The 72,089-nt window shown below is 36.7% G+C and overlaps 5 protein-coding genes across 5 annotated transcripts in view; 3 read left to right on the top strand and 2 right to left on the bottom strand.

Moving 5' to 3' along the window:
- Nucleotides 11,937-14,264, bottom strand: LOC18788442 (glutamate receptor 2.8). Its single transcript, XM_020566106.1, has 4 exons — nt 13,997-14,264; nt 12,610-13,871; nt 12,200-12,480; nt 11,937-12,072 (listed from the first exon to the last, which is right to left on the bottom strand). Exons 1-4 carry the CDS (start codon nt 14,262-14,264, stop codon nt 11,937-11,939), a joined length of 1,947 nt encoding a protein of 648 aa, XP_020421695.1.
- LOC18792591 (glutamate receptor 2.8) lies at nt 17,435-20,789 on the bottom strand. Its single transcript, XM_020566053.1, has 5 exons — nt 20,455-20,789; nt 19,076-20,337; nt 18,668-18,980; nt 18,163-18,572; nt 17,435-18,034 (listed from the first exon to the last, which is right to left on the bottom strand). Exons 1-5 carry the CDS (start codon nt 20,714-20,716, stop codon nt 17,543-17,545), a joined length of 2,739 nt encoding a protein of 912 aa, XP_020421642.1. The 5' UTR covers nt 20,717-20,789; the 3' UTR covers nt 17,435-17,542.
- On the top strand, nt 48,111-51,078 carry LOC18792287 (probable small nuclear ribonucleoprotein E). The gene is made up of 6 exons (XM_007223773.2): nt 48,111-48,324; nt 48,438-48,464; nt 48,592-48,654; nt 50,452-50,530; nt 50,615-50,660; nt 50,744-51,078. The coding sequence occupies exons 1-6, from the start codon at nt 48,283-48,285 to the stop codon at nt 50,751-50,753; spliced, it is 267 nt and encodes an 88-aa protein (XP_007223835.1). The 5' UTR covers nt 48,111-48,282; the 3' UTR covers nt 50,754-51,078.
- Nucleotides 62,082-62,978, top strand: LOC18793985 (protein GLUTAMINE DUMPER 2). Its single transcript, XM_007225868.2, has one exon. The coding sequence runs from the start codon at nt 62,275-62,277 to the stop codon at nt 62,818-62,820; it is 546 nt and encodes a 181-aa protein (XP_007225930.1). The 5' UTR covers nt 62,082-62,274; the 3' UTR covers nt 62,821-62,978.
- The window catches only part of LOC18790544 (PTI1-like tyrosine-protein kinase At3g15890), a 2,505-nt gene continuing 779 nt past the window's right edge, over nt 70,364-72,089 (top strand). The window contains exons 1-4 of the mRNA XM_007227593.2: nt 70,364-70,508; nt 70,690-70,843; nt 70,949-71,211; nt 71,978-72,089. The exon at nt 71,978-72,089 is cut by the window's right edge and continues 779 nt beyond it. Coding sequence (XP_007227655.1) covers nt 70,456-70,508; nt 70,690-70,843; nt 70,949-71,211; nt 71,978-72,089 — 582 coding nt within the window. The 5' untranslated portion in view covers nt 70,364-70,455. The remainder of the gene's footprint in view (nt 70,509-70,689; nt 70,844-70,948; nt 71,212-71,977) is intronic.

Here is a 72,089-nt window from a genome sequence, read left to right as displayed (position 1 = left end):
GGACCTTCGCTCTACTATTTTACAATTAAAGTCCTCGCATCATGCAGAGACCGATTTATTAAGGGTATTCGAACTTCTTAGTGACCGAATCCATAATGGAGCAGTGAATTGGAGTTCTGTTCTCCCGACGGCCGATGAATCTACATTTACCAAGTATTACTGGGAATGGCTTGAAGATGTGCTAAGTAGAAATACTCAGGTTCTTAAGAGCGCCGGTCTGTATAATGCAGTGTTTGCCTCATTATTTAGCTATGATCGACACGCTCTAGTCATCCGTGCCTTTTGCGATAAATACTCTTCATACATCGCAAGGGGAAATGTCTAATTTTCCTTTGGGATCTTCACGAAATCGGCGGTCTTCCTATCACAGGTCGATTTTATAATGAGGTTATTCCAACCACTGAAAGTCTCAGCAAGAAGGACCAGAAAGGCGTGCTTTATATCCCACACATTTGTCGCTACTTGTTCTTAGCATACCACAAAATTTTACAAGATTCTAAAGAAAAATTTGGAGTAAGAATGACTGCTTGGATAAAATACTGGTATCGAGGGCCATTCAAGTACAAAAAGCCTTCAAGGAAAACCATACGGAGCAAGTCACAAAAGCTAAAGGAAGACTTTGACCTATCTGGTATCATTGCGGTGGCACTAAAACACACTGACGAAGAGGAAGGGGTTTTTGAAGATTTGGGTATAACTGATGAAGATATGGAAAAATCATACTTGGCTGCTTTCCTTGCTTGTTGGTTATGCAAATTTGTATTTCCCGAGGACGACGTCACTTTGATCAGACCAGGGGTTTTCAAAGTTGCAGGTTGAATGGTGCATGGTGTATCATTTGACCTAGCAATTCCAGTATTGGCTAGCATTTACAAGGGGTTGAATGATATTTCTAGCGCAAATGATTTAGGAAATTGCGCAACTATTCTTCCTTTTCATTATGTGTATGGGTGGTTGGGCGAATACTTTGACACGCACTTTACATCATCTTCCGAGAAGTCTACTCCTATCATGACAAGATTCTTGGGAAGACTTTCGGCAAAATTTTTTGAAGATTCAACAGCTCAAGCTTTGTTCAGGACTTGTGGTAAAGTAGAAATGAGTCATCTGGCAAGAGTGTTTTCAGAGTGCAAACGACTGACTGATGAAGACCATATTTCCAAAGAAGACTTTGCGCATTTGATATGCCTTCGTTTGAGATACGTTTCTCTACGAGAGGAAAACTACCGAGTTATCCAACCTTATAGCCCGCACCGGTTCAGTAGACAATTCTACTATGTACAACATGTGCCAGGAGAACTTAAAGATGACATCCAGAATGGGACTGTGCTATTAGTGTATTCACATTGGAAGTCATACTTAAATGTTGGCAGTGCATCTACAATAACCCTACCCGCTAAGGACAATATCCGGGAATTTGAGGTCACCTCCGATTATGTTGTTTGGTGGTCAAAGGTGCATCACTTTGAATCAACGAAGTCAAAGACAATCTCAACTGTAGGCAAGTCGTCGTCGTTATCTCAGCGAAAATCTTTTAAGTCTCAAGGCAACGAAATTTTTGTTCATGATAAACTCATACGTGGTAGAACGCATAGAGTTCATTTAGAAGTTGAAGGTAGTTCTACTACTCTTGCGCCTTGAGTTCAACACCAACCTTTAATTGATGTTCCTCCAACTCGGGTCCCTAATGATAAAGGAGAGACATAAAGTGTAGCAGATTCGCAGGAATATTTCATTCTTCTTGGTTGACGAATTCGCAATTTAAAGCGAGGGCATATAAGCAATAATGAAGACAGTGAAGTCAACTTTAGGTATAAGAAGACAAGTGTCGGATCTCTCTATTGCGATATGGATACGGCATACCCACTCGATGACACAATATTTTGTGACATGCCCGCTGTTTCGCAACCAGTTCTAATGAACGAGGTATTTAATTTATTTTGCTTTGGGCCTCATTTGAAAAAAAAAAAAAAAATCTTATATATATATATTTTTAGGGATAAGTCGTGCATCATGTTCCTACTGTGTCCGAGCTTGTGCCATTTAATCCTTTGCCTATCAAAAAGGAAAATGATACTTTACACCCGTTAAGTGGTTCAGGTGTTAGCCTTAGAGGTATTATTCAAATCTTTGTCAGGCTCTGTGTTTAGAAATCTTTGAGTCTACTTGCTTAACCATTAATTGTCAGTTAATGTAGGTTCGCTTGCGCAACAACATTTATTAAAGCCGGCTAATCATGCATCTACCTCTGAAATGTCATATGGAGAACCCGAATTAGGTGTTGCAGACAAAACCCTTCGCAAAATAGTTTCTGTTTTAGAAAACTAAATAAAAAGCATAATCTTGAAGGCTTCATTAGAAAGGCTTCCTTCATTGAAAGATGAGCATGGCAAGTTGTTGACTACCCTTGACAATATGGGGGTGGACGTCTCATCTTTGCGAGCTATGATCGATGCACTTATGGTGACCGCAATTGACTATTATTTTGCACACCATACTTACTCCCAAAAGCTGTCTCCCGAGGTTCAAAGTGATTGTTTAGCTGTTGTTGACTTTTCACTTTCTGTTGCTTTGGCTATGAAACAAGCTGAAGAGGTTAATCAGTTTTCCTTACTTGAGTCTATTAAATCTGCCAACACGCGTGTGGAGGAGTTGAAGAGAGAACAAGAACAATTGGAGTTAAGACTGTGTCAACTAAACGAATCACTTTCAGACAGTGATGCACAACTTTCTTATCATCATGGTGAGGTTACTCGTTTGAGAGAGGGTAAGATTGAAGTTGAAGGAGCTCTTGTATTATCAGCTACCGATGCTAAGACTTTATATGCATTACGAGTTTCTTTTGAGAGATTGCGTAACGGCTTCATGGACTTGTCTTGGGAATAGCAAATTTTTGTTGTTGTAAACTTTCTTTGCTTCGTTCATATTTCTCTTCGAACTTGTCAAAGTTTTGATGTTTACTAGTTAACTTTCATAACGAAATAAAAGCATTTTCTTATTTCATTATTTCTTTCAAATGGTTCGGATTGATGAGGAAACCCTTTGTTTTTATTTTGATGTGACTGAACTTGGAATTATTTGTCCAAGCTGCCTACGCACCCTCGATGAAAAGGGATCAAGTCTTCACGTAGTTCAAAGAGATTTTTTTTTTGTGCCCTAACTTTTGCTTGAGCCCCCCTTTCCGATTTTGAATCCAACGAGCCACTTTTTTTTTTTTGGTGCCTTGCACAGTTTAGGCTCATGCGGGCCAGGAGCTTTGATTCACTTTATGCATAGTATTGTTTCAAGAACTTTCCATTGATAGGGCCGACTCTTACGCCGTCCTTGACTACGATCTTGTAAGCGCCACTTGTGTGTACCTCTTGTACTATGTAGGGCCCATCCCATTTCGAAGTGAACTTACTTCCGATTTTGTGCGTTGTGATGATAGGTCTACATAATGCGAGAACGAGATCTCCTATCTGAAAAGATCTAAGGTGGACTCTCTTATTAAAATCATTTGAAAGTTGAGCTTGATAACACTGTTGGACAGACTGTTGGATGCTTTTGCAAGACCGTTGCCCAGGGCATTGTACATTGAAGAGTTGCTTTGCTTGAAATCCAATTCTTCACACAATTTACCCATTAACCTTCGAGAATGGCTTTCCATTGTCTGTGATGATGTAACACGGCACACCATACCGATGAATGATGTTTACTTTGATAAAGCTCACTACTCTTTCATAACTTTCTTCAGAGATACCGCTTCTACCTATTCTGAAAAGTAGTATGTGGCTGCAAGGATGTAAGAATGATTGTCGATCGCTTTGGATGCATCTTCTTCTCCCAAGAATCTTAAAACACACATTCGAATGAACGATGGTAGAGAATTTCTTTGTAATAAATGAATCGGGGTGCCCTACATTGTACCTCTGATCGATGTCTCGAATCATCTGGAAGTTTCCCATGCTCAAGATAATCAATTAAAGGTTGTCTCCAGCCGTCAACGATAATGGACAATACTGATATAACGTTAACTCCTTCTTGCGATGCTCTCTCCAAGTGTTAATAGAACGACCCCATAGTGGAAAACTGGAAAATTCACTACTTTATCTTTTGTCAATGCCAACATAGCAACAAGGTTGGCTAAGGCATCTGGCATTTGGTTATCTTTTCTTGGCACATGTTCCAGCATCACGAAGACAAATTTTTCAAGTAACTGTGTGGCCATTTGGTGGTATGGAATCAAATCATCCTTCCTAACCTCGTAATAGGTCAATAACTGCTTGATCACTAACATGGAGTCGCCACACACTTTTAAGCTTGATATCTTCATCTCCGCGGCCATTTGCAAGCCCATGATCAAAGCTTAGTATTCTACAACATTGTTTGAGCAAAATTCACTTAAATAGAATGAATAGGGTAATACGTGTCTCTCTGGTGATACGAAGACTACGCCAGCCCCTACCCCATCTATACGAGCCAATCCGTCAAAGGACATCATCCAAGCAGGAGAAACGTTTGCGAAGAAGTCTTGTTTATCGGGTAAGTCATCTGAAATTTCCCAGTCCGCTAGAATTAGATGATCGGCTCGGAAGTCTGCAATAGCTTGACCTTTAACTACCTTTCTTAGAGTGTTGATGATCTCATATTGATTGAGAAGTAATGCCCACTTTGTCGAACGCCCCATCAAGACTGGTTTTGAGATAACGTACCTTACCGGGTCAGCTCATGCAATCAGATAAACCGTGAACGCTTGCATGTAGTGCCTTAACTTTTGAATAGCAAAAACAAGTGCAAGTCACTTCTTTTCTATAGGCGTGTAGTTTAGTTTGGGACCAGTAAGAGTTCGGCTTAAATAGAGAGTGCCTGCTGTTTATGTGACTCATTCTCTTGTGCCAGAGGGGCTCTGATTAATCTCTCTTGAGTCGCAATGTACAATATGAGTGGCCTACCGGGAATAGGAGCTCCTAGCAGTGGTAAACTCGATAAGTATTTCTTTATGCTCTAAAAGGCATTGTGACAAGCCTCATCCCAAACGAATGAGACATCCTTTTTCATAAGACGACTGAATGGTTGACACCGCCCTGCTAAGTTTGAGATGAATCATTGAATAAAAGCAAAACGTCCTTGTAAACTTTTCAATTCACGTAAATTTATTGGCTCTGGCATATATCGGATAGCTTTAATCTTAGATTGATCTACTTCAATGCCTCGGTGCTTAACAATAAAACCAAGAAATTTACCTGACGTGACACCGAAAGCACACTTCAAAGGGTTCATCTTGACTTGGTATTTCCGCAATCTGTTGAACACCATTCTCAGGTCTTTCAAGTGATCTTCTTATACGTCCAAGTAAAGACATCTTTATACTCAAGTAACAGTTGATGATATGATTCCTCTTCGCTAGGATTCAAAAGTGCACTAACGAAGATAAGTCTTGGGTGTTCATTTGTACCCAAGTTGAGTTCTTTTAATTCATCCACAGTCGCTTGCCCTCCATCTTCTAGTGCAGCAGGGGCATCGTGAACCTCATCCTCGAAAGGTTCTTCTTCATTGAGCTCTTTAATTATAAAGTGATGAACATCTAAGACCTCTGTTTCTTCATCATCACTTTTGTTTTGCTCACTCAAAGTTTTCCCAGTATGTATGATTGTTCGTCATTTTACTTTGAGTTGGTCACCTGAAGTTACGTATAATGTTAAGTGACGTTTCATACGTGAGGAGATTAGGCTCCGAATTTCAATATCTTCTGTCGAATCAACATGAACATTACCTTTCAACTCTCACTGATTTTTTCTCTTCAGACGGTTTGCTTGGAACTTCGAGTCTTTCTAGGGCTGATCTATGTGGAGCTGATCGAATTCTCCTTTAGCTATTATATCCAGTTATCCTTTTGAACACAGAGGGTCATCATGTTGATTCTTTGATGCGGCTAAAAACTAAGGTCCATTAGGTAGGCTTGGCTAAATGGTCAAACACTGAGGATCTCTTAGTAGCCTTTAGTTCTTCTTCCTCTTCAACCATTTCGATACTAATGTATTGAGCATCTACCTTCTTTTCTTTCCTATTAGCAGAGAACTTAACCTGTGCAATAAGAGTAAAACCAAGGCCTGCTCTAGCTAAGTCGATTACGTAACCCTGCTCCTTCAACTTCTTTTGGGTTTCGTTAAAGCCATGTGTCATTTCTCCGGTGATATCTGGATTAAGCTGTCCCAGCGAAGGAGATAAGGCAAAGTCATAACCTGCCTTCGACATGAGCTTATAGGCATTAGGATCAAAACCTTCTTTAGTTCTTTTGACCAGAAGAGATTCGTGCCTTGTTGCGTCTTGTGATGGTTTGACAAACCCTGGTACTGAAGGTTTCGAAATGTCTGAATTGCTCAACTTGGGCAAAGGCATGTTTGTCCACTCCTTCAAGAACTTTATATCACTTTCCCCTAACTTCCTTGGTTTTACTTCTTTTCCAAATGGGGATTGTCCTTCTTTCCGTCGGGATGATGAGACTTAACGAAGAACAAGAATGGACATCTTCCGTGAATCTATCAGTGATGATCCCATTTGTCCAAACGAAGTGTTTTTTGACTTCTTATCGCCATTCTCTTTAGTGGAAAAGCACTTTGAATGTTCATCTCTTCTTGGTATGGCCTTGCCTGTTGAGAAAACCTCAACGGGAATAACTTCGAATCCCATCAGCAAAATGAGACTTGGCTTCGGTAAATGGTTTGACTTTACCCAAGATTTTCTTCATTCCACCTCTGTAAAATTTGGAACATTGATGCAAAGTTGAAGGCACTATTCCATTTTCAGGTACCCATGACCTTCCTAAAAGAAGATTGTAGGAAGTTTTGGCATCAATCACGTGAAATAGGGTGTTTGACTTTAAATCACCTATCACGAGCTCAATTTTGATCATGCCCATGACTCTTTGCCCTCCTTGGTTGGAGCCTTGAATCATGAGATGACTTCGACACAATTCGTTCATGGTGATGCCTAACTTCATCATTGTGGACTTAGGCATGATGTTTACTGCCGAACCTTCATCTACGAGCATGCGACTAAGTTTCTGTTCTCGCATATACCCTAATATGAAAAGCGGACGGTTATGTGGTTTGGACCCTAACAAGAGATCTTCATCGGTGAATGTGATGGAAGCACATGTCGCGCAACAAATAGCATGGTCTTGAGACTCAAGCTCTAATCTTTCAGCCCTTCTTATTTTATTTGGATGAATATTGAGATTCGTCAGCGCCTTTACCAATGCTATATGTATTGCCTCAGGAAGTTGCATCGCTTCCTCAATATTGAAGTGCGATGGTGAATCCTCTGCCTGTGCTGAGACATTTTGCTCTTCATGAGTTTCAGATTTTCCTTTCGAGGCATCTTCGTCATCTGTTTGATAGCAAGTCGTCATATGAACTGTCTCCATCAGCCCTCTTACGAAGAACACTTTGGGAAAGTATTCTCCTAGAATAATTTAGCATTATTGAAATCCGTGGCCCTTGGATTAGTGGTCCACTTTCTTGGTTAGAGTATCTCCTCACCATTATTCTGGTTTTGCTCTTAGAGTGTTGGTGCGAGCTTTTCTTTCGCCGATCCTTCTTTGATTGAGCATTTTGTCATTGAGGAGTGCGTTTCGTATGAGACTTTCGCCGAGTAAAAGGCGTCTATCCTTCATTGTCATCAAAAGTCGAGTCACCAACAAAGCCATCACCACCTCGATTGTTCTGTTCACTCGCCACTTCTTTTGCACACAGATCAGTCACCTGGTGTATACCCTTTATTGATTGAAACTCCAATCTTCGCGTCAATGCTGGCAACGACACCAAATCAAAAGGATCCAAACACAATTGTGGCAATGTTCGTATCTGCGATTTTGTCAATGTCCAACTCAATCCTTCCTTGCCTAGCTAAGTTCATAGTTAGCTTCTTCAACACGAAGCACTTCTTTTCTGGATGGCTGACAATTTTGTGGTACTTGCAAAACTTAGGGTCATCAACCCGGTTCATTTTCTCAGGCAGCTTACATTCTAGCAATTCAATCACCTTTTTTTCAAGCAAGTCCTCAAGCATACCTGCGACATCGGAGTCAGGGAAAGGGTACGTTTTTTCCTCCAACTCCTTCAAGGTGCGTCGATGTCTATCCACCTCTCGGGATGGCTCCATCCTTTTGACTACTCTTTTCTTATCTCAGGTGGATATTTTGACAGGGACATTGTTGATTGTCATTGCTTCTTTGGTAGGCTTCTTAATAGGCTTATATGTCTTTTGCCCAAAAACTTTCTCTTTTTTATTCTCCACGACAAGCTCATTCTTTCCTCCGTGGCTAGCTATACTTAACTCCATATCATGGGCACGAGTGGCTAGCTCCTCAAACGTGCGGGGTTTAATCCCTTGTAGAATCTAGAGTAACCCCCAATGCATTCCTTGAATGCACATCTTAACTGCCGATAACTCCAAAAGCCTATCCTTGCAATCCAGGCTTAAATAGTACCACCGATTGATGTAATCGACGACAGGTTCATCTTTCCATTGCTTGGAATTTGTGAGTTCCATCATACTCAAGGTGCGACAAGTGCTATAGAATCTATTCAAGAATTCTCGCTCTATTTGATCCCAACTGTCGAGGGACTCGGACTCTAAGTCTATATACCAATCAAATGCATTTTCTTTCAAGAAACGAACAAATTGTTTCACCAAGTGGTCACCCTCCGTCCCAGCATTGTTGCATGTTTCGACAAAGTGTGCAACGTGTTGTTTTGGGTTGCCATTTCCATCGAATTATTGGAATTTGGGTCACCCTCCGTCCCAGCATTTTCACCAAGTGGTCACCCTCTGTCCTAGCATTGTTGCATGTTTCGACAAAGTGTGCAACGTGTTGTTTTGGGTTGCCCTTTCCATCAAATTATTGGAATTTGGGGGGTTCATATCCTGTTGGCATCCACAGGTTGTCTATCCTTCTGGTGTATGGCTTGGAATATATGAGCATGTCTCGGGAAGGTGCTCTGTATTGAACCTTGATGGTGTTCGCGATCATGTCTTGAAATTGTTGGACCGATAAAGAACCCACCAAGGCGGCGTCGCCTTTTCCGTGCAACTTCTCACCCCGACTATGTTTCATGACCCAATCCTTTCTCGCTGGATTCAGCTTCATGATGTGGTCCCTTCTTGTGTACGTCTTGAACAGGCTTCTTATCCTGATGTGCCTCCCACTTGTTAATGAGAGAAGCAATCTGCGCATCTTTCTCTTCGACCATCTTCGTCAGTTTCGTGACCACTTGGCTCATATGGGCCAATTGTTCTTCAATAGACATTGCTCATGTCACCATGACCTGCATGGCCATAGAATAAGACTCACCTATGGATGCCGAGGGTTTTGTGGCAATCTTCTGTTGGTCATCAGACGGGGATCCATGGTATGAGCCTGTGCTCGAGTTAGCGTCTGAAATAGGCAAGAGTGAACATTTTCTTGAATTCTTCGAACTCGAAAAACTCCTTTCTTCGTTCTGAGAGTTTCTCTCATCCGCTAAGTGGCTATTCTTCTTTGCCCCCAAGGAGGCCAAATTCATAACTGGTTCACATCTTTCGCCTTGGCTTGAGTCGATATGGAAGTAACATGTTGAGTTGCGGATATCGCCTTGGCCTTGCTCCCGGTGACAATCCCAGTAGAGTCTTCGCTTGAGAAGGAGGCGCTCACGCTTTTGCCTCTCATCGCGGGAACGGTTTGAATCTTCTTGGAAGCCATCGTTTTTGGTGTGTTGATTGATTTTGGAATTGGAGAAAGAGATGAGAGGCAGAGATGGTCCCACTAGGCATGTCAAATTTGTAAACACGAATTTCCTGCGACAAATGAGACAAGAACACATGTACAAAATAATATTTATATTAATGAAATTTAGGGTTACAATCTTTGTATTAAATCCTCCGATTCGATCTTCAAAGTGTTTAAAGAAATTTTGTGTTTGATACAAGGTCGTGGAGACTTGATCTTGATCAAACGGGTAGCACAATGCTTGTTTGGTGTTTGGATTTTTCTAGGGTGGAGAAATCGGTACGTATTTGTTGTGCTTGGTGGCTCTTCCAAAGTGAGGTGAAAAATGCAGAGAGTTTTCTGTTTTTTTTGAATGCTTGGTCTGTCTAAGCTCCTCTTTTTCATCTTGAGGCCTCCTATTTATAGGCTCCTACAGGGTGCTTGATCTAAATAGCTTTCCCTCTTTAAAACCTTGTTTTGTGGGATTTTGATTTGATTTAAAATCAATTCCAAAAATTTGGCAATTTAGCCAAATTATCTTCGATTGATTGACTTGATAAATATTTGATTTAAATCAAAGTCAATCATAGAAGATTCTTTCCTTTAATTTTGTCTTCACTTTGAACCGTTTGATGCACTCCGTCGGATGTCCGACACGTGTCACTTTTGACAACCAATCCGATTTTGATGAGTCATATGCCACATGGGCGAATTATGGGGCCCACAATTTAATTCATCAAACCCTAATTATTTTCTTATCTAATGGAATTTATTCCGCCAAAATTTCTTTGTCTACAGGGACCATACAGAATAATTTGTTCCATTCAATTTGACAATTGTAGGAGCAGCGGAAGAATCATGATGAACATTGACAATTGACATAGGCTGACCATAACCCCCTGAGGTAATTTGTGGTACCTCATTGGATTGGTCATCTTCATTAACAAATCCTGTATATCCCCCATGGAGACAAAGAACACCGCAAGGAATTAAAACAAAATAATAGGCAAAAAGAAAAAATCTGTTGAAGTAAGGGGGGTCGGCTATTCTAGGGTGAATATAACCTGGTGCTCTACTACCAAGTCAAATATAAGGATATATGATAAATTTCTGAGATATATTTCTTCTCTCAAAGGACGTATATATATAGTGTACAATGCCTTCTAACCCAAGGAAAAGATAAAAACTAATCCTAACAGAACAGGTAATACAATATTTACAAGAATCCTTATATTAATTTCCAACCTAAAATAGGACTCACGCCGACAGATAGATGAATCGGTATGCCCTGACAAGAGGTTTCCACCATTTTATTCATTTTCATTCACATCAATATTGTTCTCCACTGCTGAGTTATTCTGCATATCATTTGCATCATGTAAACCTCCTATAGCTGTCTCATCAGGAGTATCCATAGCATGTACTCTGGATGTTCTTCGTGTAAAAGGATGCGAAGTGAGATCTTTCTTGTCAAAATGCTTTGCCAATTCAACCATTTTCCACCGAAATGAGTTCTCAGAATGAATCGTGGTGCTCAAAGTAGGCCACTGTGAGCAAACGAAACGGTACATGTACATCAAAAGTGAAAACATGGAGACTACACCTGCGATGATGAAGAGTCCCCCGAAGCTGTACACATGAAGGCTTCGACCGTCTGAAGAAATTTTGGCACTTTGATCATCACAGATGGTTTGGTTTCCGAAGTACTTCTCCTCAATTGAATCCATCTTAGATTTATCTTGAGTGACATTCAATATTGCCCTTGACATGTAGGAGACTAGAGGAGACCCTCTTGGGAAGGCCTGACGTATTAGAAGGCAAAAAAACAATTTAGCATATGGATATAGGAAATGGAACCATTGTTGCAGCATTTTACACTCTGGTTTTTATGGATAACAATACAATCAAAGAAAATTAAGACAGAGAACTCACAAAGCCGAATCCGTCAGTTTTGTAGGTTGGTCCAACCATGGTGTACTTGGAACAATTCTTTGCAATGAACAGTTTAAGGTAAGGGATTTCATCGAAAATTGCAGCAACTCCACCATTGTGGGTTCCTTTGGATAGTGCATGGTTATACTCCTCAATGGTTACATAAGCTTTCAACTTGGACTCTTCAAACCTTAAATTGTCCATTAGAAACCCTTTAATAAATGAATTCTTTTGAAATCCTATATTATAACCATTCCTTTTGATCTCTCTTATATCAGTAAATACAGGCTGCAATCTCTGCACTGTTAACATTGAAGCTAAACTTGCAGTGTAACTCTGTGTCAGGATAAGAACCACAAAAACCCAAATGATAAGCACTAATCTTGACCAATTGTTCACCACTTTCTCCCCTATTTAATTACAAAAGCATTATTAATTAGACTACAAGCTTCATTGAGAATATTGAAGAAAACAAATGCTTTGGTATAAGGAGAAGAGAACTTACTATGAGCAAAGACAAGAGTTGAAAAGGAGAACCAAAATATCACGCCAAGTTGTTGTTGTGGTGGACCTCTAAACTCGGAGTTTACCCGGTGTTCAAGAACCCATATCACAAAACCTGTAAATATGAAGGCTGCCCCAGTTGTCAGCCAAAGATCCAAACTTAACGGCTTCAAAAAAATCCAAATATTGTCTCTTTCATTATTTTCCACCAAAACTACCATTGACACTCCTGACTCTGAATAGGGCAATGTAAAATCTACATACAATGAGCGGTTAGCTACAATTGTTGTGTCTCCCACCACAGCATCATACTTCTGCATTTTAAATCACCAATTGAAAAGTACATTAGAGAAGGAGATAGAGAGAAAGAGAGGATGACTTACCCCAGCTTTAACATGTAAAATATAACTTACCCCTGCTTTGATTTGTAAAATATAACTTACCCCAGCTTTGATTTGGTAAAGAAGATCATTATATGTCCCTTTGAAGCAAAAGAAGTCATGGGGAAGCGGAAATGGTAGTTTAGCCAGTGCAGCAAAGAAGACATCAGCAGCAAATCCCGATATATTTTTGTTTTCCACTTTTAGGAATTCTTTAAAACCTTCTGTCATTGGAACTCCAATCCTCAGTTTCTTTGTTGCAGGTTGGTCTGTAGTGTCCCCTGGCCAAATTGGTTGCTTGAGTCTTCTCTTTACATCAGATTTTTCTGCTTCGCTATTGTCATACTTGAGCTGCCTTGACAGCCCTTTTTGTTGGTCAATCCAATATCCAATAATCCTTTCTTTATTGCCAATCACATTGAATATCTCAAAGGTTGAAGGTTCTAACTGTCCCTTGACCAACTGGAAATTCCCACTTAGGCTTTGAAATTTTGAACTTGGGATTGTTTCAAGAAGATTTTTACCCATGTTACTGGTTTCCAAGCTTGCAAGATTAATGACTCTACTTGTGTTTTGTTTCATAGACCTAGAACTTGTTGTTCCCACTTTCTCCACCGCCATTGCCAGTGCCCAAACTGTATCATATGCCCATAATCCAAAGAGGTTTAGGCCTGCAGTCATCTTGTTTGGTTGTTTCCATCTTGACTGAAAGTCTTCAAGATCTTTTGTCATTGGGATATATGGCCTTACTCCCAACACACCTTCCATTGAATCCATGGTTGTCGAATTCACAGGATCTAAAAAAGTTGATAACCCATCGGTGACAATCCATGCATACCCTTCACTCATCATACCTGCCTTATTTGCTAGTATAAAGAATTTGGACCCAAGGGAGGCAGTCATATGCACCAGAAATATTCTTGTTGAATTTGAGTTTAACCTGCCAAGCTCCCTTAGAATTTCAGCATCATTAGAAGATGGAGGAATGACACTTCTGTAAGGTACTCGAGCACCAACCTCCTGTATAGCGTCCACCAGATATGGAATTAAACCATTGCCATAATCGGTGTCTTCATAGACGAGAACAACCTCCAACCAGCTATAAGCTTCAATGATGGCAGCTATGGCTTTTACTTGAGCAGAGTCGTCAAAGGCTGTCCGGACAAAAAATGGGCTACGAGATGGAGAAAGAGAGGGACTGGTGGCAGAGAATGAAATGATGGGAACCTTAGCCTTTCTGCCAAGCTCCATCACAAACTTCGCTTCTGCTGACCTTTGAGGTCCAATAATGGCCTGCACTTTTTCTTTCTTCATCATATACCAGGCTGCATGAATTCAACAGACAAATGGTGAATGAATTAAATTAATTAGCTAGCCAAGATCAAAAGGCTGAGTGTATGTGTGTGTGGTGAAAAATATATAGCTGGAAGGAAGGTAGTGTGTAATCCACCTTCAGATGCTGCAGTAACAATATCATCCGCTGAATCCCGGGTACGAAGATCAAGCCTTGTTCGATAATGAGCATGCTTAGCATAAAAATCTGAGAGTGCCATGGTCATACAGCTCTTTGCAATCGCACCAACCGAGGAATTCAAGTCCAGAACTACCCCGACTGGTATTCGTATCACCTCCTTTGCCATTGAAAGCTGGATACTCCCAAGCCTGGCCAACGAAAGAATGAAGCAGAAAGATAGAAGGTGCTTCTGGTTTGTCATCATTGTTAAGCTACCTGGGTTTGTCTCATGCACTCTCACATATATGTAAATTACTCCTTTTCTCTTTCGTTTTGCCTACTCTTTTTAGCTTTAAATCTTGTGTACGATTTGTGTTCCAAGCTCATCCTTAATAGGAGTTTGAGAAAATGGGCAAGCATTTGGTCAACACTCTTAAATGTTGATTCAATTTGCATCACTTGGTTGGTAACTCGAGACAAGTCAATACCGGTCTCCTTCTGAATTCAAGGATGAGAAAACACCCTTTTCCTAGTTTTGACAGAGTAAAAGGAACCAGAATACTTTGTTCACGTCAAGATTATGACAAGCGAACTAAACTGGTCATGAATTGACTAATGTAATCGTGCACTAATTCTTTTTAAATAAGTGCAATTGACAAATAAGTTTATCAATTGATTAATTTGTAATAAGCATCGAAAACTAACAAAAACTGTATCTTGACATTCCAAAGTACTATAAAATTATCATGGCTTTTTATCACAAATGGTCCTTGAGGTTCGTGAAATTATCAGCTTTGGTCCTGTATTTTTTTTTGTGACATTATTGGTCATTTATGTTTTTTTGTGACATTATTGGTCATTTATGTTTTTTTGTGACATTATTGGTCATTTATGTTTTTTTGTGACATTATTGGTCCTTTATGGTACTCCTCACACATTAATTTGGTCATGACGTTAGATTTTGTCAAAATTTCTGTTAAAATGATGACGTGGGACGTATGCAGTGCTCACATATCAAATGAGATAATGACATGTGGATCTAAATAAAAAATTTATTTTTAAAAAATAGTTTCATATTTAAAATCTAAAAAAATTGTATATGGACCATACTTTTCAAGGATGATTTAAAACACCCTTTCCCTTGAAACTGGAGGTTTCAAGACACAAACAAGATCGCGATCTGTTTTATGTATCAAAAAGCCAGAAGCATCACTATCAACATTAAAACCATCATAATCATCATGAAGTTTAATTTGATTGCCTTAATGTGTACGAAATTCATTCATATAATTACACGAGAAACAAACTTCCCAAGAAAAGAAAAAATCAATGAAAGAAATGAACGTTGGAATTTTAAAAAATAGATAATTCGAATAATTGAAATACAATGCAAGTGAGCCCGACAAGGTTGTCCCTCAAATAAACTTGTTTAAGGACTCTTGCAATTGAAGGTCTCACATATATAAACAATGTTTATTTTTATTTTTAAATACAATGAACTATTTATTAGAAAATGTCCTAAGTCTGTTGATTAATTCTATATTACAAGTAAAATAATAAATCGGATCTCAAATCAGATATTTCAAATCATTGAACCACTTTTTGAAATTGCAAACAATGCGATTCTTTTCCACCCTCACCAAAGTGAATCCCTCTTAGGTCCCGTTTGGGATTGCTTTTTTTTGTTTTTTTCGCAAAAAACCTGCTTCACTTTAAAGTTAAGCAGTTTAAGGTGTTTGGTAAAAATAAAAATATCCCGATTATTTTAAAAACAGTGGCCTTTTGACAGCAGCTTTTAAAAGCAAGCTCTGGGTTGCTTTTCAAAGCTGCTTTCAAAAGAAGCAGAGATGAGCATTTAATGAATTTTTTAAATTCCCAAAATACCATCATTCATTTTAAAAAATGACACCACCTCCACTTCCACATCCAACTCTACCACTTGCACCACCACAACCACCGCCACCACAACCACCACCTCCTCCACCACCTCCACCACCACCACCACCACCAAAACCACCTCCTCATCCTCCAAAACCTCCACATCCACCACCACTTCCACAACCACCACCATGCTGCCACCACCACCACCACCATCACCTCCACAACTGCCATTCCCACCACCACCACTACCACAACCACCAACTCCACCTTCATTACCACCACCACCACCACCTCCACTCCATCACTACCACTACCACCACATGATTAGTACATAACACTTTTAACATCATGTCTATTTTTGTGTATCTCTTATATTTGGTTTTTGTAGAGAAAGTTAATTAAAAATAGCATCACTTTCCTTATTTTCAGCTATTCTGCACTCTTGGAAGGGTTTTGACTGAAAATCAAATTTTCGAATGAATTTTAGCGCAAAGCCAATTGGAAAAGAAAGCTAAGACATTGAAGATCATTGTGTCAAAGTTTCATAAATTTCTACCAAACCAAATGCTCCAGACCTGCAAGTCAAGACAACTTAAGTTGAAATCCCGTCAGAATTGAACGGTTGTGGAAGATTGATGATTTGTAGACTTTTCCGATTTTTCCTAGTGGTGGGTGATTACTGGAGACTTTCATTAGGGACTTTTTCGGTACATTATTGGAGTTTAATTTTCTGGTTTAGCATTCTCAAAGTTGTATGTATTTAATTGCACATAAGTAAATTAGTTTATATGAATCATGGTTATGTTGGTATAGCATGTATAGTGTACTTTGAACCTAATTTATTTGATCATCCTTAAATTACTAGGCTAGTCTGCTATTATTTTTTTTTTTTTTTCGGGGCAAATATGCAAATATGCATATGCCTTGGTGTAATATTTCTCACGTTTTGTTGTGTGTGTGAATTTTCAACATCTTGAGTACGTACATTCCACACGGCACACAAATCGCGCTGAGATGCCAAACAACAACGAAACTTTTGCCTCTGCTGACTTCCTTAGAAACAAAATGAAGATATATAAATATATATATGTAATATGAATTGAATTAAGAAGCTTCTGGGCTATTAACTCACAACCAAGTTCGTTGCAAGTTTTCAGTTGACTTGACTTCGGATCGATAAGAAATTTACAAATGAAGCTCTATACATATTCCAAATATACAAAATTCCATCCATGAATTTAGATTCGAAAACTTATCTACTGCTACTAGACTAAAGAGTTGTACTGATTGAGAAGGGTAATTTTTTGAATTTTTGAATTTTTCTGACATTACCTAGTAGAAACCTTCAGGAGAGACGAACAATGGAGGCTCAGCTGATTGACGATCTTTCAGCATTTCATTTGGAGATAATTCTAATTATTTGGGGAAAAATTTCATAAGAAGCCAAAAATTGCATTCTTGTGGGTATTTATTAGATTTCCGTACGTAAATAATAAAGTAATGATGTGAGATATATGAATGAACAACAATATATCATGACGTTTACACATATAGTTTTACTGTAACTTATAGGTTTAAAATGGAAATATAGGAAGCCTATGATGACATGTTAGGTACATGGATAGATGAATCAGTATGCCCTGATAAGAGATTTCCACCATTTTATTCATTTTCATTCACATCAATATTGTTCTCCACTGCTGAGTTGTTCTGCATATCATTTGCATCATGTAAACCTCCTATAGCTGAATCATCAGGAGTATCCATAGCATGTACTCGGGATGTTCTTCGCGTAAAAGGATGCGAAGTGAGATCTTTCCTGTCAAAATGCTTTGCCAATTCAACCATTTTCCACCGAAATGAGTTCTCAGAATGAATCGTGGTCCTCAAAGTAGGCCATTGTGAGCGAAGGAAACGGTACATGTACATCAAAAGTGAAAACATGGAGACTACACCTGCGATGATGAAGAGTCCCCCGAAGCTGTACACGTGAAGGCTTCGACCGTCTGAAGAAATTTTGGCACTTTGATCATCACAGATGGTTTGGTTTCTGAAGTACTTCTCCTCAATTGAATCCATCTTAGATTTATCCTGAGTGACATTCAAGATTGCCCTTGACATGTAGGAGACTAGAGGAGACCCTCTTGGGAAGGCCTGAGGTATTAGAAGGCAAAAAAACAATTTAGCATATGGATGTGGGAAATGGAACCATTGTTGCAGTATTGTACACTCTGGTTTTTATGGATAACAATACATTCAAAGAAAATTAAGACAGAACTCACAAAGCCGAATCCGTCAGTTTTGTAGGTTGGTCCAACCATGGTGTACTTGGAACAATTCTGTGCAATGAACAGTTTAAGGTAAGGGATTTCATCGAAAATTGCAGCAACTCCACCATTGTTGGTTCCTTTGGATAGTGCATGGTTATAGTCCTCAACGGTTACATAAGCTTTCAACTTGGACTCTTCAAACCCTATATTCTCCTTTAGAAACCCTTTAATAAATGAATTCTTTTGATATCCTATATTATAACCATTCCTTTTGATCTCTCTTATATCAGTAAATACAGGCTGCAATCTCTGCACTGTTAACATTGAAGCTAAACTTGCAGTGTAACTCTGTGTCAGGATAAGAACCACAAAAACCCAAATGATGAGCACTAATCTTGACCAATTGTTCACCACTTTCTCCCCTACAGCATTAAAAAAGAATTATTAATTAGACCACGAGCTTCATTGAGAATTCTGAAGAAAACAAATGCTTTGGTATAAGGAGAAGAGAACTTACTATGAGCAAAGACAAGAGTTGAAAAGGTGAACGACAATATCACGCCAAGTTGTTGTTGTGGTGGACCTCTAAACTCAGAGTTTACCCGGTGTTCAAGAGCCCATATCACAATACCTGTAAATATGAAGGCTGCCCCAGTTGTCAGCCAAAGATCCAAACTTAACGGCTTCAAGAAAATCCAAATATTGTCTCTTTCATTATTTTCCACCAAAACTACCATTGACACTCCTGACTCTGAATAGGGCAATGTAAAATCTACGTACAATGAGCGGTTAGCTACAATTGTTGTGTCTCCCACCACAGCATCATACTTCTGCATTTTAAATCACCAATTGAAAAGTACATTAGAGAAGGAGATAGAGAGAAAGAGAGGATGACCATTAATTTACCCCGTAAAATAAAACTTACCCCTTCTTTGATTTGGTAAAGAAGATCATCATATGTCCCGCTGAAGTTTAACAAGTAATGGGGAAGAGGAAATGGTAGTTTAGCCAGTGCAGCATTGAAGACCTCAGCAGCAAATCCCGATATATTTTTGTTTTCCCATCTTAGGAATTCAGTAAAACCTTCTTTAATTGGAACTCCAATCCTCAGTTTCTTTGTTGCAGGTTGGTCTGTAGTGTCCCCTGGCCAAATTGGTTGCTTGAGTCTTCTGTTTACATCAGATTTTTCTGCTTCACTTTTGTCATACTTGAGCTGCCTTGACAGCCCTTTTTGTTGGTCAATCCAATATCCAATAATCCTTTCTTTATTGCCAATCACATTGAATATCTCAAAGGTTGAAGGTTCTAACTGTCCCTTGACCAACTGGAAATTCCCACTTAGGCTTTGAAATTTTGAACTTGGGATTGTTTCAAGAAGATTTTTACCCATGTTACTGGTTTCCAAGCTTGCAAGATTATGGACTTTACTTGTGTTATGCTTCATAGAGCTAGAACTTGTTGTTCCCACTTTCTCCACCGCCATTGCAAGTGCCCAAACTGTATCATATGCCCATAATCCAAAGAGGTTTAGGCCTGCAGTCATCTTGTTTGGTTGTTTCCATCTTGACTGAAAGTCTTCAAGATATTTTGTCATTGGTATATGTGGCCTTACTCCCAACACACCTTCCATCGAATCCATGGCTTCCGAACTCACAGGATCTAACAAAGTTGATAGCCCTTCTGTAACAATCCATGCATACCCTTCGCTCATCATACCTATCTTCCTTGCTAGTATGAAGAATTTGGACCCAAGGGAGGCAGTCATATGCACCAGAAATAGTCTTGTTGAAGTTGATTTTAACCTGCCAAACTCCCTTAGAATTTCAGCATCATTAGAAGATGGAGGAATGACACTTCTGTAAGGTACTCGAGCACCAACCTCCTGTATAGCGTCCACCAGATATGGAATTAAATCATTGCCATAATCGGTGTCTTCATAGACGAGAACAACTTCCAACCAGCTATAAGCTTCAATGATGGCAGCTATGGCTTTTACTTGAGCAGAGTCATCGAAGGCTGTCCGGACAAAAAATGGGCTACGAGATGGAGAAAGAGAGGGACTGGTGGCAGAGAATGAAATGATGGGAACCTTAGCCTTTCTGCCAAGCTCCACCACAAACTTCGCTTCTGCTGAGCTTTGAGGTCCAATGATGGCCTGTACTTTTTCTTTCTTCATCATATACGAGGCTGCATGAATTCAACAGACAAATGGTGAATCAATTAAATTAATTGGGTAAGATCAAAAGGTTGAGTGTGTGTGTCGTGAAAAATAATTTGCTGGAAAGAAGGTAGTGTATAATCCACCTTCAGATGCTGCAGTAACAATATCATCCGCTGAATCCCGGGTACGTAGATCAAGCCTTGTTCGATAATGAGCATGCTTAGCATAAAAATCTGAGAGTGCCATGGTCATACAGCTCTTTGCAATCGCTCCAACAGACGAATTCAAGTCAAGAACTACCCCGACTCGTATCACCTCCTTTGCCATTGAAAGCTGGATACTCCCAAGCCCGGCCAACGAAAGAATGAAGAAGAAAGATAGAAGGTGCTTCTGGTTTGTCATCATTGTTAAGCTACCTGGGTTTGTCACATGCACTCTCACGTATATTTAAATTACTGTTTTTCTCTTTCGTTTTGCCTACTCTTTTTAGCTTTAAATCTTATGTACGATTTGTGTTCCAATCTTATCCTTTATAGGAGTTTGAGAAATTGGGCAAGCATTTGGTCAACACTCATAAATGTTGATTCAATTTGTATCACTCGATAACTCGAGACAAGTCAATAGTCGCCTTCTGAGTACTATTCAAGGATGAGAAAACACCCCTTTCCTAGTTTTGACGGAGTAAAAGAACCAGAATACCTTCGGGCTCGTTTGGTATACAGGACTGTCTTGGCATGGACTATGCTTAGGGACTGACTTGGCTTGGCTTGGCTTGGTCTAAGTTAGATAACACTTATCCTGTGTTTGGTGTATGCTTGGACTAGGACTATAATTTTTTTATTTTTTCAAAAATATCTATATATATGTATATATGTATTTTATAATATATATAATATATATGTATATACATGTATATAAGTATATTATAATAATATTATATATTTTAAATAATATAAACGTACATACATATATATAAGTGTATATATGTATATTATAATATACATGGGTATAATACATATATACATATATTTATATATATATATATGTATGTATATTATAATATATAATATATATATATATGGGTATGTTATAATAATAATAATAATAATAATAATATACATGTATATATGTGTATATATGTATATTATATATGTATGTATATATACATATATATAATGTATATGTCTATATACGTGTGTATATGTATATTATAATACATACATGGGTATAATATATACACATATATGTATATATACTTATATATATGTATTATAATAATATATATTACATATATACATGTATGCTATTATTATAATATTAATATGCATGTGTATATGGGTATATTATAATAATAATATACGTGTATATATCTATATGTATTTATATATTATATATGTATATATATGTGTTTATATATACATGTATATACGTGTATATATGTACATTAATATATAATATAATATATATTACATATATACATGTATACATGTGTGCTATTATTATAATATTACTATGTATGTGTATATGAGTATATTATAATAATAATATATGTGTATATATCTATATGTATTTATATATATTATATATGTATATATGTGTATGTATATGTGTATATACATGTATATATGTACATTATAGTATATGTGTATGTAGTAATAATAATAGTAATATATGTTATTAGTATTACAATATAATATATGCATCTCATACATTGGTAAACATAGGACTAGCTAATCCTCCCTTTCTACATGGGATTAGTAGTCCCCTCCTAAGGAGGTGTTTTTGGTGGGCCCGGTATTAGCAATCCCATCTAAGACTAGAATTAAATGAAACAAACGTGATACTAAATTTAATCCAAGCCAGTCCAAGCCAAGCCTGTGTACCAAACGACCCCGAATTGACTAATGTAATCGTGCACTAATTTTTGGGAAAATTACTCAAATGGTCCTCAAATTTATACCTGATTTATATTTTGGTCCCTCAATTAATTATTCGTTCAAATGGTCCATCAACTCTATATTAATCGCTCCATTGATCCTACCGTTACATTATGTTAATGTTGCCGTCAAATGTAAGGGTAAAACAGTCCATAACCGTCCTATGTTCCCCAAATAGGTGATAAAGTGGTGATACATAGGTGATAAAGTGGAGATAAAATTGTGATAAAGTGCAGTGGTGATAAACAGGGCCGGTCTTGAGATTTTGAAGGCCCTGTGCAAACCTTAAATTGGGGCCTCACATAAGCTAACACAAACTTACATCATTATGTAATGCCATATAATAAATATTTTTTTTTTCTTCAAGTGATCAAAGTACCCCTACTCCCAAGGACAAAATTGAAATTTCACAAAAGAATTAAATTGGATTAAATCGATAACATTGGGTCAGAGATGTTACACCTTTTGAATAATTACCATGATTGTGACGATGAGTCTTTGTCATCATAGGTCATACTCAGATATTAAATATTTTTTAACACCTAATTTATTTTGTATCAATATTCCAAGAACATCATTAATTCGATGCAATTATTTTGGTTGACTTAGTTGGATGCATTATTTTTGCGAAATTGAATATCTAAGCATAATTATTGACTAATTCATTGTGATCGGGTATTTATTATTTCAGTTTGTGGTTGTGAAAGTAGATGGGATATTGAATGTTGGTGTTGACATCGGACAAGCCTTTAACACAAGCAGGTTTTGAAGTCGAGTCCTAAATAGAAGTTGAGGCCCTACAAACCAACACAACTAGAAACGTCTTTGTGTCAACAATTTGCTCACTCTGTATATATATAACATTTGTTATACATATAGAGTGCTGCTATTTCCACCCACATGTCCTATTTTCTCACCCACTGTGTAAATTTAAAAAATTAAAATCCTACTTTTCCACCCACCATTATTCATAAAATACCCTTTAATTATTAATTCGACCAAACACCATCAACTCCAAGTTAAAAACATAAAAATTTTAACCCAAAAAAAAAAAAACATTCTTCATCTTCTTCATGTGTTTTCAACATCACGACCTTACCCTACCATATTAATATTCTCATCAACCCCTTAGCAGTACTGATGGCTAGCTTCACGACCGCGACACCACCACCACCACAACAACATACAACCAACAAGACTACAATGGATTTTTAATTGAAGTGATGTTATATGGAATAAGGACCCATATGTGGGTTAATCATACTAAAAAATCTTTAAAATGGAATAAAATTAAAGGACAATTTGGCCTCTATTATTAACACCTACCAACCCTGACACAATATTAAAGGTGGAATTGAGAATTTGATTTGATTTTTTTTTTTAAAACTTTTCAAATGATTGGGATGGGTAGATCAATGCTCGCTGAATTTGTTGAGGTTAGGAAGATGGAAAGAATATGGAGAGTAAAAGAAAAAATTTATTTTCTTTTTAAAATTTGTTTTATTTTTAAGGTTTTAGAAGTCATTTTACATAGGGATAAATTTGTCTTTAAATTTTTTAAAATAAGGTGGGTGGAAAAATATGATGTGGGTGAAAATAGCAGCACTCTACATATATTATACACATGAAAAAAAATTGGGGCCCCTAAAAAATTAGGGGCCCTGTGCGGTGGCACCACTTGCACACCCTCAGGGCCACCCCTGGTGATAAAAGGGTGATACATAGGTCAAAAGTCTTATTTACCCCCACAAATATAGCATGTGCTGCTCACATGACTAAATTTAACAGAAAATGTAACGGTAGGACTAAAGAACTTATTAATAAAGAGTTGGTGGACAATTTGAACGAATAATTTAGTTTAGGGACAAAAATGTAAATCGGGTACAAATTTCAGGACCATTTGAGTAATTTACCCTTCTTTATAAATAAGTGCAATTGACAAATAAGTTTATCAATTGATTAATTTGTAATGGTTGACTGGATAATATAATAAGCAGCAAAAACAAACAAAAACTGTATCTTGACATTCCAAAGTACTATAAAATTATCGTGGCTTTTTATCACAAATGATTCTTGAGATTCTTGAAATTATTAGCTTTAGTCTTGTATTTTTTTTGTGACATTATTGGTCCTTTATGGTACTCCTCACACATCAATTTGGTTATGTCGTTAGGTTCGGTCAAAATTTCTGTTAAAATGATGACGTGGCACGTATGCAGTACTCACATATCCAATGAGATAATGACATGTGAATCTAAATAAGAAATTTAATTTTAAAAAATAGTTTCATATTTAAAATCTAAAAAAGTCTTATATGGACCGCACGGCACATGGCTTAGTGGTTATTTGGATGCACTTGCACGGCTTAATGGTTATAGGAAAAAACAAAGAATCAATTTCACTTTAAAGAGACATGCTGTAAAAATAGACCCGTTCTGAAATTTATTATCTAGATGGGAATCAAGAACTAGAAAATTCAAAGTTAGAAATATTTTTTTATTATAAAAAGGGATCTCTTCTATTTTGAAAAACCTATTGTGACTATTCTTTTTTACTACAAACGGTGGAATCATCCGTTGGGCTATATAAAAAACAATCGATTTGAAAATTATATGTAAGAAATGAAATGTCACAATATTTTTTGGATGCACTTGACACTTGACAACAGGATGACTAAATATGCAAATATACGTCTTCAACGGTGACAAATTTCTGGCCCTGCATTGCATGCCTGCATGCTTGGAATTTGGAGGTTCTTTTTTTGACTCATTCAGGAAAATGGTTACCAGGTCTAATCACCACTATTGTAGTGGTACCCAGTTAATTATTTCATAAATGATGCTTTAAATTCCAAACTAATGCCGCTAGACTAAATAATTAATAGGAATGACTAAGTGTCAACATGAGCTGCAATTAGGAGATTTACTTTCTAAAATGACATGTTTACTAATCCGTAATCGGATTAGGATGAATTGAATTGATGCAACACAGAAGAATGGGTTTACGGATTGACAAACGTCTAAACCCTGAAAGATAATGAAATCTATTAGCGACTGGAATCTACTAGAAAATAGCGAAAATCTCTAAATTTGATTAATAATATGATAAAACTAAATAATACAATGTCATGAGTTGGCTTCAATAGAAAAACCAAGAAATCCTAAAACCGTAGGAAACCCTAGGTTTCAGAATATTCATAAAACTTATCTAATAAGAAAACTAATTAAAATCATATTAGGAAAATAATATCCTGATTGATAACTTATTCCTTTTTTTTTTTTTTTTGATGACAGATGCTAGGACTCGAACTCAAGACCTTACCTGAGGGAGTAAATACTCTAAACCACTACACTAGTGGGTCCTTTGTGATAACTTATTCTAAAAAAATATAAACATAATATAAATCTTCTTAAGAAATCAAGCAACCCAAAAATCCCAACGATACGTCTTCCTTCTTTTCCTAGCACCATAATTTATGCTTAACCAAAATTTTCCTCTCTTGCAAGATTTCCTTCCAACTTTGAGCCACTTTATTTTAATTAATATTTCCCACCATAGTGACCCATATCTCGTCCTACTGTTCACCCGTTTTAGATTTGTTCCTGTGATCGTAGGGTAAAGTTCCCCATTGTCTTGAAAACTATTTGTGGTCAACAAGTCAACTTTCTTTTGTGTATGAGCGTACCACTGCTAGCAATAAAAACTCTAGCATACTTCTTTAAAAATGGATAACTTGCGCCCCAAGTTACTGATTTCTAAACAAGCGATTGTGAATTTGGGTGAGGAATATCTACCAAGTAAGTTCTTTCTTGCCTCATACTGGTGAAAACTTCACAATTTTTCACAGTACAAGACTGGTAGTTCTGGCCAGAATGAATGATAAGAAAGTGAACTGTTTTCAGGCATAACTGCCTGTTACAAAGCTCAGAAAGGAAAGATCAACTCTAAAAAAGACAAAAAGAGCGTTGGACTTCAATTTCTGCCTGGATAGATGCCTTTGATCTGGGCTGGACTAGTTATGTCTGTGCTGGATTGAACTATCAACACCTTCAACTGTCAAGTTTCAGCTGTAAATTGATACCAACGTTCGAGTTTGGCAGAGCTTCAATTTATTTCAAGCCTTGGAAGGCTTTTTGAACGGGCATAATTGGAACCTCTTCAGTCTGGAAGGGGCAGAGGTGGCTGGATTTGATGATTACTGAGCTGGAACTGCGTTGTAGTACCTGTTCTGCTTGATCAGGGCTCTCCATAAATTTGTTGAGGTTTTCATATTTGTAAAAACCCGGACTCTGCTTGATTTGGCTTATGTTGAACCAAATTTGTAACGAGAGAAATCTAGCTTTGTATGACTATTTCTCTAAACTGAACTGAATTTAGAGATTCTGAATTTATAGCTGACTTGTTTTTTGCGGCTCAATGAGCTTTGGTTGCTTCAATGTTTCGAACGCTTTTGAGATCAAGTGATCATTTTGATTGGTTTTTGGCTGTCCTTGATCTGTTCACCTCCTCTCATATTTATAGAAAAGTGCTGGAGTGGGATTTCTTAATCTTTTAATAATGGGTGGCAGAGTTTCGAAAAGAAAGATCTTCTATTTTAAATGCTAAGAAAAAGGGAATTTTATCTTTTTCTGGCAGAAAAAGCCATCAACAGCCAGTTCTTTATGGTAGTCACTTCCTTGTTTTTCCTAAAAAACAACCTAATCCCTCTTTTAACTTATAACTGTTTTTTGTAAGAATTATCTGTTGTGATGGTTAGTTTGCTTTTCCTGATGAACAACTCCCTGCTCTATACTTATCTCTTTAGAAAATGTAGCCTGCTTATCCCTTGGAAATGATGCCTGCTCTGATGCAGAATTTTTTCTGTATATAGAAAGGGATTTTGATCTTCTTCCTTGACTGTAAGGACTGGAGAAGTCTTCCTGTAGAACTGTTTTCATTAATTCCCTATCAATTCTCTTGTGACTAGTTGAAATTATTGACTTTTCAAAGTCAGGTAGTCACGTGGGTTTCTTTGTGAATAGACTTTTTAAAAGTCTACTGACTTTGTATTCTAGTATTGAGATCAATGGTGAGTTTTTTTAGAAAATTTCCAGGCTGGGCTTCTTTCTTATCCAAGGCTAAGTGCGTCAATGTTGGATTGTCCAAAGTGGTAATTTGAAAATTTTCACGTTTGGGTAGAGAACTGGCAGTTTTGATAAAACTGATTTGGGTTTCTTCAATTTTGGGCTGTTCTTTATCTTCACTCTATGATGCCAAGCCCAGTTTGAGTTTTGGGACTGTGGGCTGAGCAAATCACATGCACTGTGCCTTCTTCCAATCTTTGGTCTATTTGGTAGCCTAAAAAATTTGACTTGGGTTTGGGCTGATTTCTTTTCTCTGTTTTCAAAGCCGAAGTTTATTCTCGTAGGCTGACAGATCCTAGGCTGGGCTTTCTTGATTTTGGGCTCTTGATTCCAATTTAAACGAAAAGTCCAAACTGCTTGGATCCTGAGATTGCTTTGTCATTCTAGGCCTCCAGCGTTGGGCTGGGCGTGCCGAATTTTGGCCCAAACACCTACATCAAAGCCCTTCACATGTAAAGAACTCGACCTCAAGTTCTCCTTAAAACAAACCTAAGTAGACATAGAACCTGATGTGTAGATAAGCTCTTCAATTTGTGCCATCTGAACTGCTCATACTTGGATGGAAAAATCATATAATTAATTCCATAAACAAGATTAGAATATGCCAGTTGATAATCGCACTCCTTGTATGAATTATTTTCCTCTCCAAATTTAGAAATATCCATATCTTGAATTTTAAAGGAAACCAATTGTTGCTCTTTGTCTTTTAGGATATCTACTTCCCCAACAATAAGAGTTTCAATAGGCCCAATCTCTTGTTTTTCTTGAATCCTTTCCTCCATCTTATGGGTTACTGGATCATCACTTAACTTAGCATCCTTCACAATTTCTTCTTTTTTGACATCTCCCTCTATCTTTTCTTGGCTCACCATAATTATGGGTTGATAAATCTTGTAACCATCCCTTAACAAATATATTTCATATTCAAAAGGAAAGAATTTTTCACAAGAACTCTCTTCATCCAAACCCAAGAACTGATGGGATTTTTACCTTGTTGTTCCCTTGATTTTTGCATCTAATTCCACCAAGAAGTGACATCGCCTGTTAAATAGGACACAACAATTTTCACCATCTTCTCTTTTGGGATCGCTATTGTATCAAATATTTTCTCTACATTTGCAACCCATTCGAGAAACCCTTCAATGCATTCACTTCCCATAAATCATGGAACATCTACAACATAGGATTGATGAGATTGGCTTCAGGCAAAACCACCAGCGCGTTCCCCTTCAATATTTGATATTTCCCCACGACCATCGTCGATGAGGTTTGCGTACCTCCCATCACCTCTCATCATTGAGAAGGCAGATCCTTGCTTGAAGTTGCCCGCTCACTCATATTGGATATGTCTGTTCCCTATCATCTTTGGGGGCATGCTGTTCTTTCTGCTGCCTATTTGATTAATCGTACTCCTAACTGGGTTCTTCATTTCAAGACTTCGCATGATGTGTTTGGTGACCATGTTTCCCCTGTCTCTAAGTTGCCCTCTAAAGGTTTTGGATGTGCTACCTATGTTCATGTCTACTCTCATCAACGTAGCAAACTTGATCCTTGTGCTCTGCGATGTGTCTTTATTTGTTACTCTTTTACTCAGAAGGGTTATAAATGCTATCATCCACCTACCCAGAACATGCATGTTATTTTGGACGTGAATTTTCTTCAAGAAGTGCCCTATTATGTCTCTCTGTCCTCTCCAATTCAGGGGGAGAGGGAAAGTGAATTAGAGATACTTGAATTGGAGAATAATGCGTTTGAAGATACTGTCTTGAGAAGGAAACGGCCGGTCAAACTGAAACAAGCGATCGGTCGCGCATATCTAAAACTGAAACATGTGGTCTCTGTGAAGAAACGACCGGTCGCCCTTTGGAACTCGACAGGTTGCCCATATCTGGGGATGAAGCAGGTGCTCTCGGTGTTGAAATGACCGTTCATATTGAAGCAAGCAACCAGTCGCCTGTATCTGAAAATAGTGACAATGATTCTTGTATGGTAATTTCTAATGATTTATCTATGTCAACTTATCAGTTACCCCCACGAATCACTCGTGGGAAACTTAAAGTACAATATGTTCCTAATATACATGCTAATTCTAAATATCCCATTAGCCATTATGTGTCAACTCATCGTTTGTCTAAGTTATATGCATCATATTTGTGTCAATTATCTAGTGTATGTGTGCCAACTAAGCTGTAGAATGCTTTATCTAACCCCAAATGGATGGATGCCATGAATGTTGAAATAGATGCCTTGAACAAGAATAAAACATGGGATTTAGTTCCTTTACTAAGAGGGAAGAAAGCTGTTGGATGCAAATGGGTGTTTACTACAATTTTTCTCAACTCACTTGACAAGTTAGGCATGCGTGACATCTTTACTCCAACTTGAGGGGGAGTGTTAGCGAGATCCTAGTTTAATTAGGAGATTTATTTCCTAGTTTATTATGACTATATTTCTTTCTTTTTGTACAGATATTGTGTAATTCGGATTTTATCTTGTTTCATAGTTTGACCCTATTAGGGTTACATCCTTATATTATAAATACCTTCTTTTGGAGAATCAAATAAAACCTGAAAAAATATTCTACCCATATTGTTTGACTAATGTCACAATATTTTTTGGATGCACTTGACACTTGACAAAAGATATCTGTGTTTGCTTGGAAGACGACACAAATGAAAATATCTTCTTCATTAACAAATTCTGGCCCTGCATTGCATTCCTGCATGCTTGAAATTTGGAGGTTCTTTTTTTGACTCATTCAGGAAAATGGTTACCAGGTCTAATCACCACTATTGTAGATGGACCACACTTTTCAAGGATGATTTAAAACACCCTTTCCCTTGAAACTGGAGGTTTCAAGACACAAACAAGATCGCGATCTGTTTTATATATCAAAAAGCCAGAAGCATCACCATCGACATTAAAACCATCATAATCATCATGAAGTTTAATTTGATTGTGCCTTAATGTGTACGAAATTCATTCATATAAAATTACACGAGAAACAAACTTCCCAAGAAAAGAAAAAATCAACGAAAGAAATGAACGTTGGAATTTTAAAAAATAGATAGTTCGAATAATTGAATTACAATGCAGGTGAGCCCGACAAGGTTGTCCTTCAAATAAACTTGTTTAAGGACTCTTGCAATTGAAGGTCTTACTTACATATATAAACAATGTTTTTTTTTAATTTTTATACAATGAACTATTTATTAGAAAATGTCCTAAGTCTGTTGATTAATTCTATATTACAAGTAAAATAATAAATAGGATCTCAAATTAGATATTTCAAATCATTGAACCACTTTTTGAAATTCCAAACAATGCGATTCTTTTCCACCCTCACCAAAATGAATCCCTCTTATAGAGCTTGAACATTTATTAAGCTTGACCTAGTATAGTAACTATTGGTGAGTCCATATTTAGTTAGGATTTTAGTTCCTTACTGATAAGTGCATTATTTCCTATATTTGTGTATCTCTTATATTTGGTTTTTGTAGAGAAAGTTAATTAAAAATAGCATTATTACCTTACTTTCCTTATTTTCAGCTATTCTGCGCTCTTAGAAAGGTTTTGATTGAAAATCAAATTTTCGAATGAATTTTAGCGCAAAGCCAATTGGAAAAGAAGCTAAGACATTGAAGATCATTATATCAAAGTTTCATAATTTTCTACTAAACCAAATGCTCCAAACCTGCAAGTTAAGACAGCTTAAGTTGAAATCCAGTCAGAACTGCACGGTTGTGGAAGATTGATGATTTGTAGACTTTTCCGATTTTTCCTAGTGATGGGTGATTATTGAAGACTTTCATTAGAGACTTTTTCGGTAAACTATTGGGGTTTAATTTTCTGGTTTAGCATTCTCAAAGTTGTATGTATTTAATTGCACATAAGTAAATTTGTTCATATGAATCATGGTTATGTTGGTATAGCATGTATAGTGTATTTTATTCACCAAATTATGTCCCATTTATTTAAAAGGCCTCACTTTGAACCTAATTTATTTGTAACAGATAGTTAATCATCCTTAAATTACTAGGCTAATCTGCTTTGTTTGTGGGTGGGGGGGGTGGGTGGGTGTTGGGTGGTGGCGCGGCAAATATGCAAATATGCATATGCCTTGGTGTAATACGTTTTTGTTGTGTGTGTGAATTTTCAACATCTTGAGTACATTCCACACGGCACATGGCTTAGTGGTTATTTGGATGCACTTGCACGGCTTAATGGTTATAGGAAAAAAACAAAGGATCATAGACCCGTTCTGAAATTTATTATCTAGATGGGAATCAAGAACGAGAAAATTCAAAGTTAGAAATATTTAAAAAACAAAAAAGGGATCTCTCCTGGTTTGAAAAACCTATTGTGACTGTTCTTTTCGACTATAAACGGTGGAATCATCCATTGGGGTATATAAAAAACAATCGATTTGAAAATTATGTAAGAAATGAAATGTCACAATATTTTTTGGATGCACTTGACACTTGACAAAAGATATCTGTGTTTGCTTGGAAGACGACACAAATGAAAATATTTTCTTCATTAACAAATTCTGGCCCTCCGTTGCATGCCTGCATGCTTGGAATTTGGATGTTCTTTTTTTGACTCATTCAGGAAAATGGTTACCAGGTCTAATCACCACTATTGTAGTGGTGCCCAGTTAATTATTTTATCAATGATGCTTTAAATCCCAAACTAATGCTGCTAGACTAAATAATTAATAGGAATGACTAAGTGTCAACATGAGCTGCAATTTGGAGATTTACTTTTCTAATATGCCATGTGTACTAATCTGATTTGAATTGGAAGCACGGGTAAGGATTGACAAACGTCTAAACCCAGAAAGATAAATTGAAATCCATTAGTGACTGGAATCCACCAGAAAATAGCAAAAATCTCTAAATTTGATTAATAATATGATAAAACTAAATAATACAATGTCATAAGTTGGCTTCAAAAGAAAACCAAGAAATCCTAAAACCGTAGGAAACCCTAGGTTCCAGAATATTCATAAAACTTATCCTTTTTTTTTCTTTTTTTTGGAGAAATTCTATGATTGCATTCATAATTCAGCCAAAAAAGACACTAGCCACAAAGGGCCAATACAAACTAGCCACAAAATGGCCATTACAATATCGGAGCGGTCTAATATCAAAATTAAGACAATCTGTTGTGTTTCCACTAACGATCAGGCAGGATCGAAGAAACTCTGGCATAGGCATCCCAACTAAGATTGCAAACTTAGAATAATAAAAAAGAGATAAAGCTTGAAAAAAACCAAGCCATAACAATACAAATAAAACTCTCACAAAGGAGAGATGAAAAGCTCTCACAAAGAAGAGATGAAAAACTCTCACAAAAGGAGAGGTGAAAACTACACAGAGAACCCAAAGAGTCTCTGCAACTTATTCCAAACATAAAGAAATTGCAAAAAAGATGGTGGTGGAGATCCGACGTCAGGTGAATATCCGACGCTGAGCCGCGGCCGCCTATAATGGTTGGGTGAAAATCATAACAAAACTAAGACAAATAGAGAAAACCCTTTGTCTCTAAAAATGAGGGAAGAGGTGAAAGGAGGAAGAGAAGAGGGGAGGGGGAAGAACAATGGCTTCCTTCCCCCTCAAAGTGGAAAAAGCTCTAAGAGTGTTTTTTGGGAGAAAGGGGGTTAGGGTTTTTTTACCCACTCGCACAATGCGCGTTGTTAAGAAAACTAATTAAAATCATATCCGGAAAATAATATCCTGATTGATAAATTATTCTAAAAAAATATAAATATAATATGAATCTTCTTAAGAAATCAAACAACCCAAAAATCCCAACGATATGTCTTCCTTCTTTTCCTAGCACCATATCTCTTGCATGATTTCCTTCCAACTTTGAGGAGTTTTTATCAAAAATAGCCAAAATTTACCCCTTATTTTCATAAATGTCAATTTTTATAAAACTTTCAAATATAGCAAAAAGCCCACTTAAATAGACTTAAGTGCCCTCAAAGTTAAAAAACAATTTGCATCTAAGAGTTAAAATCGATTCAGACCATCTGCATTGTAGTTCAAAGAGAAAGAGATAGAAATGGTTCGTTGTTCGAAAGGGGGAGAAAAGGGAGGAATGACTCTCACTCATATCACCATCCCCTTTCCTCACCCTCCCGGACCTCACTTCAGCTTCCCCTTCCCAAAAGCCGTTTTCAATCATCTGAAATTCAATTCACCAACTATAAATGAAATTCAGTTCAATTATAATAAAACAGATTGATAATTATATTACTGGGAGAGAAAAAAATGTAGCAAAAAATAAGCATACAGAGTTTATATAAAAGATTTTTTTTTTTATTTTTATTTTTTGTCCAAATCTGTCTTTCATTAAAGAGAAGACATTAAGATGGCAGCAAGCCAAACCCATATTCAAACACTGAACTTCCTCAGAAGAACAAGAGACCAAGATTACAGATAATTTGAGAATGGTATGGTTATTTCGTTCTTCTTCTCCTTTTAAATTTTTTTAATTCTTCAAGTAATTTAATTCTCCTTCTTTGTTATTGCTGGTAAATTGAATTTCAAATTATTGAGAATAGCTTTATGGGAACTTTATTGCACAAGATTTTTATGATGAAACAATAGTTCATTATATATTATTGATTGCTTTACGGGTTCTTTCTGTTCTGATGCCCTATGGTGCTAATTGATATACGTTCTTATACTCATGTATCGTAGGCTCGTAGTGCTAGAGAGAAGTTGTTGAGTTTCAACTACTTAGTTGTTCTCTGTTTTTTATGTTCCTAATTTTCATTTATTATAATTATGCAGTAGTTTATCTCATTTAATGTGGTGTTCATAAATTATATTCTAATCATGAATTCAGGCTTCATTCCTTCTTTTATTTGTTTCTAATTTTGAAGGTATTTGAGTCTATTTAAGTGAGTTTTTGGCTATTTTTGAAAGTTTTTATAAAAATTGACATTTATGAAAGTATGGGGTAAATTTTGCCTATTTTTGATCAAGCCACTTTATTTTAATTAATATTTCCCACCATAGATGACCCATATCTCGTCCTACATCAAACACCTCCACTTGTAAAGAACTCAACCTCGAGTTCTCCTTAAAACAAAACTGAGTAAACATAGAACGTGATGTGTAGATAAGCTCTTCAATTTGTGTCATCTAAACTTGCTCATACTTGGATGGAATAATCATATAATTAATTCCATAAACAAGATTAGAATATGCCAATTGGTAATCGCACTCCTTGTATGAATTATTTTCCTCTCCAAATTCAGAAATTCCATATCTTGAATTTTAGAGGAAACCAATTGTTGCTCTTTGTCTTTTAGGATATCTACTTCCCCAACAATAGGAGTTTCAATAGGCTAAATATCTTGTTTTTCTTGAATCTCTTCCTCCATCTTATGGGTTACTGGATCATCACTTAAATTAGCATCCTTCACAATTTCTTCTTTTTTGACATCTCCCTCTATCTTTTCTTGGCTCCCCATAATTATGGGTTGATAAATTTTGTAACCATCCCTTAACAAATATATTTCATATTCAAAAGGAAAGAATTTTTCACAAGAACTCTCTTCATCTAAAGCCAAGAATTGATAAGATTTTTACCTTGTTGCTCCCTTGATTTTTGCATCTGATTCCACCAAGAAGTGACATCGCTTGTTAAATAGGACACAACAATTTTCACCATCTTCTCTTTTGGGATCGCTATTGTATCAAATATTTCCTCTACATCTGCAACCCATTCGAGAAACCCTTCAATGCAGTCACTTCCCATAAAGCATGGAACATCTGCAACATAGGATTGATGAGATTGGCTTCAGGCAAAACCACTAGCGTGTTTCCCTTCAATATTTGATATTTCCCCACGACCATCGTCGATGAGGTTTGTGTACCTCCCATTGCCGCTCATCATTGAGAAGGCAGATCCTTGCTCTGAATGATGGCCCGCTCTGATACATGCAGCACAGAAGCATGGGTTTACGAATCGACAAACGTCTAAACCTGAAAAGATAAACTGAAATCTATCAGCGATTGACTGGAATCTACCAAAAAATAGCGAAAATCTCTAAATCTAATTAATAGTATGATAAAAACTAATTAATATAATGCCATGAGTTGACTTAAACAGAAAACCAAGAAATCCTAAAACCGTATGAAACCCTAGGTTCCATAGAAAATCTGTGTGAAGCCAAGATCATGTATCTTAGATCCGATAGAGGTGGAGAATACATATTTCCATCTTTTTTGTGAATCTGCGTGTATTGTACATGAAACCTCTATTGCCTATACACCATAAGAAAATGGCGTAGCAGAAAAGAAAAATATGACTATTGTGGAAATGGTGAATCCCATGTTACTAAACTCAAACCTCAGCAAAGGTTATTAAGGAGAGGCAATGTTCACAACTTGTCATCTATTAAATAGAGTTCCTACAAAGAAATTGAAAGTAACTCCTTATGAGTTATGGTTCAAAAGGAAACCCAACTTGGGATATTTAAAAGTTTGGAGTTGTAGAGCCATAGTTAGGTTACAATAGAATCAATTGGCCCAGATGAAAGATTTTCATCACTTTCATTTGGATCAATATTGTTCTCCACTGTTTCGTTGGTCACTACTATATGGTTATGCATGTCATTTGCATCAGGTAGAGCGCCTATAGCCTGATCATCAGGAGTATCCACGTCATGTACCAACGAAAGAATGAAGAAGAAAAATAGAAGGTGCTTCTGGCTTGTCATCTATTAAAATTACTGTTTTTCTCTTTCGTTTTGCCTACTCTTTTTAGCTTTAAATCTTATGTACGATTTGTGTTCCAAGCTCATCCTTAATAGGAGTTTGAGAAAATGGGCAAGCATTTGGTCAACACTCATAAATGTTGATTCAATTTGCGTCACTTGATAACTCGAGACAAAGTCAATACCGGTCTCTTTCTGAGATCAAAGGCAATTTGCATCACTTGCATCACTCATAAATGAATGTGCAAACCGACTTAACAAAGTCGTTGAGTACAAAAAAATCTGAGATCAAAGTTGTGCTTTAATATAAAATATTCAAAGTGCTAAAACTCTTGAATTTGAATTTTGAAATTCATCTGAAATTTGAAATTTATCTTAAATTTAAATTTTGAAATGTATCTGAATTTTGAATTTTGAATTTTGAAATTTATTTGAAATTTGAAACCGAAAATCTTATCCGAAAATTTTATCTGATTATGAGATATGAATAGTATTGACACGTAGGAACCCAAAAATCTTATCCGAAAATATTATCCAAATTAATTGTTTAGGTAAAACAATTTGTGAAAAAGACAAAAAAAAATTTAGTATTTTCCCTTTGCCATGGCAACTGCTGGAAACACACATTGCTTTTTGCAAAGCCAACCACTATTCACGTGAATAGTAGCTGCCCTATCCCCCCAAAGCCATGGCAAAGGGCAAACTGCTGAAAGTGCTCTAAGCATATGTCGATTTAAGTCTCTCCTATTTATAGGCTTGATGCCTATTCAAAAATGTAAGGTGGAAACTACAGTTGTCCAACTCAAGCAATCAGTCAACTCAGTATTAAAGCCGTGTATTGACTTCAATCAATAGAATATAAAACTACTCTGTCACTCTTTCAAAAGTTTTCCATTCCAAGTTAAATTATTGTCCTAAACACCATCAATCATTCCTCAAACCTCTTTTTCCTTAAACTAATAGTGGTATCAGAGCTTGTTCCAATCAACCTTGAGTTAATATGCTTTTTTTTTTTTTTCCAGCAAATATGCATATGCCTTGGTGTAATATTTCTACGTTTTCTTGTGTGTGTGAATTTTCAACATCTTTAGTACGTACATTCCACACGGCACACAAGATGACTAAATATGCAAAGATACATGTATTCGATGAGGGCGACCAAATATATCTGTGTTTGATTGGAAGACGACACAGATGAAGATATCTTCTTCACTAAGAAATTCTGGCCTTGCCAAGGAATTTGGTGATTCTTTTTTGGACTCATTCAGGAAAATGGTTACCATGTCTAATCACCACTATTGTAGAATGGACAATCTTAAGTCGTCTCTGCTAAAATATGAATATGGTTTGAATACTTTGGGTTAAGTTTTATTCTTCTCCATAAGGAGGTATATATAGGAGTTTACATGAGTGCTTTACAAGGAAATAGATACAATAATTAATTAGGATAGTATCTCCTAATTATACAATGATTTCTCAACTATATAGAATAGGAAAGTAAATCCCTTCATTAATCAAGGAAATAAATCTCCTTGATTAATTAGGAGACTCAAGTCAACACTCCTCCTCAAGTTGGTGCATATATGTCACCAATGTCCAACTTGGTAAGTGAGCCATGAAATACTCTGCCACAAATAGTTTTTGTTAAGATATCTACTAGTTGATCTTTTGATTTTACGAATGGTAGGCGGATGATCTTCTTCTCAACTTTTTCTTTGATAAAATGTCTATCTACCTTAACAAGTTTCGTTCGATCATGTTGAACTGGATTATGAGCAATATCGATAGCTAACTTGTTGTCACAATGCAACTCCATTGGCTTTTCTGGCTTGAAGCCCAATTCTATCAAGAGTCTTCTAATCCACAATAATTCACAAACACCGTGAGCCATTCCTCAATACTCTGCTTCTACACTAGACCGAGAAACCATACTTTGCTTTTTACTAGCCCAGTGACTAGGTTACCTCCCACGAATATAAAATAACCAGAAGTAGAGCGTCTATCTATAATGGAACTAGCTCAATCAGCATTTGTATATCCAACAACTTCAAGATCTCCATTTTTTTAGAACATTAATCCTTTCCCAAGGGCTGACTTTAAGTATCTTAAGATTTGATCAACTGCATTCCAATGAGAAACACTAGGTGAATGCATAAACTGATTAACCACACTCACAACAGATGCAATGTCTGGTCTTGTGTGTGCCAGGTATATCAACCTTCTAACAAGGCATTGGTATTGTTCCTTATTGATTGGTTCTTGGTCCATGTCTTCACACAACTTGTGATTCATCTCAATGGGTGTGTCAGCAGGCTTACATCCAAGCATTCCTGTTTCAGTGAGTAGATCCATTACATACTTCCTTTGAGACATAAATATACCAGTTTTTGACATTGCTACTTCGATTCCGAGAAAGTACTTCAAATCACCTAAATCTTTCATCTCAAATTCCCGAGACAAATACTTTTGCAACTTCAGTTGCTCTTCTGCGTCATTTCCAGTAACGATTATGTCATCTACATAAACAATCAATGCAGTAAGTTTTCCTTCATCACGCTTCAAGAACAGGGTGTGATCTGAATTACTCTGTTCATATCCAAAATTCTTCATAGATTTAGTAAATCTGCCAAACCATGCCCTGAGAGATTGCTTTAAACCATATAATGACTTTCTGAGCTTGCAAACGTGATTTTTCTTGTCAAAAGCTGAAAGGACCCGCCCCGAATTTCCCAAAATTCAAGGCGAATCCTGTGAAAATTCCCGACATCACAGGACATCTTCTAAAGTTATACCCTTTTTCCCAAAATGGAATAAGGGTACGAGACTTTCTGCCGAAATTTCGGCAGAGTCTCCCCTGTAAATTGAACATTTCCCAAAATTACAATCTGCATAAAAACACATTTAATAACCACAACTGGCAGCATGCACAATATAATTTCATGCAATTCACATAAACGGCCTTCGACCTTCCTATAATTCTCAACTACCAAGCATGCTAGCAAATCAATTCATGCCTTAAACAAGGCAAACGATAAATTCGAATATAAATTAAGAATATTAACTACAACATACATCATCTAACTTTTCCAAATCCAACATACGAGGTTTTAACCTCCTAACACAATCACATCTATGTCCGCGGCTGCACCTAAACCTTAGGCTGCCTATGTACCCTCACTGAGGGATCAAGCCACACGTAGTTCTTCCATAAAACCCAATTTCACACATAGGTAATACCTTTATTCATTTCTCTGTATTTCACATTATCTCCCCATACGCCGGTACTACCAACGCCACATATAGGGTCTGTCAATACGCCGGATAACCTACGCCACGTGCGACCTCAACATATTATCACATAATCTCCCCATACTCCGGTACAACCAACGCCACGTATGGGGCATGTCAACACGCCGGATAACCTACGCCACGTGCGACCATACCATACTATCACAATATCTCCTCATACGCCGGTACAACCAACGCCACGTATGGCGCCTGTCTCAACGCCGGATAACCTACGCCACGTGCGACCATACCATACTATCACAATATCTCCCCATACGCTGATACAACCAACGCCACGTATGGGGCCTGTCTCAATGCCGGATAACCTACGCTACGCAAGACCTGAACATCATATCATAGTATCTCCCCATACGCCGGTACAACCAATTCCATGTATGAGGTCTGTCGACACGCCGGATAACCTACGCTACGTGTGACCTCAACATAATATCACAATATCTCCCCATACGCCGGTACAACCAACGCCACGTATGGGGCCTGTCCGCACGTCGGATAACCTACGCCACGTGGGACCTAACATTTACATGGTGGTACTTGTAGTGTAACCAAAATCTAGGGAGGTATCTAAGGTAGTGCGTATAGCACTTCAAACTGACATTCTAGACTCCTTTTATACCTTTACAAACGTATATAAATATATAATTTACTTCTAATATTGTGTAAACCTCAACAATAGTCTAGCACCCGATAATCCCCCTGGGAAGGTGAGATTACTTCTGGAGACTCACGGTCAACTAAGGGTCAAACTACCCTAACCCCGGTCAAACGGGCCCGCAGGGACCACGACCTCCAAATTCCGATCCGAAAGTTCCTATGGGTTCTACAAGGTATAGGACACTCATCCTACAAGTTTGGTTCAGATCGGATGGTCAGATCGCTCACAATCGTATGATCTGAACGTTTATGTAAAACATAAACTTTAAATAATTAAATCGGAACATCCGGGGCTCCGATTCAAGATCCGTGAATTCCTACATGATCCTAGAAATACCTAGATTAACATATATTAAATTTGAGACCATCCAACGGTCCTAACCTATCGAACCCGGATAACGCGCAATAGGCGATATCCGTTCGATAGTCAAACGACGTCCGAATTGAAATCCGCAAAATCCTACGCACTCGTGACAACCTAAGGATCTCATCGAGACACAGTGCAACTTCACTACCCTCGCCCACGCGCCGCCAGCGCTGGGTGCCCAAAGCAATAACGCATCGCAGGAAAATCTCAAAACCACGGCTCCAAAATCCTACCTTAGGTATAACACCCTATTTGGAGCCACTTTTGTTCTTGGACCTACCCCAAAAACTGATCGAAAGTGGCCGGAATCGAGATCCCAAAATCGGCCGAATTTAATTTCGTAAATCGAATTACCTACGCTAAGAATCAATCCAATCCTACCCAACAGGCAGCTAGAGCATGAAAAGTAGGTGAGAAACCATACCTCGCTCGTCGGAATCGTTGGCCGGAGGAGGGAGATCAACGGCGGAGAAGTTTCGACGACACCCGCCGCTTCTTCTCCATTTTCCGGCGAAATCGCTGTGGCTGGAGGAGGGAGCCAGCTGGGGTTGGAAGAGGACGACGGCCCGATCATTTTGGTACCAGCCATGTCGTCATCGGTGGCCGGAGAAGAGCACGGCTGGCCAAAATGTGGCCGACTGCCGTAGCGCGCGCGCGAGAGAGAGAGAGAGAGAGAGAGAGATCTGATTTTTTTTTTATAAAAATCCTATTTCGAAATAATTACGGTTGTGCCACTGGGTTTCTTTTGACCATATCTCTCTCGTTACAACTCCGATTCGAGCCCACTACGTGTCTACGAACTCATCTCAGTACGACCTATCCAAAAATACTAGTCACTGCCCCAAACTCTCTCCGACTAAGAAAATAACCAAAATGCCCTTATCTCAAGGGTAAATTTGTAATTTCCCTTAAATAATTTAAATAACTTAAATAAGATGTTTAATTTGGAGTCGGGGTGTTACAGGAGCTAAATTACATCTTTGGGGTAAGTCCATATATACTTTTTCTTCCAAGTATTCGTGTACGAATGTATTTTTGACATCAAATTGATGTAGTGGCCAATCGAGATTTGCTGCTAGAGACAATAGGACTCTAATAGTGTTAATCTTGGCTACTGGGGCAAAAGTCTCTTCATAGTCTATCCCATATCTCTGTGTGTACCCCTTCGCCCCAATCTAGCTTTATATATTTCAACGGATCCATCTGCTTTAAGTTTCACAGTATAAATCTACATGCATCCTATTGTCTTCTTTCCATGAGATAAGGGCGCGAGTTCCCATGTGATATTCTTTTGGAGAGCTTGCTTTTCTTCATTCATAACTTCTTTCCATTTTGGGTCTTCTAGTGCTTTAGTTACACTGTTGGGGACAGATATGTCAGCCAACTGCTTCACATAGTGTACACGTGACTCTAATAATCTGCTGAGAGATATATAATTATTGATGGGGTATTTTCCTTTGGCTTTAAGATCTGCTTCATATTGTACTCGAGGTTTGCCACGGTTTTTCCTTTCTGGAAGCTGATATGTAGACTATGTACCTTCTAAAATCAAATCATCATAGGATATTTCATTAGTGTTATCAATTTCAGGAAAATATGTTACCTGAATGACTTTTTCAGCCAGTGATTGGTACGGTACTAGAGCTTAAGCGGGTAAAATCTCATAAAACGGTTATATTTCCTCCTCTTGATTTGGACAGCATGGAGACAACGGATCGTTTTCTTATGGCGACCGGTCATTTTGAAGCAGGTTCTCTGTAGTTGAAGAACTAAGGGGGCGACTGGTTGCTTTCCACTAGCGACGAGTCATTTTGATGCAGAGTGACGTCCTGGGGAAAAAAATCGAGAATTGGAGCAGTGGTGGGTTCTCAATTCTCCTCCTGGGCTGTTGAAAAATATAAGTCATGTTCTTGAAACACAATATATATGGAGGTCAACCTTCTGACTAAGAGGATGATAACACCGGTATCCTTTCTGATAAGGTGCATAGCCAATGAAAACACACTTTTCAGCTCGGGGATCCAATTTGCTTCGTTGATGATCATGTAAGTGGACAAATACAACACATCCAAAAATCTAGGGTTCCAGGTTTGGGGTGGGAGGTGTTTGGATATGGTGGTGAAGTATTTGAAGTGGTGTTTGGAAATTTAGGATACTATAGAGAATCTGATTGATAAGGCATGCTGCATAGACGACGGCTTCGCCCCTAAAAAGATCGTGGCATATTGGCACCAAAGAGAAAGGCACAAACGACTTCTAATAAGTGTCTATTCTTTCTTTCGGCCACCCTATTATATTGGGGAGTGTAAGGGCATGAGCGTTGATGTATGATGCCATAATCTTAAAAGAATTGGTTAAGATCATGGTTGAGAAATTCTCCGCCATTGTCAGAACGAAGAACCTGAATTCTAGCATGAAACTGAGTCTCCACCATTTGATAAAACTGTTGAAACCTGGAGCTGACTTCCCCTTTAGTTTTGAGAAGGGAAAGAGAGGGACTGGTGGCAGAGAATGAAATGATGGGAACCTTAGCCTTTCTGCCAAGCTCCATCACAAACTTTGCTTCTGCTGACCTTTGAGGTCCTATGATGGCCTGCACTTTTTCTTTCTTCATCATATACCAGGCTGCATGAATTCAACAGACAAATTAATTAGCTAAGATCAAAAGGCTGAGTGTATGTGTGTGTGGCCAAAAATATATAGCTGGAAAGAAGGTAGCGTCTAATCCACCTTCAGATGCTGCAGTAACAATATCATCCGCTGAATCCCGGGTGCGAAGATCAAGCCTTGTTCGATAATGAGCATGCTTAGCATAAAAATCTGAGAGTGCCATGGTCATACAGCTCTCTGCAATCGCTCCAACAGAGGAATTCAAGTCAAGAACTACCACGACTGGTATTCGTATCACCTCCTTCGCCATTGAAAGCTGGATACTCCCAAGCCCGGCCAACGAAAGAATGAAGAAGAAAGATAGAAGGTGCTTCTGGTTTGTCATCATTGTTAAGCTACCTGGGTTTGTCTCATGCACTCTCATGTATATTTAAATTACTGTTTTTCTCTTTCGTTTTGCCTATTCTTTTTAGCTTTAAATCTTACGTACGATTTGTGTTCCAAGCTCATCCTTAATAGGAGTTTGAGCAAATGGGCCAGCATATATATTTGGTCAACACTCATAAATGTTGATTCAATTTGCATCACTTGATAACTCGAGTCAAGTCAATTTGCATCACCTGATAACACGAGACAATTTTAATATTCTTGATGTGGCTATGATCTAATTCTGTTTTTCTGGCTCTTTGGTTGGCTCTTTGGAGCTTTTGTTTTTGGCCTTTTAACTAGTTGCTCTTTGGTTGGTTCTTTGGAGCTTTTGTTTTTGGCTCCTTCCTTGTTTTTTCTTGCTGCTCTTTGTCTGTTTTGGGTCCCTTTTCCCTGGAGGGTGCCTAATGGAATTATTCAGTTACCAAAAAAAAAGGATAACTCGGGGCAAGTCAATTTGCATCCTTCTAAGGATGACAAAAACACCCTTTTCCTAGTTTCAAAACACACACAAGATCACGATCTGTTTTATATTATCAAAAAGCCAGAAACATCACGATCGACATAAAAATCATCACAATAATCATCAAGTTTAATTTGATCACCTTAATGAGAATGGAATTCATTCGTATAAAATAAAACGAGGAACCAACTTCCCAAGAAAGAAAAAATCAACGACAAAAATGAATGTTGGAATTGAAAAAAATAGACAGTTCGAATAATTGAAATATAGGGTGGGTCCTATAAAATTGTTTCTCAAATAAACTTGTTTAAGGACTCTGCAATTGAAGGTCTTACTTACATACATAAACAATTTTTTATATATATAGAATGAACAATTTATTAGAAAATGTCCCAAGTCTATTGATTAATTCTATTTTACAAGTAAAATAATAACTGGGATCTCAAATTAGATAGTTCGGATCTTGAACCACTTTTCGAAATTCCAAACAATGCGATTCTTTTCCACCCTCATCAAAATGAATCCCTCTTATTGAGCTTGATCGTTTATTAAGCTTGACCTAGAAGTAACATGTCGTAATCAAAACAAGAGTTTATAAACATATATACGTGTTAGTATCCTTGACCAAGCAAAAGATAATATTAAGGTTTGGAAACTTGTCACTTAAGCTTTCATTATCTAAACCTGAAAAGGAAAAGATAAAATAATATGTGGAAGTCACACCTGGCTTCTGTGCCCAAGCTGAATCCTCCCCTCTTTATAAATAAATTAATTTTCATATGAACTCCACGAAATTTGTCATAAATAAACTTTCAAGATTATGATTCTTTCAAATAGGATTTTGTTCAAAGTTTTGACCGAGTAAAAGGGAACCAGAATACTTTGTTCATTACTTAAACAATTTCTAATTAGAAAGATGTGCTATGTATAATGTATTGATCCTAATCTTGTTTTCCTGTAGGATCTTGAAAACAAATTAACAGGTTATATGGTTAATTTTTTTCACAAGGTAATTTGATTTTATTCACTTAAGTATTTTTGTTATGGGAGACTTTGGAAAAGCCCAAAAGAGAGAGAAATTTTTTAAAAGATGCCAAAATGGACAAAATTGCCCTTATTTATTTTTGAATTACCTAAGGAATCCTTTACATTGGATTCTTATTTTTATGGAGCAGGGAAGGCATTGAAAGAGAGGGAAAAAGCTGCCGAACAAAGACTGGGATTTTGGTTAAGATAAGAAGGGGCATTGGACTATAAAGATTGAAGGGAGGAAGAAAAGCTTTGCTCTATGTTGAGTACAGAACTAGAAAGGAAAGAGAAAAGGTTGATATTAGGAAGCATGTAATTCAAGTATCATCTATGGATGTGGTAGAATTTGAGAGCAATCACATGTAGTTCCATTGTTTCTAATTCTATGTAATAAAATTGAATCTTCAAGTTTTAGAAAAATAATAATTTTTTGAGTGCATATATTCATTAATAAAGCGTTATGGTTGGTTTTCTAGTTAAAATTGTTGTATAGAATCATTGGAAACAAAAAAAACCAAAATGTAATCGCCTAGGAACTAATTAGACAACAAATTTACAATACAACCGCCATCTCCATAGCTAATCAATGACACTGTTTAGGCATTAATTCACATGTCAACAACATGGAAACTTATTCGAGGACGTTTTTACATTAAAATGTCTTCTTTATAGAAAATAACGTCGTTGTATAGATAAACGACAACTATTTTTATATAAAAACGGTCGTCTTCGAAGATAAACAACGATGATAGTGTTGTAAAAACCATCGTCTATACTGATAAACAATGACAGTTTTTCACCGTCATAGCTAGTTTGACATTCAAAAGATGTTGGTCGATTTAATGACGGTTTTCAAAACATTACAAGACGATGGATCCCCGTCATCTATTTCGTTATTTGTAATAGTGGTACGGTTATTTATAAATTGCTTTTGAAAACTTTGGTGAACATGATGAAGATAGTTATCCCCTGTGTAATCTCAGAATTCCAGAGTGTGTTTGTTCCAACTCGGCTAATCACATATATGAATATTATTGTAGCCTTTGAAAGCATACATACGATCAAAAGACGAGGAAGTAGTGGTTTAAAGCAAATGGTGCTTAAGTTGGATATGTCCAAGGCATACGATAAAGTGGAATGGATTTTTCATAACTACAGTGACGTACTCTGTAAAAATCCAGGGGTCACGAACTGGTTTGATATTCCTACTAGGGGCTCCGTAAGGGGGACCCCTTGTCACCTTACCTATTTCTCATTTGTGCAGAAGGCTTATGTGCTCTCCTCACTCATGCTCAAAGACATAAAACACGTTAATGAGATTAGTATTTCACATCTAGTTTTTGCAGACAATAGCTTTTTATTTTGTAATGCGCATCCATCTGATTGTCATAGATTATTGTTTATTTTTAACTCCCTTGATCAATGTGTTTGGATGACAACATTCTGTCTTCATCTTATAGGCAAACATGCTAGCTTGAATGTGAGTCATTTTCTAGCTGTCTCAAACAGCCAAATTTTAAACCATTTTTCTTTTTCTTTTTTCTTAGTTTGATTTCATCTTTTAGCTTCCACGCACCTTCCCAAATTTCAAAACCATTTTTCTTTTTCTTTTTCTAGCTTCTCGCTTGCTTGCTTCTGCCTTGTGCCTTTGTTGGGGTTGGGGCGGCTTTGGGAGGCTGTGGTGGCGGTCATTTAAGGGTGTGGTGGCTAGCTGTGGTTCGGTTGGGTTTGGCGGGGATTGTTCTTGAGTGTTGGCCGGTTGGGGAGGGGATGCAAGTTTGGACCAAAATACCCCCTAACAGATAACAAAAGTTAGAATAATTTGATGGAAATTAGAATTGTCCTTAAATTGCTACAATTATGAAACTACAATGACAAAATTGACGGAATTGAAACTACATGGTCAAAAGTGGTTGAAGTGTCAAACTACAAGGACCAAAAGTGACTTTTGGCCTTCTCTAAATATAGTAAATATACAGTGAAGGCTGGTTATCGAGTGGCTTTGCGAAAATCTGAGTTTACTTTGTGTGGTGTAGGAAGCTCATCAGATTACTTGGCGAATAGCTTATGATATTTCACCATAAGCTTTGAATTTGTTCCAAAGAAAGGTTCTACCGTCTCCTTTGTGTTACATGTGTGGTAAGAAGGAAGATGATACTCCACATGCAATTTGGTGCTACCAAAAAAAATATATAAGGCTACCCCTGTACGACCTATTCAATTCTTAGGGAAGAAAAAGTCTGTTACAGACCTGCTTTTTGGGATTAGAATATCATCCCTGCCCTGCCCCGAACACTATACTAGAAAAAAATTCCCCATGTCCAATTTATATACTTCAAATCTGACCCACTAGGGTCGAAGTCTCGCGAAGACCCTAACACACGTAAGAAAATGTTATTGTTCAAATGGTCCATCAACTCTTTATTGTTCGGCAAATTGGTCCCATTGTCTAATTTTCTATTAGATTTAATCAAATTTTAGGGTAAATATGACTTTATATAATTTAAAACTAAAAATAAGGTTAAAATTAATACAAAATTAGAAAATATCGAAGAAAAAAGGAAAAAATCCTTAGACCCAAACCCAATGCCCCCTCATCCCGATTTCTTCTCCCCCATTCCCCCCACAAACCCCTCCCCCCCTTCAGTTTTCCCTCCTCTCTTTCTCTCTGTCCCATTCGCCCCCCACTCCTCTTGGCAACAAACCCCTCCTCCTCCTCCCACCACTTATGCCTTAACCCAAACATCTAATTATTTTTGTATTTTCTTTTCCTTGTTTGTAAGCTACTCAAACACCCAAGCAAGATGTCACCCCAACCTACGCTTTTGGGGAAAGGGATGTCAGTAGACCCAAAGACCTTTGGCCCTCCCAACTTCAACAACCTATGCTTTTGGTGAAAGAAATATGACTGGGCCGAAATATTCATTTAACTTTGAGAGAGAGAGAATGAAATGATCAATTTGCCCTCATATATAATGACAATTTTGATAGAAGGTAATGGTGGACCAATTTCCGAATGATAGAAAATTAATGGACCATTTGAGCAAATAATTTAGTTAAATAACCAAAATACAACTAGAGTATAAAATTGAGCACCATTTGAATAAATAACCCTTATTTGTTTTGTTAAGTAGCTCTTCTTTTTCTTGAAGTTAATTAAAAGGCGGTTTTTGACAAAAAATAAAAATAAAAAGGCGGGCTTGTCTTTCAATTTCAGCAAATAGGAAGAAAAAAAAAAACTGAGCTCGCTAGGTTTTCAAAGTCTCTTCGACAAGAACTTCTGTCTGTGACGCGAAACCCATTGAATTTCGCAGCCATGGCGAGCACCAAAGTTCAGAGGATTATGACCCAACCCATTGTACGTGCCCTTCTCCATCTTCCTAGTCTTTGTTTTGTTTAGCGTTTTTGTCGATTTTTTTGATGATTCACTGACGAATTTCCTTCTTTTTTCTTTGGGTGTTTTTGCTGCAGAACTTGATTTTCAGGTTCCTTCAAAGTGTAAGTCATCCTTGTCACTCTATTTGGTTGCTTTTGTCATCTGGGTTTGTTTCGGAAAGCTCCCATCGCGGGTGATTTTATTGTTGGGGTTTTCAATTTTGAATTTTTTGGAAAATTTTTGTTACAGAAAGCCCGCATTCAGATTTGGCTCTTTGAGCAAAAGGACCTGAGGATTGAAGGCCGAATCATTGTAAGTTTGTTTTCTCCTTTATTTCCAAACCAATTTTTATTAGGCCACTAGGGTTTTAGAGTTATTTTTTGTACATGTTGCTAGATGCTTATTAGCAAAAATTGAGTTTTATTTTTTAAATTTGTTATCTTTTCTTCATGTTGATAATAATTTTTTTCTAAGTGATCTAACCAAATTGGGAATTAAATTTCTACTTTCCGCATATGATTGAGCTTAAACGAATTTTGATAGAAGTAGTGCTCAATTTAACTGTTCTACTGAGTGATACCGAATGCTGATGTATTTATTCTCCCAGCTTTTGATTAAAAGTTCATGTTGTTCTTTTCGTCTATTATGTTGTGTGATTGATGTTGTTATACATTGTTGGTTGTGGAGGTTACACAGTATTGGATAGCTTGTAGTTTTAGGCTTTTAGCTTTTATTCTGATGGGTTCAAGAATTGGGGTTCTTTAGGCATCATATTAATTTTAATGACGTAATTGGAGGTGTATTGTGGAATGACTACTTATTTGGTAGATCTTAAGAACACTGCAGGGATTTTTCGGGAGTCATTTGTATTTGTCTAATTAGGGTGCGGAAGTATGACCTTCTGCTATGAATGATTATTGTACTTGAGTGGAAAACCAGTTTTCCTCGTAAAGTAAGCAAAAGAAAGATGTGGAAGCTGTTGATCTGGGATATTATTAGTTTTTCAGTATATTCTATTTATCTTCCAACAGTTGGTCTTCGTCAGTCGGTAAAACATGTTTCCCTTGTTGTGACATGCTTCTACGCTGTTCTCGTATGAAGTGCTTATATGAAACAGACTTTTGTCGAAACATGGAAGATTCAGTTTCAATTTTGTAACTATGCCCAAGATCAAATTATTGTCTAAAACCCGGTGGGTTCTAGATCATAAGAGGCTTAGTATAGGGAATAGATTTCAAAGCCTTGATTTCGTGTAGGGCTTTGGAACTTTTCCTTCTTTCCTTCTTCCCTTTTGCCCAATTCTCTAGAATCTCTACTAGCACTTAGGGTTGTATAAGGGCACCTTGACTTCATTAAAATGGATAAATCGGTTGCAGAAAGGTATAGAATAGACAGCTGTGTGCTAGCAACATTTGTTTGTTACAAGTTGTTGCACATGGATTATAAAATTGAATTTGCCCTTAGAATTTAAATTGCTCCAAATTGACAAAACTAATCATACTTGTCTTCAACTTGTGGGTCTAATATAATTGTTAAATGTTATGAATGTGTTAAAAGTTCAGTTTATGTGGCTAGATGAAGATGTTAGTCATTTATGAGGATGGAAAAAAGATAGAGAAGTAGAAAATGTAAGGAATAATGTAACCAGCAGGATATCCTGGATTTTTCAATTTTACTTGTAGGTTCTGTTTTTTTTTTTTTTTTTTTTCTATGAAGGGCTTTCATATTGTCCAACTTTTTCTCTCAACGCATTTACAAACACACAACTTTATCTTTCCTTTTGTGGTGCCTTGTACCCAATGGCTTCATCCATATTATTCCTAATTTTCTTACGGTTGACGATGTGTTGGCTCTGCTTGATTATCTCCATATTCCATATTTGTGCTATAATCTAGTTTGATATTTTATTTTCTTCCATTTATTTAACAAATGTTTGTCATAGTTCAGAAGCTGACATAGAAATGATGTAATTTGCATTCTGATATATGCCAACTCTCTCTTTCTCTTTTTCTGTCTCTATCTGTTCCCCTTATTTATGTCAGCATATATATTGTCTGTATATCTGACCATAATGTCTTAATCTCTTTGGTGGTGATCTGGGTTTGATAGGGTTTTGATGAGTACATGAATTTGGTTCTGGATGAGGCCGAAGAAGTCAGCATCAAGAAAAACACCAGAAAGTCATTGGGTGAGTCTCCTCGTCTTTTGCTCTTCTGCTTCCCGAGGTTTGTGCAATTTTTAAATTGTTTCTGTTTTGTTTTAATTATTTCAGGAAGGATTCTTCTAAAAGGAGACAACATAACTCTGATGATGAACACGTAAGTCAATTGAAACTCTGTTTCTCGCTCTGCCTGTCTCAGTCTCTGTCTGTCTGTCTAACAATCTCTTTTGTAAATTCCAGGGGAAAATGATGGCCAATCTAGCAAATGCATGAACTAAGGCTACAGTGTGTTTTCATTGTGATGGAGGTTGAGCTCTTTAGATTTACTGCTTTTCTAAAACAAACATAGGTTGGATGTCATTTATGAGTAGTGATATGTATTGACAACCTTAATTGCAAGTGGATTTACTTTCACTGGTAGTACTTACACTGTATCTTGTTTTGTCATGCAGAATTCTTTATACTTTGTGTTTATATTTGATCCCCGTTGTTAGACTTCCTACACAAAAAACTTGTGCGTGGATTTCTTGGTGGTTTGTGTAATGCTTGTAAGTTTTTGTAGTTCAGTTCAACCATGTCAGATTGCCAACCATTTTTAATTTGGAAATAAACCGTTTGTCATCCCTGCATAACCCAAATCAAGGTTGTTAGACAAAGAAAATCAGAGATTCCTTTTGAATGAAACATTTGATTTCGTTCTCAATGTTCTCAATGTTCTTGTTTGCTTCGTGTTTTTTGTCTTAGTTTCAAAAACAGGGAATGATTTTATGCTTTGCAGAACTATTTAAGTTTTATTGGTTGTCTTTTCAATCTTTTCTAGTTTGAAGTTTGAGAATAACTGGGTAATAGAGTAAACTCAATTCCTCTTGCTTGTTTATGTATCTTATTTTAATTTCATTCTCAATTTGTTTTTCCTGAACAAAACAATTCAATATCAGGTTTCGTACTCTTCAGTTGACCGATTTAGGATCAGATAACAATTGGGCTTTTCTTGTACTATTGGAGCGGTATGATTTAGGAGACACCACACCACCATAGGCCATGAACTTGAGACCTTTCCTGCATGAAAATTTTGTGAGAAGTTTCAAGTTCGAATCCCGTCTATCCATGAATTTGAGGCCTTTCGTTTATAATAATGTCGGGAAAGGTTTCAAGTTTCATTTCTGTCTATCTGGTTGATTTTTTATTTTTATGGTGCTTTTGAATTGAGCACCAATGTGGCATCAAAGCTCAAATGCATAGCCAACCCTTGGAGTTGAATCACTGTTACTCAATCATTGTGTAAATAAAGAGAGATGTGTTGTAAACAAGGTGCGTGTAGCTCAAGTGTTTAAGAGCATGTACACCTTTACTCGAGACCTTAGGTTCTATTCTCTTTTGCCACAATACCACTTTCCTTAGTATCGCTTGTATAAAAATTAAAACAAAGGGATTAAAAGAGAGAGAGAGAGAGAGAGAGAGAGAGAGAGAGAGAGAGAGAGAGAGAGAGAGAGAGAGGTCTTGTTTTTAGAGGTAACTGCTGAGTAATTTAACATGGTGGATGTTGTTGGGTGGAAAGCTTCCACAATGAAATTTCCCAGAAAGGTTGAGGAAATCTGACTTGTATGGACTATCTGGTATTGGTTGATATACTACAACCACACAACTTAATTAAAAGTCAAGTGTAGAAATCTAACCAACCTAAATTACTGGCTCAAATCCTCCTCATTTGGTATTGGTAGAAATTACAACCACAACTTATTTTAATGTTAAATGTAAAAATCTTACCAACTAAATTACTGGCTCAAAATCCTCCTTGCAATTTCATGAATTTTCTCAGTAACCAAACAAAAGCAAAAGCCACACAAAGGAAAAGAAAAGGACAGCAAATTGCTACCTATCCTCCAGGGCACTAGGGTCCAATAGAACTATAGCAAAAGGGAGTGGAAGAGCTTTGTTGGGAATTGATACAAGTGAGCAGGGCCTGGGTGTGGGATAAAAACAACAGGTGGTAGGGCATATTTGGGCCATGGGCCTGGGTGCACCCGTGTCTATGGCTAGCCATTTGTGCCATGTGTCTACCCATCAGGAAGCAAAGTGCTCTGCGCCTTTTGTCTTTTTTGGTCACTAGTCCCTTACTGATTAATGACTCATCCTCCACAAAAATATATATCACATCTATCTGACCACTTCCTCCGCCCTTTTCCACTCCACGAATACAAACACAAATACAAATCAAATGGATTTCTTGCTTGCTTGCTTGGTCATTGTTGCTTGCTTTGCCTTAATCATTCCACCATTCTTTTCTAGGGAAGAGGTGTGTTTCTTTGGAGAGAGATTTTGGCACTCCAAAAATCACTTACTACACCACACTCTCACATATGAAGAGTGCATATGGCGGTTTAATATTATTTTCAGAGTACCAAGATCATTGCTCTATTTATTTTTGATAGCATGAAAATCTTTTGCCATCTATTTTTATTTGAAGTATAAGTAAATTCTAAATACAAACAATCAAGAAAGATTCACTATTATATCCAATATGGGAACCCAAATTATAAAAATACCCTATATGAAATGGACTTTAAAAACACACCCAAAATTCATTTACAACATAACAAAAAAGCTTTTAACTTCTTATAAATTACAAAACTGTCATCAATTTCTTAAAACAAGCCCAACCTCAAAATCTCATAAAAATACCCAAAACACTCAATAGGGCATCAAAGTAATTTAATAATCAATATTAAATTCAATAAGGCCAGCTATCATTTTTTAGGTTTTTTTTGGGTTTGTTTATAGAAATTCAATTGTGTACGATTTATTTATAATATTAGTGCTAGAAATGGGTATATCACTAAATATCTCAACAATCAATTACCTGCAAAGCAAGCAAAGTCAATTTAACGAATTTCTTACCATCATTTATTCTACGTACTTTCAAATTGTGGGCTTGTAAGTTGGGTACAACTTCATTCATCTTCATTTCTGCTAGAAATGTAAGAAAATTCAATGTCAATATGTCTATGAAATAAAACAAATGATAGTGAGATAAGAAAGTGCAAAACATGTCTTGTTTTCCCACATGTGGTTTGTGATTGACTGTATATATCCGGAGTTTACCTTGCTAGTGATATCGTACTACTCGATAAATATTGAGCTCTCTGATGATTTTCCTTGCTACCCAAAAAGAAAGCAAGATGAGACACCAGGATCTTAGAGGCTCCTAGACAAGACTTTACCATAGTGCAGCCACCTCATGCATGCACATTTTGTTTCAGGGTTCTGATGCTTTCTTATCATCTAGGAAGCAAAAATGGGTAGAGTGATCTCTTACTTGCTCCTTGCGTACCTTTTGACTATGGCGGAAATGACTTGGCATAAATAATAATGTTATTACTTTTCCTAAAAGTTAAAAAAAACCAATCCTCTTGTGGTTTTCCCACAAAACAATTAAGAGTCACAAACACAAAGCATAGCTAGCCACTAATTAAATAAAACAATTCGTCAACGGGGTCATGTGCAGTGAAAAACGACATTGTTGCAGACAAGAGGTGTCATATTCGATTTCCTATGGCATCATTTGTGTGCGTGTGAGAAATTCACATCCCTTCTAGTTTAGACTACCGCTTGTACTAAAAGAAAATAAAAAATAATATAAAAGAATTCATCATTTGACACGTAGATCTCACTTAGTAAATAGCCAATAGGAGTAAGAAATTTGATAATCAAAAGAAGAAGACTTGGTATGGAGAGAACTGGAAATTAATTGGACCCCATTTTTAACTATTCAGAATTGGGAGATGGGATTGGGCTATGCCATTGTCATGTGAACTAAGAACATTATTTCAAGTCGATGTTGACATGGCATTACGTCGACGTAATATGCTCCAAATGATTCTTGGACGAACTTATAAAGCACGGGAGCCCACCATTATCATGTGTATTAGTAGTGCCCTTTAGTTGATTTTCACTAATGCTTGTTCTTATTGCACAGTTGAATTTCATCAAATCACTCTCCACTAATTGGATATGATACACAAAAATCAACTTGGCAAGCAAATACACACAATTAATTAATTTGTAACGTTCATAATAGTAGTCGATTTACGCACACGACTGGTAGAATTTGAGTCTTACAATGCACTTGCGGAGGCCACAGTTAGAATTTAATGACAAAGGCCGATGGAAGCTCTCCTCCCCTCTTTAAATTGCAAGGAGAACGCAAACACATGTCACAAGAAAACTTGGCTCTGATATCATGTTAAATTTTAGATAGAAGGCCCAGCGATCCACTACTAACAACACCGATATTGTTTCCAACTTAACCATTTAGAAAACCCAGTAGGTGTAGAGTTTTATCACAAAAGACCTCGGTGTTACTAGTAGTGAAACCATTCATTATATATTTTATTTTATTTAATCAAGATTCCGACGTGGGACTTATATTCTTCAACAGTTGATTTGTGAACCCTATTAATTTAGGGGTGATCCTATGAGCCTATAAATAGCACCTCTCTTCTCACCATTTCAGTCATCCCTTATCATCTCATCTTTCGCATTCCTCTCTCATATCTTATCTTTCCTCTCGAATTATTTATTTATTTTTTGGTGATGGAGCTTTGGACTCATCATTTTGTGCAAATAGTATCATACAACGATTCAGTTGGGTGGTTGTATCCTGAACGGGACAACTCAAGAGATATACTGCTGCATTGGTTCATGGGCACTGCCAAACAACGGTGAGCTTGAATCTCCTTAAAAAGAGCGAGATATCCGAGTCTCAATTATCTAGGTGCTTCTTGAAGAAAATATAATTATGTAATTTCCTCAACAACATATATAATATGTGCAAACACTATTTTCTTTACAACCAAAGACATTACAGAAAAAGATGATTTGCCGTGTACGGTTGTACCGTAGTTGTTGTTGGACCCTGCTTCAGCTTTACACTGTTGATTTGTGTGTCTTGCTTGGTTTATTTGAGGGAGATTGAGCCAAAATACCGCAACTACTATTGCTGCTTTTAGAGGGTCAAAAAGCTTATGGGAAAATCACTAGCTAGGGCCATTTGGACCACATCATGATCTTACCTGACCAAGATGATGAGCTGGTGGTGTCAGATACCTGCACCCAGGTAGATGCAAAGCTGGCCTCATCGATCAAATGCCATCTCTCTTATAATGCACTTCCTTTACATGAGAGAGAATCATGGATGTTGTTTTCAAAACTCTGTTTCCACTCGAAACTTGCCCAATTTACTATGTTGGCCTCAAATTTAGCTTATGAAGGTGCTCTTGCTTTTTTTTTCCTTTTTCCTTTTTTTATTTTTTATATTATTATTATTTTTAACTCTTTAACCCCTCAATCATTGAATTCTGTAATTGTGATAAAATCATACGATGTTAGCTAGGCTTTGCACGTAGTTAAATTTATAATAATATCGATATTAATAATAGCGAATCACCGATACGTTTGTTTCTATAAAATCTGAAAATTCTTCACGATGAGACGTTTTAAATTTAATCTTTATCAATTGTTGGACTTCATGACAATATAATCCAACCGCATGCAAAAACACCTGCTCCACTTAGCTTGGATAGGAAATTAATTAGCTAATAAAAAACTTGTTACCACTTCAAATATTTATAATGCCTACAATTATTGTGCTTCTTAAAAGAGACAGCTTTGTCATCTTATGAGTCCCTTTAAAGGGTTTGTAATTGGTGTTCTTATCTTTCCTTTTCATGGGATTATTGTAATCACTAATAACTTAGTTTTTAGTGTTCCTATAGTGTGTTATTAGTATGTAAGCTCATTTGTGTGATGTTAAGAATTTGTCTTTCACATTTTTCATGCACTATACATATATAGGAATAAGATCAGGATCGAGAGACACACAAAAAATCACATTTTTTATATATATGGAAAACTTAATTTGTCTCGGCTTTAGGCATTTAGCATTATCTATATGCGTCTTATGGATTAGTTTTGTATTGCTATTTATGCTTCCTTCACTTATTTATGTATTTTAGGATCAGTAGGATTCCCTTTATATATATATATATATATATATATATATATATATATATGATCTGATACGGAAACTTGAGCTCATATGACAAAGCTCCAAATAATTTTTTTTTTTTTTTTAAGGTACACTTGATGATGTTTCTATTCTAGTTTTTTATTATTATTCAAGGAAGAGAATAGCGAGATGTTCTCATACTGTAACTGAAAGGATAAAGTGATTTACCACTAGAGTATAAACATTATATCCCTCATAGTTAGTTACGATAGGAAAAGAGAGCACTTTTGCTCTCTACCTTTAATTGGTAGTGAGCATTATCACCATATTACCGACCGTTGAACAAGTTTAATTTTGAGATTTGTATAACCAGTAGATTAAATCATACTCATCCAATAATAATTAACAATAATTAACGTGCTCATCACCAATTTTAGTTAAACTGGCAGAACTAGCATGAGGGCTAGGCGGCTAGGCCTAGCTAGGCATAAAACTATGTTTTTCAAGCATACCCTTTCTTCTAGTAGATCCTCATGATCAAGCACCTACCTACTCGGAGGTTAGCTATGAGTAATGTGGAGAGAAGCCGAACCAGTTAATGTGACTATAGATTCCGACATTTTTCCACTCACTTTTAATTTATAGGTGCATGGCCCCTAATCCTCTGGCTGGCTTGATTAATTATAACTAGTGCATAGCCTTTGATTAAAATTTAGAGGGAAGTACGTAATTATATTCCTTACAATTTGATTAATTATGTGACTATAATATATCATGAGATTATGTTCCTAATCCCTAACCCCATCATTACAAATCATTTCCTAAGCAAGAAAATAAAATAAAATAAAATCATGCTGGTGGAAATCCCACTTCTTCAATCAAGTATTAAATTTATTACCAACAAAGTCGCAAACATCGACACGTAAAATGGAATTAATTCTCATACTTAATTTTAAGAGATTATTCCATCAATGTCATGACTGGTGGATTCGATCCCAAAAAGAAAGAAAAGAAAGAAAAAAAAAATGACCTAAAGAAACATGTGTAACTTTCATTTAAAGCTTATCCCCATGCCAACGTGAGCTGACAAGAAGATTATATACGCTACTCAACCAACGTGGAAGTTTCTGAGACAAAAGCTAAGATAGATGGTACCAATTAGAGAGCTTTGATTAATCATTTTCACTGCTTCAAACTTTACTTAAAATTGATTGATGAACTCAGATTAATCTGAATCTCCTGTTGGCACTCAATGATTGGATCTTTGATATATACACCTCTCAACATAATGAATAATTCCTTCTCCAAACTTTTATTCCAATTGAAAATGATTGCTCTGATCAATATTCTGGTTTATGCTTAAAGCCTCTTTATGACAAACTCCATTTTTCTCCTCTAAGAGTTTATACTTTCCAGACATGTTAAACCCTCAAACATCAATGAGCAGTTGACATATATTCTCTTTAATTTTCTGCCAGATATGGTGTTTCTTTGGTCAAATTGTTAAATTTCAGAGAGAAAAGCCAGCAGCTCACCACTAGTAACACTAATATTGTCCCCAACTTAATCACTTACAAAGCCCAGTAGGTATGGTGTTTTATCACAAAAAGTCTTAGGTGTTATTAGAAGTAGAACCGCTTATTATAAGTTGTAATTTATGTAGTACTCAAGTTTCCGATGTGGGACTTTATATTCTTCAACATGCCCACTCAAGTAGGACTACCACATAATGAGCCACACGTAGAGCTAAATCCACATCAGAGTTAATCATCTGGGTCTGTCTAACTATTTCTTTACAAAGATATGATATGTACAAGATTAATTTTAAACGAGATAATTCATCAACATAACTATTTCACCACAATAAATAAGTCATAATTAGGTATCAAACTCAACTCAAATATATATCATTCTCGTATTCATATGCTATTTCTCCATTTTCTTATTATTTAATGATAATTTGAGTTGATTGATGGTTGTTTGATAATGGTTTTCATTTGTAGCTCCAAATTTCTTTTATTTAATGATAATTTCTATGTTGATGATGAATTATTTGTAAAGTTTAGCTTAGTTTTAATTATAAGTTCTGCTACCTAGCATCAATACATTGTCCAAAAAATATCTTAGTATGTTCACTTATAATTTTCGCATAGGCCACCAAAATCTTAGAAACGACCATGCTAAATTTTAATAGAGCAAATGATCATGAACTTAAACTCTACAACTTAAATGATATTGACAAACTTAAAATTTTGAAAATGACGCTGTTCTGATTAGAAATACAATGCCAACTTAAAGGAGGAAACATACAACACAAGAAGAAGAGGGAAACATATGCCATTAATACACCACACAAGAATTCACACAAGATAAAAAGAACACAAGTTTAACCTATTAGAAGAAAGAGAGAGATACGTACGTTTTGTATACTTTTACAAAATTTTCCCAATATTAATAAAGATGGCATGGCCCAACCCCAACATATATATGGATGATGATCACTACTTCTGGAGTGGGATTTGGTTTGGATTTGTTCCTCCTAATTATTTCTTATTAACCCCTTTATTGTAACCAGGTAATAAGATAAGATTTAATCCTAGTGGAAGAGACTAAGAATTGCAATAATAGTATTGTAAGCAATGAATAAAGTTGAACGTGTCATCTAGGGTGGAATATCCTATTGTCCTTGACGTGTACGTTGGGTGGTGGAAGGTGACGATGGAAGGGTAGCGGGACCCTCATCACTTATTTCGAGGTAAAAACTTGATTGTAACAAGAATATTACTATTTTGTTATCTTCGACCAATAACACAATAATACGTATAAAAAATTAGTCCACATATCATTACATTATTGACCCCTGTTGCATGAAAGTGTTTCTTGAATCGGAGCATGGTTGAGTGAGAGCCCATGAGTATTTATCTACTAATTAGTAAAATCCAAGTCATGGCTGAAATTTTTTGTATGCAAGTTGAAATTGGGCAAATGATGTTCCTATTAAGATGAAGTTCTCAAACATTTTCCCCCTCACAAAAATATCTCTCTAACGCATTTTGTCAAATATATTGAGGGCAGCTCTTAAGGAAGAAATTAGCAATCACCTCAAATCTAATGGAGTTAGTGAGTACTATCGAGCCCTTTTAGCGACCGTCAATCAGATGTTGATCATGTAATTAGTTATCGTGAAGAGTACGTTGTGCAAAAATTTCTTAAATTGCACGGAAGATAAGGATAATGTCTATGTGTGTGTGTGTGTGTACCTATGCATAGAATTCACGTAACCACAACCTTTAGCTTTTGGGTAGCACTAATGCAATTGCCTGGTTCCAAACAAAAAGACTCGCCACTAGAAGGCAAAACATAAAATAGTGGAGGGAAGGAAGAGTTTGTAGAACCCAGTTTCTTGTTGGGTCCCAGAGTCCACCCTCTCCCTTTTATTTAATCAGTTGTTTATATAGGCTAAGAAAACCAATTGAGTCATGCTGATGTTCTTCACCATATATACATACACATTATATATATATATATATATATATATGCATGATCAATGAAGTTAAAGTTTGGATAAGAAAAATCGGCAAACAGCATCCATATACGCAAATCATTTGTGTTTATGCATCTTCTTGAAACATACACAAGAATATACAAATGACAGAAGAAAACAATTGTCATTTTCTGATGCTTTTACTTAAAAAGTCACAAAAACAGACACAGAAATAAAGAAGGATGGGAAGTGCCAATTGCGTGTGAGCAATTACTGGAATCAAATGAAAAGTTGCATGACCCAAAAACCGTTTTCCAGGTTTATCACAGTTAATTATCCATTTAAAAAAAAGGCAACAGTTTATTGTTTTTTTCTGCTTTGTTTTGGTGCACTGCCCCCAATTGCTAAAGCTATCCTTTCCTTTTTCTTGCATTTTCGTTTTCCTTGCTCTCCCAGGCCAAAAGTATATAGGCTGTAGGCTATAGCTTGGGTAGCTCTAAACTGGCCCCTCCCTTTTTCTCTTTTCTTTTGGAACCCTTTGAAGCTGTTTCAATGCCCTCATTATGGAAAATTAAAGTGTACATGTTAAGATGGATATGTGAGTTATTTTCTGGTTCTACATGAGTATATATATATGTCATGGTTTCATATGCATGCGCCGCATATAGTTTGTATGGTGTAGATCATATCTTTAAAGATGAATCAACAGAGGAACCTCTCTCTCTCTCTCTCAAAGGCTCTGTGGGACCAAGCTGTTGGATGGTCTCTGATGTCATGATGTGGTCCTACGCACTTACTAAAATAACAACTACCATGATGCCTGAACTCAATTCTAGAAAGTATTGGGTGGCCACCTATCCAAATCATCTTATTTACTGCCATTCATTCATGCCTTCATTGTGCGATTATATGTAGAAAATAACCATTCTCTCTAGACATTGTGGTGGTTCTGTCAAGACCCAATATCACGTATTAGAAAAATAGTACATCTGTATATTATATGAGTTCTTTACAAACCGGTTTTTAACCGACTTGACCCTTTATTTAATCTCTGTCTTAAGTTTTTAAGATTCAAAAATGAAACTCACGTATCAATGATTTCTTGTGTCTAATTAAACACGAGAGACGAAGTTAAAAAATTATTTAATTTTTTCTTATTTCCATTACTTGCAAGTAAACCTGACTAATTTAGAAATCATTCAAGGGTTGGAACTCTTACCGCTTGTAATAGCCAGCCAGGTCCGACTGGCAATTATGTTCATCTACTTCATTTGTAGGGTCCTCCTCCTGTTCAGGTGGTTATAGTCGATCAAACATTCCTAAAACATATGATCACATACATCATCTTGTCACCCAACTTGATTCACGCTATGACAAAGCCCAATGATGAAATAAAAGAAGCGGTTTTCTCATATTATCCCTCGGATTCTGTAATAAAATATTTCTATTATTTTTGTCCAACTTGGGTCTTCTATGCGTTAGACTCACACACACAATACACTCCCCATCAAACAAGTTACAAAAGCCCTACCTGCCTCAATCTACAAACGTAACTCCCACGCTTCTTTTTCTCATTTTTCGAGAAAAATGTTAAGGACAATTGCTCGCATATAAAATTGATTACTTACTATTGACACATTAAGAGTTTTTCAATGCATCAACGACTCACAATGACTTATCCATATATTATATATTACATGTATAATTTCTAAAGTGGTGGTTTTGTGTAAGGTGTACCATAATTGTACGGTAGGATAACACATTTGTTTGTTCCTCAGCAAAAATATATATATTTTTTATTTTCATTTCGTTTCTTTGTTTCCAAACGTCCCATGATTCCATTCTCTGATGAGAAAAGAAAATTTGATCCAAATACCAAACCTGCCCCTGAGTGCGTTTTTACTGTGCTCATAGATAGATGAATGAAATATCCCAACAAAGAACAAAGAGGGACCCACATGTGCCCCACCCTCCTCATGCAAAATGACGACATTAATCACCACCCAAAACTAATTTTAAAAAACTAAAACTAAAAATTGCCACAAATTAAACCACCCTCTCTTGTCTATATATAACACCCCACCCCATCCTCCACTTCTCAACCCACAATACCATCAGTTCTCTCTCTCTCTCTCTCTCTCTCTCTCTCTCTCTCTCTCTCTCTTTTGCTTCATTTGCTTCTGTTCTTCACATTTTTAGCTCTTCAGACCAAAGCGAAAAGAAAAAAAAAACACATTTTAGCTCAAAATTAAGCTCATCAAACACACATTGAAATAAAAAATGGCAGGGAGAGAGCCTTTTAACGTAACAGCCAGGGCACCGGCGGTGACATCACAGCGGTCACCATGGCATTCCCCGGTGCCCTACTTGTTCGGCGGCCTGGCAGCCATGCTGGGCCTAATCGCTTTCGCGCTTCTCATCTTAGCCTGCTCTTACTGGAAGCTCTCCGGCTACCTCGAGAGCGGGGAAAACGGCGCCGGATCGGAGCAGGACCTGGAGGCCGGAGAAGGCGGCAAAGGCGACGAGACGGCCCAGAAGGCCCCGCCGGTGTTCGAGGAGAAAATCTTGGTGATCATGGCGGGTGACGCCAAGCCAACTTTCTTGGCCACGCCCATGTCAAGTAGGTCTTCTTCTTTCGGCGCCAATAGCAGCAATAGCAGCAGCAGCAGCAGCAGTTGCAGCTGCAGCGAAAAGTCTGAGAAGTCGGTGGAAATGAGTGAGGTTGGGAAGCAAGAAAACGGCCATGATCATCAGGTACAGGCTAGTGAGAGCAGAGGGAATGGCCATGAGGCCTCAGATCAATCGGATCAGAGACCCGTTAATTAATTAATTAGTTATGTTAATCAATTAATGTTTGTGGGTTTTGGGCCATTATAGGTGTGGGGGGTTTTGTTTTTGTTTTTTTTGTTTTTCTTAATTTTTTTCTTCACGGGAGCTGTATATTTATTTGAGATGAAATGGAAGAATTTCCTGTTCTCCTTATAACTTCGCCTTTTCTTTTCTCAGCTTGCACTTTGAATTCAGTATTTTTTTTATAATTGTTTTTGAAGCACCCACAGATTTCAAAAACAATGCAAGACCACAAATTAAAAGTGGGAATAACATTGGCCTTTTTGTTCTTGTTTTTCGCGTTGGTTAATTGTTTTGAAGCTGGTTTTTGACAAACCCAGAAACCAGTTATGAGAATTAAAAGAATATATATATATATATGTGTGTGGAATTTGGTAATTAGGTGCAGAGAAGCAGAATTAAGGGCAACGTGGTGGGCTGAAATGGTTTGTGCCATGAAAGAGAAAGGCACGTGTACGGGCTATGCAGATGTTTGTAGCTCTCTGCATCAGGTTGCTGCTTGCAAATGCCCCATGAGATTTTCTTATTTTTGTTGAAATTCTTTCTATTTTAATTTTTGATGCCCCCTGTGGCCACAACGTTTTATGCAATATATTAGATGTACCAACTTAATTAAATATTGATTTGTTTGGTCCAGATGAAATGCTATATGATTTGGTTCGTGGGCCACTTCAATATTATAATTTTTATTTTTTTTTTCATTTTTCTGATTTTTCTTTTTAAGGGTACATTCGTTATGTTATTATTTGTGTAGGTGGTGAGGCAAAATAAAGTTAAACTGTGTGTTGTGAGTGGAATTCAGTGTAATGAGCATTAGTTGAGCATTCTGTGTTGTAGGGTTACAAAATGTACATTTAGTATCCAGCAAAGGAAAATACTTCCTTCTTTACATTGAGTAGTATTTAGTATTTAGTATTTAGTAAGTAGGAGCTCTTACATTCCTGCCAATAGCAGTATGACATGTGTGCAGAAGTTTTTATTTGTGTGTTTTTGATGAATTATTTTTGCATGTATCAAAATGTAATTAGAAGAAATGAGGAGTATCTCCTTACACGGAAGAAGTCAAGCAATATCCTTTAACAAATGCAAATACAGTCAGTTGTATAGTTGTGCTATATGCTTCTTGCTCCCACAAAAATATTGGGTGGTCTAGTTGTTTGGTGGATATACATACAAATGGATATGGAAAATAATGGCAAGCAACAATTATTGGAAATGTTGATCATATATGCGTCCAACAGTAAGCCACTAAAAATTACCTTTCTAAATTAAATAGTTGCTTAAATTTCTTAAAGGGCACTGCTAAAATTGGGTTCAAGGGGTAAGCCAAGCCTCCACCCAAATGAATTGTTTGAAATATTTGGTGTAGGTTAATTGAATTTTGAAGTAATTTAAACTATTTTTCCTTTTTGCATTAAGCGATATTGTAAACTCTAATGTACAGAAATAGAAATCAAACTTCGGTGTTGGAAGGCGGGCACATTATCTTCACCAACTGATCTAATGTACGAAGATAGGGACTAAACTACAATACATATACGTATTGAGATGGATAATATTTGGAAGATAGCTAGGCGTAATAGTCATCACTGAAAATCAAAATCTCACTTAAAAAGGCAAGAAAGAGAAAGAGAGGGAGAGATGCGGCAGGCAGCAAATGCTTTGGGCACAGACTTTTCTTTCTTTCTAAAAGCATAAATGATAAAACTTGTACGAGCATTAAGAAAGAATATATAGCTTAAAAATATGAAGAACCTTGTACGACCTTTGGAATAGTATAGTGTACTAAACTCAAAGTCTCTTCTCCTTTTCATGGAAAAACTCAATGAGTGACAAGTGTATGTAAATGCCTGAATTCTCTCATTTTTTTCACCTTTGGGTTTTGCCAAAGTTAAATAGATTGACAGAAGATGCTATAGCTATTTGATTATATATTCTTTCTTTAGCCTTTTTTCTTGCATGTACAATTCTCTTCTTCCCTCCCTACAAATCAAGCGTGGCTAGCTAAATTCTGACAGAGAGAATATTTCCTTTGAAAAGGTCACCATTTCCATGCAATTTAGATCTTCTTTTTTTTTTTACCACAATTGCACAAGTCTTCTGTTTCTTGCAGGTGCAAATTTGGAGGAAGAAAATCAGAGATTTTTTTGTTTTTGTTTTTGTTTTTGTTAGCATTTATATCATTCACTACACACACTCAAAAGCATCATCCTTCTCCTTCGATTTTAAACCTTTTATTTCGAATCTTGACAAATTAGTGCATTTATAAGCGAGAGAGCTATCATTATGGGCAGTTTTACTAATTTAAACTTAGTGGCATGATTGAAAGGACAATTAGTGCTCATCACTTTACGTTTCATTGGATCAAAAGGTATGAGAAATGCATAGAAAACTAAGCTTCTATTCGGCATGAGGTCACTGAACATGTTTCATTGGATCAATCAGTATATGAAGCAGCAATATCTTCAAGCAATTTCGATGCTTGGCTTTCTTTGGAAACAAATTAGAATATGTGGCTAGCTATTTTCATTAAAGTGTGACATTGTTAATTACCAAATCCAAAGAAATATATGCTTCAACTGTTAATTACCAAATCCAAAGAAATATATGCTTCAACAGTTGTAAGAGCGTGAAAGCTAGTAAGATATAGTGCTATTACATCAAACAATATCCACTAGGGTTTTAGGCAAGCCTTCCTCATTTCCACTTGTTTTAATTACTTCAAATCCGGACAAGCGAATCCGGCCAGGAGACAGTGCAAATCTTATCTCCTTTTGGTGCAATGAAGGCATATGCAATACGTCCGTGAGAGAAAAATAAAAACTTCATGTAATAAAGTTTGAAAGTCGGTAAACTTCAAGGTAACAAAGTGAAATTTACTGTATAAAAAAAGTTAAAAGTGTACAATTGATAGTGTAAAACGGAAATAAGTAGATGGACAAAACTTCTCAAGTCCTGAAGGGGCCCAAGAGAGATATTGTGTCGGCTAAGATATATGGCTCACTTGTGCTAAGCAACCTTAATAAGTTGAAGACCATGCTATGAGTCCACTCATTGTTTGAGGGGACATAAAGAGTCGAAATGTTTTATCGTTAGGGCGATTATGTAATTGTCTCAGTATTTTCAATATACTACAAAGTTTTAAATTTGGATGGCCTAAATTTTAGATGTATTTAATTGAAACATTAATTTCATTTAAATTTAGATGTATTCAATTATAATTTTAAAAGATTTTATAAAAGTTTGAATGTATTAAAAAACTCATTGATTTTAAAGAAAATACAAAAAGTAGAGGATTTTGATTGATTCTAGACTAATTTTAGATCATGACAAATCTTTTCTTCTCTTCAGAGATTTTAATACATATATCATTTTTATTCACAAGATATGATTTCACCATCTTTATTGCCACCCCCACCACCATCACTTCAACCAACCTCATCGCCGCCACCACCTCGAGCACCATTAGGGCCACCATCGCCACGACCTCCATCACCTCTACAGTTAGCACCACCACCAACCATACCTCCACCACCACTACCATTGCCACCACCTCAACTACCACCACCACCACTGCCACCCCCACCACCGTCGCCACCACCACTTAACATGGCTGTAAAGTACCCCAAGCATGGCTTCCTTCAACAAGCTGGTTGAGTAGAAACTCACGGTTCAAATCGCATTTAATGCAATTGCTCAGCATTTCTTTTGCTGCCTAACTTCCTTCCAGTTGTCAAAGTCAAATTCGAGTTTTAATTTGGGTAGTTGCGCCATTAGCCGAGTAAAAGCATTTTTGAAATAAACAGCTTTATTTGGAAAGTCAGAAATATTTGGCTTGGTTGACCTTGGGATTATATCTATGGGTATTTAATTTTACGAATTCGAACAATACCCAAATGGCATTTTTTCCATTTTAGGTTCAAACAATTTTTAATACAAGGGATATTAGAGGAATGGGGTTCGAACACAAAATCTCGAATGCAAAGTAACTGCTCTTAACCACTTGAATTATCAGTTCCTTCCAAAATCCCTTACGAAATCAACCTATGTGATGTTGAGCTTGAACAAATGCCTCTTTCTACATGGCACACTTGGCCTCACTATAAGTTTTCCACGCAGCTGAAGTTAAGTGACTGGAGAGCAATTTGCTTTCACCCTTTGACATGTAGTTCTTTGGCTGATGTCCTTGTATTGTAGGCCAAAATGGGATTGAAACACCACTCACATTGTTTCACACTTTGAGTGCTGGAAATCATGTATATATACTCACTTGACTGGCCTACTAAAAAATTGATCATACACTAGTTGTAGACCTCATGATCTCACTAACCCATGTTTGGACATACTAAAATTATTTGATTGTGGTAGATGGAGGTCTCTGATAAATCAATTTTTGGGTTTTCTTGTGGCTGTAAAATGTTTTCTTCTTGTTTGAAAAAGAAAATTTTGTGGATTCATAGAGGATGGCTCCAATAATTGCCACTTGCTTTACCCTCTGGCATGTCAAATCATGACATTCCAATTTGAATAATGAAAGATGTGTGCAAGTGAATGTTTGTTCTTTACTTTCACAAAAGGTTTGAAAATTACTACTCAATGTTCATATATATACGTGCATCTGGCTCGAAAGGGACCCTGTCGAACAACTGCTTAACCCTACCCTAACCCCATATGGTAATTACAATGAAAGGTCAGTTGTTTTTAATGGAATCGATTTTTATGGATGAAACCAAGAAGAGAGCATTGGGGAAAAATATATTACGAACGTTTTTATGGTCAACTTTTGATGAAATATCAGTAGGAGTAGTGACATTTAGAAGCTCACGGGTCAGTTTATTATGGATGCAAAGAATGTTTGGAAATTTTGATCGACCATAGTCATAAGACTAAATCTAAGGAATGTTGAATGAGGAAATAATGGTAGAGGTGAATGATTTTTCAGTTTGGGGGATTAGAAGGGATAAGCTCTTTTTTATCAATACTGTGCTAATATCCTACCATTTTATATAGGGATTAGATGGGATAAGTTTCTTCATGAGTAATCCATCTTCTACCTTGAACTTGGTCGAAATTTTAATTTTTTAATTTCATCCTTTAACATGCTTGAAGTTATCATATCCTATCCAATTCTAGACACCAAACGAGCCCTATAAGTATTTGCCCTTCTTTCGTATTCAATTGGAATGGAGTTGGGAGTGGGCTTGGCATTGGATCATGCCTTGGTCTTTGTCGCCTTGGGGCTTGTTACAAATTAATTAATGGGCCATTTCACAACACAAATTCGAACAAGGCATATAGGCTGGGCTTTTGTCCACTTTTAATATTAGACCAGGCTTATGTTATGCTGCACATACTTATGAACAAGATCCAAATGGAAAATTCATTATGAATCGGCATATTCCAATACATTATGGAAAATAAAATCCGAGATCTTTCCTTCTCGTTGGCTTGGGAATGGGATTACGTGGACGTGACAGTCAGTAAGATCCAAATGGAAAATGATGGCAACATCAGTGTGCTCGAATCCATCCATGTACAAAAGAATACATCAAAAACAAAATCTAATTACCGAAGTCAATGAAAACGAAGGGAGATAGAGGAAGCTCCAATATTATATCATTGATTGATTTATAATTAACTTCATCAAACAAATGCCATGCATAATACTCAACGTACCACACTTGAAAAGGACCGAACAAATTTTTGGATCTCTCACTTGGAATGTCGTTTACTGCTCAAAACTTTATTTTAATTTTAATTTCAAATTATCAATTCGAACATTTAGTAATTGGTGTGGGTCCATCTTTCATCACCATGCTTCTTATTTGTCCATCTGGCATGATGCCCTTGGTCCCAATAATTTCGTATTTTTAGAGAAGGCAATCTGATTTGTTTAATATAACAACGGGGGGGTTTTTTTTTTATAGCTTGACTTTGAATTTGCGACTCTTTCAATTGAGGAAAATAGGGTTTCCTAAAACCTATTAGGAAAACTATGGGTACAACAAAGAAAGAGTGACACATGTATAAAACAATACACATTCAATCAATATTTCAAGAATCTACCTCTAACTTTAACTTCGCTTTCATTTATACCTTTTTGGTTGGTAGAATGGTTAGACTCAATATGAATGTGATGCCCCTATCCGACCATACATGAGTGTAGAATTTGAACACATGACATCTTCTAATAATATCGATACTAATTAAATTATACTCCACCAAATGATGAATAAGTTAACGCAAATTAGGTATAGTTGAACCCATGAGATTTGCTGATCCCTTCAAATACCTCATAAAGATGTATGGTACAAAATAAGTTAAAGAATTATTCAAATAAAAAAATTTAAGCAAAAGTCAACCAAACCCTTTTGAGATTTCATGATGTATCTGATTTCTTAGTCTTGTAACTTTACATGTATATTTAACACATTAAATTCAAAGTCAAATGCAATATATAGAGGCACAGGATATTCTGGTAGAAAAATGAATATGCTAATCAATGTGAACATGAATACAATTAATTACCTGATCAATGACGAGGCAATCAATGCCAATTGGCAATTTCAAAATATATATAGGCTTGCGAAAATGATTTCTCTTGATGCTAGGGTTGAAAGATATGTGATCCTTTTTCAAGACTTTATTTTGACCCTTCATTGTATGGAAGTCATCATTAGAAGGTAAAGATTGAGGGCATGTTTACGTAATCGGAATGTGAATGGGTAGAATAGGAGTCATTCCCATTGCGGATGACTTCTTTGTTTATTTACACTCGCAAAATGAACAATAATGAGGGGCCCACAACAAATCTCATTCATGATTCCTGATATTGAAGAGATTTGATTTCGGAGAGGGGAGGTGATTGGAGAAGGGTGAAAGGGAATCACGTTTTACATGCAAAAGATACCCCATCTTTTTTTTTTTTTTTTCATATGAATTGGAATGCATGACTCCGATTCTTGGTTAACCCGATTCATGGTTACTCTGATTCCTGCTTATCTTGATTTTTGATTGGTAAGCATGCCCTTAAGTTTACGATTAAGAATCCAACTATACATATACTCATAAAACCACCTTATTTCTAGAGGTTCCAAGTTCTGATCACCCTCCTCGCTGATTAAGAAAGAAAATAACCAAAACGAGAGGAAGTATGCCATTACCTTAGGACTGAGGGTGCAGACATGAAGTTTGAGTTAATTTCAAAGCTAGTGTCGTTGCCAAAGAGCAACATGAATGATTTTCTGATGACGGACCATCCCACCAATACTCAGTAATTAACAGCTTGGTATGAGAGATATTATTGTCGTGGAGTTCAGATATTATTTTAGTACATGATGCTATATTATAATAATTAATTTCTAAGTAGCCAAAAAAAGTTTCATTTAATTATCAAGTTCTCCCTCTTAGTTACAGCCGTTCAAGCAACTTCATATTCAAGACATGCCGGCCAAGGTCGGCTCTTACATCACATCTAAATTATATATGGCCAGAACACAACTGATTTGGTTAATTTAAGAGAAAATAAAGACTTATCAATTTCATCATTTGCATGCATAAGCTAGCTTAATATAATTAGCTATCAATATTTGAAAACTTATCCCAAGTGCCATGGGATCCTCCTTGAGTGCTTGCTGTAGTTCAGAGAAGGTAGATGAGGAAAGGTATGTTTAATATTTTCTTTTTCTTCTTCTTCTCTACCTAAATATCAATTCCAAATTAAACTAGGTAATTAATTATTTATGTAAACTACTAATAACTCTAGCTAGCATGATTTAGCTTGGATTGATTGTTTTTGTTTTGTTAAAAGAAATTAAGTGTCGCTTGCTTGCTTTGAATTCTTAGGGCTACTCGTGAAATTGGTGGAGGTCACGCGTCATGGAGAATATTTTCGTACAAGGAATTGCAGACGGCTACCAATGGTTTTAGTGATGACAATCTGCTTGGAGAAGGAGGGTTTGGAAGTGTCTATTGGGGCAAAACCAGTGATGGTCTCCAGGTATAATTTTGAAAAGAAAAAAAAAACTAATTAATATATACCCCATGTTGCTTAGCCATGGTTCTTTGTAACGTTATAATTGTTTGAGTATATATTTAAATTCAGATTGCTGTGAAGAAGTTGAAAGCAATGAATTCAAAAGCTGAAATGGAATTTGCAGTTGAGGTTGAAGTTCTTGGAAGGGTTAGGCACAAGAATTTGTTGGGTCTTAGGGGCTATTATGCTGGGGCTGATCAGCGGCTTATAGTGTATGATTACATGCCAAATCTTAGCTTACTTTCTCATTTGCATGGCCAATTTGCAAGTGAAGTTCAGCTGGATTGGAAAAGGAGAATGAAGGTTGCTCTTGGCTCAGCTGAAGGCCTCCTGTAAGCATAATAAACTATACACTTAATTATACAGCTTCTTTTATTAATTGTTCAATTGAATTTGAAACTATTGACTATAACCACATTAAGGGTTGATCCAGTCCACCATAATATAATCAACCTACCAACTCTGCCCTTCAGTATAAGCACCATATGGATTGAAATAAAATATTTTATATAACCTGAATTTTTTTTATTTAGAACAAGGGAATTCAAACTTAGGAGCTTCTCCCAAAAAAAGGAAAGAAAAAAAAAAGAGACTTTACAGATGGGAGTTCAAGGTCAATTGTTTTGCGTATGTAGTAAGATCAACATACAACAGAAAAATGATTATGGTAATTGATGATGATTCTGCTGCTTTCGATTATATTTGAGTACTTGTGTTTACACCATATACTTATTGACCACATTGTTAATCACATCTTTACTATAGATGAGAATCATTTGCATAATTGAACCATTCCATATAATTCAAATTGTGAAGGAGGGCGGATTATGGGGTGGGATTATAGAATACGTCAAGGGTTAGATCTCTTCCAATATAACAAACAAAAGAAAAAAAAACATTTACATAAGTTGGTCTTTTCACCTCTATTAAAGAGATCCTTCACCAAAATAATGTGTACAAATATTAGGTCAATTTTTTGCTTTTGTTACCAAATCAAACCAAATAAAATTGTGCCAAATTCTATATATACCAAAACTTCTGGCATTCAATTACTTTGACAATTAAAGTGTTGATGCTCATTGTACTTGTGGGTTTTAGGTACTTGCACCATGAGGTCACCCCACACATCATTCATAGAGACATAAAGGCAAGCAATGTGCTTTTGGATTCAGATTTCGAGCCACTAGTTGCAGATTTTGGGTTTGCCAAG

This window comes from Prunus persica, chromosome G1 (genome assembly GCF_000346465.2).
Source record: "Prunus persica cultivar Lovell chromosome G1, Prunus_persica_NCBIv2, whole genome shotgun sequence".
NCBI lineage: Eukaryota > Viridiplantae > Streptophyta > Magnoliopsida > Rosales > Rosaceae > Prunus > Prunus persica.
Note: the sequence above shows the minus strand (reverse complement) of the source record. Positions and strands in the feature narration are given on the sequence as shown.

Coding starts and splice junctions, on each gene's coding strand:
- LOC18792287 (XM_007223773.2), top strand. CDS start 48,283: ATGGCGAGCACCAAAGTTCAGAGGATTATGACCCAACCCATT. Junction 48,325..48,437: donor GGATTATGACCCAACCCATT/GTACGTGCCCTT, acceptor TTTTTGCTGCAG/AACTTGATTTTCAGGTTCCT. Junction 48,655..50,451: donor GGATTGAAGGCCGAATCATT/GTAAGTTTGTTT, acceptor TGGGTTTGATAG/GGTTTTGATGAGTACATGAA.
- LOC18793985 (XM_007225868.2), top strand. CDS start 62,275: ATGGCAGGGAGAGAGCCTTTTAACGTAACAGCCAGGGCACCGGCGGTG.
- LOC18792591 (XM_020566053.1), bottom strand. CDS start 20,716: ATGATGACAAACCAGAAGCACCTTCTATCTTTCTTCTTCATTCTTTCG. Junction 20,338..20,454: donor TGTTACTGCAGCATCTGAAG/GTGGATTATACA, acceptor GAATTCATGCAG/CCTCGTATATGATGAAGAAA. Junction 18,035..18,162: donor AAACTGACGGATTCGGCTTT/GTGAGTTCTGTC, acceptor CTAATACCTCAG/GCCTTCCCAAGAGGGTCTCC.
- LOC18788442 (XM_020566106.1), bottom strand. CDS start 14,264: ATGATGACAAACCAGAAGCACCTTCTATCTTTCTGCTTCATTCTTTCG. Junction 13,872..13,996: donor TGTTACTGCAGCATCTGAAG/GTGGATTACACA, acceptor GAATTCATGCAG/CCTGGTATATGATGAAGAAA. Junction 12,481..12,609: donor TTTACCAAATCAAAGCTGGG/GTAAGTTATATT, acceptor TTTAAAATGCAG/AAGTATGATGCTGTGGTGGG.